Source organism: Solea solea, chromosome 1 (assembly GCF_958295425.1).
Source record: "Solea solea chromosome 1, fSolSol10.1, whole genome shotgun sequence".
NCBI lineage: Eukaryota > Metazoa > Chordata > Actinopteri > Pleuronectiformes > Soleidae > Solea > Solea solea.
Window position 1 is genome coordinate 17,573,374 of NC_081134.1, and position 69,294 is coordinate 17,642,667.

The 69,294-nt window shown below is 39.5% G+C and overlaps 2 protein-coding genes across 7 annotated transcripts; both read left to right on the forward strand.

Moving 5' to 3' along the window:
• Nucleotides 1-426: 426 nt before the first annotated feature.
• myo9b (myosin IXb) lies at nt 427-40,715 on the forward strand. Of its 6 annotated transcripts, none has more exons than XM_058648169.1 (41): nt 427-616; nt 1,820-2,656; nt 12,187-12,281; nt 12,457-12,519; nt 14,414-14,513; nt 16,124-16,224; nt 18,777-18,900; nt 18,999-19,088; nt 19,190-19,306; nt 19,833-19,967; nt 20,786-20,907; nt 21,686-21,827; nt 22,148-22,337; nt 23,007-23,082; nt 24,471-24,563; nt 24,666-24,705; nt 25,436-25,558; nt 26,136-26,216; nt 26,298-26,408; nt 26,500-26,622; nt 27,000-27,149; nt 27,402-27,538; nt 29,679-30,029; nt 30,250-30,331; nt 30,581-30,778; nt 31,902-32,008; nt 32,105-32,184; nt 32,682-32,866; nt 34,159-34,266; nt 34,354-34,524; nt 34,609-34,650; nt 34,746-34,857; nt 34,944-35,017; nt 35,117-35,309; nt 35,573-35,701; nt 36,732-36,837; nt 36,920-37,051; nt 37,172-37,295; nt 38,670-38,770; nt 38,861-38,985; nt 39,562-40,715. In XM_058648169.1, exons 2-41 carry the CDS (start codon nt 1,883-1,885, stop codon nt 39,837-39,839), a joined length of 5,685 nt encoding a protein of 1,894 aa, XP_058504152.1. In that variant the 5' UTR covers nt 427-616; nt 1,820-1,882; the 3' UTR covers nt 39,840-40,715. The 6 variants fall into 6 exon arrangements, with proteins under 6 accessions (XP_058504152.1, XP_058504167.1, XP_058504159.1 ...); XM_058648184.1 differs by having other exon boundaries at nt 23,007-23,052; XM_058648176.1 differs by having other exon boundaries at nt 16,127-16,224.
• A 763-nt stretch (nt 40,716-41,478) lies between these two features.
• Nucleotides 41,479-57,473, forward strand: mfsd14a2 (major facilitator superfamily domain containing 14A2). The gene is made up of 12 exons (XM_058648455.1): nt 41,479-41,722; nt 44,553-44,648; nt 46,899-46,961; nt 47,524-47,651; nt 48,010-48,124; nt 48,345-48,563; nt 49,959-50,072; nt 51,178-51,249; nt 51,747-51,859; nt 53,319-53,416; nt 53,942-54,099; nt 54,623-57,473. Exons 1-12 carry the CDS (start codon nt 41,639-41,641, stop codon nt 54,833-54,835), a joined length of 1,473 nt encoding a protein of 490 aa, XP_058504438.1. The 5' UTR covers nt 41,479-41,638; the 3' UTR covers nt 54,836-57,473.
• The last annotated feature ends 11,821 nt before the right edge of the window (nt 57,474-69,294 follow it).

Sequence of the window (69,294 nt, forward strand, 5' to 3'; positions counted from 1 at the left end):
TGCAAATGCAATATGTTTCATATAAAGATGAAAAGTTTTGTTTGTTTAAAACCTTTTATTCGTGGCCCTTCGCTTGCTTCATTTATGACAGTGTGTGTGTGTATATGTGTGTGTGTGTGTGTGTGTGTGTGTGAGAGAGACCCTCTGGAAAACAATGCTGCCCCCTGAGGCCAGGAGTAGCATAACATACAGACATGTCTCACACATACAGGCCTTTAATTAAATAATACATTGTTCAAGAAAGAAAGAATATTAAGAATCTTATATATTTATTTTTTCCAGAATTCAAATATTAAACATTAAAATACTGGAATACTGGAGAAATGTAAACGTTACATGACTCACACTGTGTGTGTGAGAGAGAGAGAGAGAGAGAGAGAGAGAGAGATAGAGAGAGAGAGAGAATGTAGGAAGTAACTCCAGTATAAGTTTTTCAACACAGGACAACAACGAGGAGAGGGCGTCAGTCTCCTCGAAATCTCAAATAAAACTGTGATTTTCATTTGTACTTTTTCGCCAACATGCTGGGAAACGACCTTTTAGTAGTGTTTTAAATCTAACTACAAACTCTTTCACCGGCCCACCTTTGTGGGGTTTTTTTGGAGGAGAATCTCAGGTGAGGAGTTTCTTTTTTTTTACCTGACGCGGTGTGTGATTGTGACTTGTTTAACGCTAACTGAGGTTCACACGCTCGTCGTTTCTCTCTCTCTGCTGTCAGGAGGAGGATTTTCGCCTTTTTTTAAATGTAATGAGCGACTTTGCTGGAAACGTGAGTCTAATTTCGACGTGTTGTGTCCAGTTTGACACGTCTTACTCTTAAATATGTTTGTCTCCTGGCAGGTTTTATGGCGGTACAGGGGGGAACAGGTTAGCATTCTAATACTGTGTGTGTGTGTGTGAGCGCGCGCGCGTGAGTGAGTGTATGCTAATTAGGGAAACGAGAATGTTTGATTTTGTATTTTAGAATTAGAATTTCATGATCTTCCCTTCATTGTAAATTTAACCTATAAAAATGTAAAATTCCTCCATCTACCACATTTATCCAAACCAGGGATTATAGCTGAAACAATTACTAAATTATTAAATGAATCGATTAATCAGTTTGAAGCTTTTTTCATGATTAAAACAAGATTTCTGAATGTTTTAGCTTCTTAAATGTGAATATTTTCTTTGTTTCTTTGCTTCATGAGACAAAGAAATCATTAAAAGTGAATAATTTTGGTTTGTGGACAAAACAAGACATTTGAGAACCTCATAATTTTCCAGGTTTGACAAGCACCGATTTTTTTTAACGTTTTCTGACATTTTATGGACCAAACGATGGCTCAATTATTATTGTCAAGAAAATAATCAACAGTTTAATCGATAATGAAAATTTCCAGGTTTGAGAAACACTTATCAACATTGTTTGACATTGTATGGACCAAGCAATTATTCAATTAATCAAATGAATAATTGAAAAACAGAAAACAATCGTTAGTTGCAGCCCTAATATGAATATTCTTTCACTATATATTGATATAATATTTAAGGAACCTGCAAACATGCTTTTGAGACAGAACACACAGTTACTATAAATGCTAGTTTGGCTCGAATTATTGAAATGTTTCTGTTTAAACAGTTAAACAGACATGTTAATGGACATTTTATGTCCCTAAATTTCCATTAACTTTGCCTTCAACTCTCACTCAGGAGCAAAACTGAGACTTGAATTATATTAATTGCCAATTATCATGATAATAATAATGATGTTTTTGACCATTGAGTAAAGTGAAACCTCATCCTAAACGAGTATGTGTGTATCTGTGTGTTTCTGCAGAAGATGCTGGCAGACAGTTGGGACAGTGAGTTATGTTGAAGTCTGCTGCGTCTGTAAACCAGGATGAGCACTATGGATGGAGCTGTGGCCCCTGAGCAGAATGGAAAGGACCGCGTTGTGCAGATCTACCCCAGGGTGTCCCAGGACACGGCCGCCTACTGTCCCCTGCAGATCAGCGTTGATGACACGCCGAAGTCGGTCATCAACAATGCCATCATCACACTTGGCCTGGACTCCAGCCAAAAGTACACGCTGCTGGAGGTCAGGAGGAACAGTGAAGAAGAGATGCTGCTTGATGATGGCGACTGCCCTCTGATGCGAGTTCTGCTGTGGCCGAAAGAGGCGCAGAGATGGCATCCTCGGGGCCAGGGCTACCACTTCATCCTGCAGCAGCAAGCCATCAATGGAGGCAACAAGGGAGGCAACGCAGACGACTGCTATGACCTGTGCAACCTCCAAACTGTGACTGAGGAGAGTATTCTCGAGGCTTTACGCCAGCGCTTCTACGGGTTGAAAATCTACACCTATGCCAGCAGGATCCTTATCGCCATCAATCCCAATAAGTTCCTGCCTGTTTACTACAACCCCAAGTACGTCAAGATGTACGAGAACCAGCCACTGGGCAAACTAAGCCCCCATATATTTGCAATAGCAGACGTGGCCTTTCGTACCATGCTCAGCAGGCAGGTAAACCAGTGTATTGTTTTATCTGGTGAGAGTGGCTCAGGGAAGACTGAAAGCAGCAGTTATCTCATCCATTGCTTGACTGCACTCAGCCAGAAGTCTTACTCTGCTGGACTGGAGCGGACCATTCTTGGGGCAGGACCAGTGCTAGAGGTAGGTGACTGGGAGGGGAAGGTGCTGACACCTGGGTGCACTTTTGCCAAGTAAATATAACCTGACACTTTTGTTTCTCCCCTTCTGAATCAGAATATTCAATCATAACACATACTGGCAGTTTCTGTAGGTTTTATGTGGACCTAATGAAGTGTCCCATGTGGTCTTTACCCATTTGCTTCAAGAATTGAGGTGTTGGGTTTTCAGAGAGTGGTTATTAAATTAAGTTTTCCTTAACTTTTTCCATCTGAAATAATTCTGGCCATTCTCCTCTGACATCAACGAGGCATTTTCGCTCATGTAACCGCTGCTCACTGGACATTTTCTGTTTTTCTACTATCTCTTAAACCCTAGAGATGGTTGTGAGCAGTCCGTTTGGCACCAGCAACCATGCCACATTCAAAATCACTGAAATTACTTTAAATTTTACCCATTCTGACGATCAGTTTGGACTTCAGCAGTCTGTCTTGACCATGTCTGTGTGCCTAAATGCTTTGACTGTCTAGTGTCTTGGCTGGCAAGTGACTGGCTGATTGTTAACAAGCAGTTAAACGGGTGTACCTAATAAAGTGGCTTGAAAGTTTCACTTTTATATTTATTCTGATTACCTGACCTGACATTGATCCATGATTGGTTGAACAGAACATTTTTATAGTATAGTATAGTTTATTGTGCTGGTCTGTCACAAAATACTGTAGAATTTTAAATTATTCCTGAGAGCCAAACAAACACATCATAACCTAATAAACAGTGGCTGAGTGAGACACTTATACCTACTATACTACTTCAGACATGAACTTAGTGCCAAGTGACATTGTCTGGGTGAGAAACAATCACAGTAGCAGGGAAATCTGAAGGTTCAGGTATGATGTTGGCACCTGGCGTCAGCATGCAGCAGGTGGGGGACACTTGCCCTTTCACTCCCTGTAGATGTACTGCAGAGTCTTCTGGCTGCTATTATTATCTTTATCTGGTGATAACACTTGGGAGCTGGTAAGAGAGTGTGCAGAACAACCTCTGTGGAGGTTTGCTTTCACACACATAGCTCCTGCAGAGAATCTCCAGCAACACACTCCCATCCACACATCATGAAATAATTTATGGTTTACGTTTGCTGATTGCATCCCTTTCATAGTTTTTTTATCTGTTTTTACATCTTGTCACTAGCTGAGTCTACTTGAAACCAAAAATGACCTTCTTTTACAAAGTTCACCTTCTCGTTTCCTTTTTAGACACACCAATCATTTCCGTTCTGGTGGGAAAAGAAACCACGGCAAATGTTGACCAGTGTGATGCATCATTTAAACTGCGCTGCACTTTGAGCAAATGAGGGATGATCATATTGAGCCATTGTCATGCAGACATTTAATTAAGAGCAAAATGTTGTACGACACTTAACCATGTCATTGAGAAACAGGACACTATTTTTGCCCACACTTCCCTCCTGATCTCTGCTTTGTGTTTCAAATTTCTGTTAAATGACACAACATTTTTGAATAACTGATGTGAAACCAAGTCAAATGTCCTTTTTTTTTTTTATGTTAGACCCGCATGTTTGGAGCATGTGTTTATGGGAAACACACACTTTTTGTTTCTCTTCTCTCTTCTTAAAAGCTGGGAATAGAAAAGAAGGGGGGACATGAACTGGTTTCACTAGATTTTTGTAAGAGATTTGAAACTATATGATAATATCTGTTCTAAATGTTGCTTGCTTTTTACCATTTCCTCGGTCTTTGCTTCTAGCAGCACAGTAACAGTGCGCGTGGAGGCCTGTTGTGCCCGGACTTTTTGAATCAATTCTCGGCCTAATCATCAATTAGACCTATTCTAACCTCTTGTGTTAAGGATCCGTGACCCAAATGACACCGTTCACACGCCCCCACACACACAATCCCAAAGGACTTGCCTTTAATTAGAGAGTGGAACTTTATACTGCATGTATTCCTCCCTATTTTGGGAACAGGTCCAACAAGTTTGTCCTTGAAATAAGCAACAGCATGAGTGTTTTTTTTTCAGTTGCATTTTTGTTGTGTTGTGTTCATCCCCCTCAAAAGCAGAGGACATAGAGAGATCGGTTTACAGGCTCTTTCCAAGATTGTTGTCTTGAGGATTATTTGTTGCGTTAATCTGGGGTTTTTGAGGGTTCTGTTTTTTTGGCTGCTTTTTTTGTGAACTCAGGATTTTCTTTGCATTAGTCACGGCCTGTCAAACATGTTCCTTCTTTTTATCTGGACTCAAAAAAGTGTGACTTCTTTTTTTCTGCTTAGATTTAATTAAATATTGTGTCACTAAGCATGAGTTCATAGTGGAATCTTCATGCGGTTGGTGCTGATCTCCTTGATGCCGAAACACTGTCACTGACTCATGTAATCAGGGCCTGTTTATAATCTACTGTAAGTAGCTGTTACATTTTATATATATTTTAAATAACATTTTATTTGAAGTCTGACTGACTGAGTTGCTGGTGGTAGGTTTGTTGCTGACCAGGAAGCAGAGTGCTGAGCTCCACAGGGGGAATGTGAAGGGCGTTGTCTTTGAGGGAGAGAAAAGAGAAACGGGAGCGTGTCGGAACAGGCTCAGCCAGTTTGCTGGAAAACCTACACAACAAAGTCATAAACACCCTTTCTTTTCTTTCTTTCTTTCTTTCTCCTTAACTTCCATTGTCAAAAGTGCATTAAGAAGTGAAAACAGAAACGAAAAGTATAATAAAGCATGTGATATATTGGACTTTTGGAGAGTATTGTATCGGCTCATCCGTATTTGAAAGGTGTCACCTTAGTGTATCGGACTGATATTGGTATTGGCAGAAAAGTCATCTCGAATCATCCATGATTCTATCAGGATTAACATGCCCCATTATCTAGAAATACAGCTATATTTTTGTTTCCAGTTGTACGTCAAAACTGGTGTTTTTCCTTTGCGACCGGCGGCTGTATCCCATAATCCACTGTGCATCATGTCCAGGAAATCAGCAAAAGTCAGGTAATATCACATGGCTGCACCATTCAGGTGGTGATTGATCACAGGGAAATATTGACAGTCCTCTGGAGCTCATACACCACACATGTTCATGTCAATATTTCCACGTGTTTTACTACTCCTCAATGGTTTGAGTCAGAGACATGGCTAATCCAGATAACCAGCTCTATTCATGTGAGCTTCCTGCTTCTGTAAAAGATGGAGATAGTCTCATCTTTGATCTGTTCCATTGCTTATTCCAGTTACATTTAAATCAATCACTTCCTCCCCTGGTTATGTTAACGGTCAAATGTTTGAATCAGTCACATCTGTTGGCTCCAGTGACTGCCTTCATATCTCAGAATGATGTGACCTGCAGCATCACTTGTTAGTTTATGCGAGTAGGAGCAACAATGGATTAGTCTGAGCTCAGGGCAAAGAGATTCTGGTGTGAAGTCCGTTGTATTGACCAAACCGAGATTAGGTAAATGAGATGTTTAAAGCCTTTTGAGCCACAATATTAGACGATGGTTTTCTGTTTTCTGGAAGCAGTACCCGTTACAGCATGGCTAAGAAAAAAAAATGACTACTTCTGTATGGAATTGTTTTTTAAGACCACTGTCATGTCGTATTTTGTTTTGGTTTTCATCATTAAAACTAAGCGGCATATGCATCCAATACTAATAGTTCACAAGTAGACATTGGTAACCAGTCCAAAAGTCTTGGAACGTCATGTGAACAGAGTTAACAGTCAACCCCATTGTTTATTCATAATATTAGCCACGTCATTTTATTGTGAGTCACAGAGGATTTCCAGATTAATGGGTGCTTAAAGGATTTGGGGCTGAAGGCCACGCTTGTTTCTTATGTATTAGTTGTATATTTTTTGAATTGATCATGTTACTTGTTCTGTTCAAAACATTGGTCTAAAATGTCTTGATATTTAATTTGTAATTATGTAAAACAGAAGAAAGGCAGCACTTAATAATACACTGTGATTGGTCATCTGTTATAGTTCATTCTCCGGTATCATCAAACCCAGTTTCATTCAGGAAACTCCACCCTCCACCCTGTCAGTCGCTTATTTTTCTGAAGGCAGTTGATCTGCTAATAAATTGGAATATGTTATAAAAGTAAAGTTGGAGCCTGTACACCCTGAGAAGAAATTACCTTTTATAGGATCTCGCCTCTAAACCAGAACACCTGTTTCTCTCTTTTCCACATGTCAGCTTTATACTTTTTTTCTTCTTCCACATTCCTTTCATTTTTGTCCTGCTACATCTGATTTGTTTTAAGATAACTTGGATCGAAATGGTTGAAAATAAAGCCACCGTGCACGCACAAGAAATCCTTTAGAGCGCGTGTGTGGAAAAGGGAACATTCCAGCAATTCACTGCGCCACCTGCAAGACTGTGTGTGTTTGTGTGAATGGTCCAGTATGCAGACCTGTCTCACTGTCTGTGGCGTTGACTCTGACGTGTCGAGACACGACCCTTGGCAACGCTCACACAAGAAAGAAGAGTATAGATTTTCAGGCGGCGCTTGGCTCAGCTTGTTTTTTTCTTAAAACGTGTCCCAGAAAGCTGATCCAGGTTCAGCTGAAGTGGCAAATAAGCTGCAAAATACCTGCATTTGTCAGTTTTCCCAGTGATATCTCCTGGGTGGAGTCTCTTGTCTCTATAGAGCATTTATTTAAAAAAAGGATTCAGGATTCTGCAGGGTCCTCCTGAAGCCAACCAGGAAATAAAGCCCCTTTAAGCCCCTTACAATAATAGTACCTACTCAACATGGACAGAGTAGAGTCATCACTGCACAGCTGCATGAAACTGCTGTGACTTCCTTTTTTCATGCAACATACACAAACTAGTGACTCATGACTTGTAAAGCAGTTGTTTTCACTGTAACTGAACCATTACAATCACTTAATTAAAACTATTTGTTCAGTTCTTCCTCCATGACATGAGCACAAACTCCGTCTGACACGGTCACTGGACTGAAATACAGCAGCAAGGTTTGTGATGTCGCCTAATACACCAGACTCCTCTGTTGAATATTGAGATCCCTGGTAATTGTTAACCCACATTTTTTAGGATTGTTAAGTCTTTTTAACTGATCTATAATTCGGCATTGTTCGGCTTTGATTCTTGTGTAGGATGTCTCTTCTGTGACGGTACTCTGACCAATCAGTGGACGGCAGTCTGGTGACATCACGCATAGTATTACCTCAGCTCAGTAATTAATCATTATTAATTAATTGTCAACTATTTTGATAATGTTAAGTCAGTCATCATCTACCGCTTTATCCCCCACCAGAGGGTCGCGGGGGGTGCTGTGCCAATCTCAGCTACATCGGGCGATAGGCAGGGTACACCCTGGACAGTTCGCCAGTCCATCGCAGGGCCACACACAGATAGAGACAAACAACCATTCACTCTCACACTCACTCCTATGGTCAATTTGGAGTGTCCAATTTACCTATCCCCACATTGCATGTTTTTGGACTGTGGGAGGAAGCCGGAGTACCCGGAGAGAACCCACGCACACACGGGGAGAACATTCAAACTCCATGCAGAAAGGCCCTTGTTCCAACCGGGGCTCGAACCCGGGTCTTCTCGCTGCAAGGCGAGAGTGCTAACCACTAAACCACCGTGTGGCCCATAATGTTAAGTCATTAAAAAAAAAAAGTTTCTTGTTTTTCAGGTTGTGGTTTCTTTGCTCCATATAACAAAGAAATCAGTCAAACAGAGTGTTTTGGTTCGTGAACAAAACAAAACATTTGAGAATATCATCATTTGGAAGTGGACCCATGTTTTCTGATATTTTATGGACCGAGCGATGAATCCGTCAGCAGATGAATCGACCATGAAAATAAAATGAGTTGCAGTCGTAGTCGAGTTAAACGCTAGTTTCAGGTTTTCTTCAGTAGAACTTTTTGTGAATCAGGTTCCCATTTGGAGATAAAAAGATAATATATTGCATTACAAACGAATGGACACCAGTGTGATTCACAGCGATGGTATCATCATCATACAGGAAGTCTGGTTGCAGATGAATTTCTGGTTACAAAGCCTCAACATGGTGCCAGCCATGTCAAAAGCAGGACATGCAAATGTAAAGCAAGGAAATCCACCTGTGTTTTTACATCATTTCAGATTCTATCAAATAGGGATGAGCTGATACAGAACTTGGTATCAGCAGCTGTCTGATTTTTGATATTTGAAAAAAAGAGTAGCTGCAAATGTCTGGCACACAGACGGATTATTATGTTTTTGAAATTGTTGCATCAGTTCAAATGCCATGTGAAGAGCTAAGTTGACAGAAGTATGGCTACAACGAATGATTATTTTTATTATCGATTAATCTGTTGATTACTTTCTCTATTAATCAAGTACTTGTTTGGTCCATAAAATGTCAGACAAGGTTAAAAAGTGTTAAAACCTGGAAATGATGATGTTTTTAAAAGTCTCGATTTGTCTACAAAACAAAATGAATCAGTTGTAATGATTTATTTTGTCAAATGGAGCAAAGAAGCCTTCAAAATATTCATATTTATGAAGCTGAAAAATCAGAAAGCTTGTTTTGATTATTAAATAACAGCTTCAAAACCGAAAAGTAGTTGAGAAGTCATTTATTAATTGAGTAATAATTGATTAAGGGAATCATTGCTGCAGCCCCAGAAAGAAGTAAAAGACTGAGTATAAATAAGTATAAATCAAATGCAAGTCTCAGACTCCAAATAAACATATTTCTGTAGCTTGTTTAATTTATGCTAAATTGTTTGTATATGTATCGCACTTTTCTAGTCTTGATAACCACGCAAAACTGCAGAAATCAGCTTCACTGTTTCATTCAGTAATAGTCAGACGATAATGATAGGTTATTAAACTCGACATCACTTATCTTGTCGCTACATCCCCGCTTATAGCTGCTGTGTTTCCTGTTAAAAGTGAGACCAGAGTAATTGTTTTGTACAAATGCCACACTGCAGTGTAATTGACCTCTGAAAAGGAAACTGTGCCTTTACTGTGTACAGTGTATTTACTTATTTGTTCCGGCAACAAGTTAATGAAAAGCTGCTTTAAATGGATCCTTAAAGCTGCAGTAGGCAATATCTCTGATGAAAAAAAAAAAAATGCCATTGGTGCGAATTTGCTAAAATCAACCCAAGATGGCCGCCTTCCTATAGAATTTACGGCAAAGTCCTTATTGACTTCTTGGACCGTCCTGACATGATAAACATGTGTGCCAACTTTGGTTCATGTACGTGAAACATTTGATGAATTAATTTTTTCATTTTTGGTTAGCCCTTCCCACTTCCAATTTTCTACGCTTTCCACATTTTCACCAGGTCTGATGCATTCACAGAAATCTGTGAGTTGTGGGGTATGTTAAGGTCCTGAGAAATGTGATTTATTTCCAGGAATAATAATAATAAGAATAAGAAGGAAGAACAATAATAATAATAACTCCTTAGACAGATATCCCATCATATCTAATGACACTTTCTAACACTGCCAGACTTTTAGGACTGGGCAGTATTGATTAAAAAATTAAATCTTCTCACACCAAACTCGATTTACAATCTTAATTGATTTGTTTCCTTTTTTAAAAAAACAAATTACAAATGACTAAGAAACCATTAAAAACATGTTTTGCTTTTCTTTTTTTCCCTAAATGTCCCCTTTTTAAAGTTTAAAGTGCAACAAAATACAAGCCTAGAAACAAGCATGTAAACAAGATGGCTGACCCTGTCATAAACAACAGCAAAAAAAATATAACTTCAGTAAGCTTTCTACTGGCTTCAATCTCTAATCTCCACTGAATATATTAATGGAACTGAACCTGTGTTATTAGATGATCATTGTGATCCTATTTTAGGATAAAAATATTTATTTATTTTCTGCTCAACATCTTGCCTACTTTATCTTTCATTACCTGTGCCTGTGCACAGATGTGATTCTCCTGGTTTAAACACACTACTGAAGGTTGAGAAGCCATGTCAATCGTTGGCGGTAAACTGTGTTGGACTGTAGAGTTGAAGAAGTGGCGCTGCAGTTACGGCTGGTTAAAACTTCCCGTCACTGTCGATATCAGCCAGTCAGCTTTGAGATATGCAGAGAAAAGTACAGGTGAGACGAGAAGACATGAGAGCTAGTTACACATTGGATGAAATAACAAAAGGAACACAGCTATGACCTGAAGACTGAACGGGCAAAAATCCATAATGATGGATTTTACCTAATTGATGCCATGCCAGAGAAATTCACTTACTGCACCTTGAAGATCAGGGGTAAAAATAAAAGTGACAATTATTATAAAATTTGAAAAGAATAAGCAGTGTAATAACATAAAACAGGAATACACAATTAAGTATTAAACATGTTTTTATTAAAATGCACAAGAGAAAATGTGCAGTGGCCTAGGGGTTATTGCAGTCACACATTAAAAATGTAGTTCAGTCATGGAGTACAGGTGAACCCGGTGTGACAGTGTTTATTGGAAGGGGATTTGTTTTAGATTCCTGTGAGTGAGTATGTGTGGGTGTGACTGCAGAGGACAAAGGGGAGAGCCGAGAAAAAAACAGGGAGGCAAAAAGTGAAAGAAAGAAAAAGAGAGACGTGGAATAAATGGTCATTTTGCATCATAGTATCATTGCCATCAAAATTTTATAGAGCTTCTATTGTATCTTAAAGTTTCTTTAAAGGTGAAACTGCCTTTCACTGGTCTTTATAATCACTGAATTGGCTTGGCATTCTATAAGTTGTGCAGAATGATTAGTTAGACAGTGCTACAACATAACATGACCAAACTAAATAAGCAGAATTTTCCTTTGAAAGTTATAATTAATTTCACCAACCAATTGAAAATGATTTCACTGCAAAAAAAAGCCTTGCTAAAAATAAACCAAATATTCTTAAACTGATTTAAATTTGCCTGTTTTAAGAAAAATAATCTGCCAATTGGGTATGCAATTTTAGCTTGGCTAGAGCTAGCTTGAAGCTAGCTTCAACAGCCACTTTCAGACTCTAATAATGTGCCTTTAAACGAGGAACAGGCTAAAAATCTGGTAGTTTTTTTTACCAATTCTACTGTTATTTATAGTTGATTGTAAGCTAGCTAGCAATGTAAAACTTGCTAGCTAAGATTTTATTTTATTTTTCAATTTCACAATTTCACAAAAATTAGGCTTCTTCTACTTCTATTTTTGTGTTCTTAATTCAAAATGATGTCACTTGTTACAGATGTGGCTGCCAATTATTAGTCACTGCATTATGCAATCACATTTTATATGTTGATATTGTTTTCCATCTATGAAAAGTAGGTCCTCACAGAAAGTCTGGGAAACACTTCCTGAAACCCTCGAGGATGCTCACATTTCTTCTTCCATGTATTCAACCAATTTATATTTGTACTGTTATGTGTAAACCAAAACTCTTGTGGAAACCATGCCATGCCAACTAGAAAAATAGTCACGCTGTGTTTAGGTATCAGTGCCAGTGTCTGTGCTACATGGGTTGACACATTTCTCTGTTTATCTAAGTCGAAATTTATGTTCCCGTGTTTTTAAACAGGCCTTTGGCAACGCGATGACTGCAGAGAATAACAACTCCAGTCGCTTTGGGAAGTTCATCCAGCTCAACTATCTGGAGAGCGGTGTCATCAGAGGGTGAGGGGCCAGCTTGTGTACTCTCCGTCAGCACAGTTAACCATTTACTTTTGCTTGATGTACAGCATTTGCTTGGTTTCACAGTTAACTTTCTCTTCTTGTGTCATGAATGCTTAGTGTGGATTAAGCTTCACAAAGGCTTTGTTTACATCCTCCTCTTGTGTGTTTCTTGCAGGGCTGTCATTGAGAAGTACCTCCTTGAAAGGTGCCGCCTGGTGTCCCGAGATAGGAGAGAGAGGTATGATGAAGTTCAGATTACATGATGCATACTTTTTGTCTGCCACGTGTCAGTATTCGGTGATCATTGAAAGACATTCAATGACTTGACTGACAGATATGGCAGACTATATGTAACACCTGACCTGACCAATCATCACGACTGACGTGATGACATGGACAGGAAAATGGGCTTGGCCACGGGGCGGGGCCAGATGGGAGACACATGGGAGAGTAGACTGTAAATAAACAATGGTGTGTGTGTGTGTGTGTGTGTGTGTGTGTGTGTGTGTGTGTGTGTGTGTGTGTGTGTGTGTGTGTGTGTGTGTGTGTGTGTGTGTGTGTGTGTGTGTGTGTGTGTGTGTGTGTGTGTGTGTGTGTGTGTGCACGCTTTGCACAACCCAATTTTCTGTCCTTCCTTTTTCGGCTTCTCTCTTTATGGCTCGCTACAGCGGATCATCTACCTCCATCTCGCCCCTATCCCTTTTTGTCCTCTCCTGTTACACCAACTGTCCTCATGTCCCCCTCTTCACAACATGATCCTTCTCTGTGGTCTTCCTCTCTCTATCTTCAACATCTTTTGTCCAAAATAATCACTAACTCTACTCTGCACGTGACCCAACCATCTCAATCTTGCCTCTCTTCGTTAATATCTTTGTGTCTATAAAGAAGTTTCACCCAGGAGCAAAGCTCAGTCTTTATTTATCTCGACTGTTATCATCATAATTATCTATATCAACTACTCTTATCATGATGACATTTTTTGGCTATATCCCCCAGCTTAACAGCAACTAATTTCCACTCTCCTCTTTTCCATCAGTATGGCGGGAGGTGTCCCAGATTATACACTACACAGGATTAAAGTTATTTATTTTCAGGGCTTGACGCATACCAATCTCCGTACATTGTGTGTTTACACAGCCATGACAGTGTGGAGCCGTGGAGTGTGTGCCAGTTTCAAGCTGTCGGTGTTCTGTTCACTGCACACTTTAAATCAATGCAGAATTTGAATCGACCCTTATAATGTCCATGTGGTGCTTTTCATCATGATGGAAACTGCCACCACAGACATTATTTCAGACCTGCAGTATTCTAATAAACTTCCTACTCTGGAAAAATAAAATAAACAATATATTTCATTTAGTCAGTGTTGGATTCCGTCACTGCATTTTCTGTGTGTGTGAGTGTGTTTCATCCTCAGTTTTTATGAATACAGCCATGAAAGAGACGCGACATGACAGGGCATCAGTTATAAATGTCTATGGATTTGAACAGCACAGCCTCCTACTAACATGGCATTGTTTTGGTTGCCTGATGAGATTGCATGCCGTCAGATACTGGAGCTCTATAATCATGCTCAGAGCTGCAACTAACGATTATTTTCATAATCGATTAATCTGTCGATTATTTTCTCCATTAATCAATTAATCGCTTGGTCCATAATATATCAGAAAACCTTAAATGTTGAGTGGTCTTCGTCAAACCTGGAAATGATGATGTTCTCAAATGCCTTGTTTTGTCCACAAACCAAAATTATTAACTTTGTTATCCAGAGCAAAGAAATTAAGAACATACTCACATTTAAGAAGCTTAAACAATCGGAAATCTTGTTTTAATAATGAAAAAAGCTTTGAACCGATTAATCGATAATCAAAATAGTTGTCTATTAATTTAGTAATCGATTCGTCGATTAATTCAACAGCTCTAATCGTGCTGTTATTGTGAAGTTTGGTGTTTCTTACACTCGGAAAAATACTCACATTTTTGTAGAATATCAATGCATGAAAGTGAAACTCAAAGCCACAAAAAACTCAAGACATGTTTTCAGTTCTCAGTGCAGTGTTGAGTCAACAACAGAGTTGAAATGAAAGTCACATGGTGGACTGTATGTGAGCTCTGTGTTTTCTGACCCGCAGGAACTACCACGTGTTCTACTATCTGCTGGTGGGAGCGTCCAAAGACGAGCGGGAGGACTTTTATCTACTCAAGCCACAAGATTATCTCTACCTCAAGCAGGTACCTTTGCTCCACTGTCTTTACAGCATCAGAAATATAGGACAGGTTATGATCTGCTGTGTGATTTGATCTGATTGAAATAGGTTAATCCAGCGATTGATGTTAAATAGAAAGACATGCTTGATATTGTAAAACGTGGGTAAATTATAGCTCTCCTCTTGTGCGCTCACATGGTTTATGTGACCTGGTTTATAAGTGCACCTGTTTTTCTTCACAATCATCTCCGTATATTAACAATTTAAGAACATGTCAAACTCCAGCATGTTGATTTACGTTTAAGTGAACAAAAAATGTCTCTCTATTTGGTTTCAGGTGTATTTTTAGTTTATTGTGACAATGCAACATAGATCACTCACTCCCACTAACATATCGTAAAGCACTTTACTTCACTTTAAAATCAGGTTTCTTCTACTGCACTTAAACCTTAAGTTTAATTATTCTATTATTTCTATTATTTTCTACATTACATTACATTACATTACATGTCATTTAGCAGACGCTTTTATCCAAAGCGACTTACAATAAGTGCATTTAAACATTTGGGTACAAATAAGACCAAATATTTTCTACTATTCTAATGTTATTTATTCATGCTACTTTTTATTATTTAGTGTAGGCAAAAGTAGGCAAAATAAGGATTTAACCCCTGCATATGATATTTGTATCTTGTATGTGTATATAAAGAATTATTTTAACTTCAGTGCAGCATAATTTGATATCAGTGCATTTGCATCCCTGATTGTACAGAAGGAGCCAGTAATAAAACCTAAGACTAAACTGTATTGTCAGTGAAGTCAGGTTATTTTAGAGAGAAGAAAAGGATGAAAATGTAAAACTGTGAATGAAACACAAGAGAGGGAGTAAATAATTTGTACACATTTTAGGGAACTTTTAGTTTTTATAATTTATATCTTCATGATGATCTAATGTCTTTCCATGCATATATTAAGACTGAAAGTTTGGTCTCGGGCTGATATTTTTCAAAGCAATTGAATACCGGACCAAAAAATTACATCTTCATCAGGCATGTTGGTTTTTTTAATTCTAATTTAAACGACTCAGTATTATACAAAGAATTGCAAACTTCAGAGATTTGTTAGTTCACAAAAGTAAATGAAATTTGCCACAGAATGTTACTCGTCTTTTAAAACTGCTCTTTGACTCCGTTCCTCTGATTTTTGAATTCATCTACCAGGCTCATTGGCCCATGAGCCGCCAGTGGTTGACCACTGCTATATGTCTTTAGCCCCTTTTCCACCTATGGTCCCAGCTCGTCTCACCTTGTCTCGCCTCAACTCGCCATGGTACAGCACAGTTTAGGTTGTTTTCCACTACAAAATAGTACCTACTCAACATGGGTACTATATACTCAAATACAGCGGTAGGGTTTGTGATGTCGCTCGCCATCAGTTGTGCTGTCGCTAAATACACCCAGACTCCTCTGTTAAATATTGAGATTTTAGACATTTCCCTGGTAATTGTTGGAGATTATCCAACGTTCCGTGCATGCTGTGCCGAGAAGAGTCAAGATGAGCCGGTGGAAACGCACCTTTGTAATACTTAATGTTTACGCTCATCTCTCTCTCTATACATCTCTGTTTCTTCTGCAGCAGGACTTCCATATAGACGATGTGGAGAAATTCAGGCAGGCGTACAAAAGGCTCCAGCAAGCTATGGAAATGGTCGGCTTCCTGGCCTCCACAAAAAAACAGTATGTATGGGTTTGATAAGAAACGATGCAGGTGAAATCCTGCTGGCCGGAGTCAAACTGAACCGTGTATACAGGAATCAAAATGAAATCAGTTTAATTTGCCTACAGTAAAATCAAACAAAAGAGTTAATGCAGTGGTTCCCATTGAACATTTAGTGTGTGATAAGTGGTGGCACAAATCGGAGAGAGATGGAGAGTGTGCAGAGTCAGGAGGGATTCCCTGAATGAAGGACGACAGAAACCTAGTGACGCACACATGTAATTCTTTGTTAAGTAAGTAATTTGTCAAGGAGGCAGAATTTAAAGCTATAGTGTGTAACTTATAAATATCACTTGGGTTCAAAATGTTGTCAAATGACTTCACACAATGCTGATGAAGTCTGTCAGCTCCACACAACTCTGTGTTCCTCAGTATAGCAGTGTTTACATGTCCTGTCACACGGTGACATTCCAGCGCCGCACACAGGAAGTGATTTGTTTGATGTCAAAATAGACTGAGGCAACAGAACAGCAACATTGTGCAAGTAAACTGCAAATTCACAATATAAGGAAGCGCCCGCATAAAGTTTCAGAAGTGAATCCGACTGCTCAAAGTAAAAATGCTACTGTAGTCATGTCTGATAGTGTTGCTCGTTTTCAGATGAAGGACGCAGTGTACAAATGTTACGTCATTTCATTCACAAAGAACAAATCGAGAATTATAAAAACAAAACCGATCGACAACAAACAAAAAAAGAACAAACCTGGGCCTGCCTCTTCTTTTAAAAAAACATAATCATGCTTTACTTGCAGTAAAGCTTCCGTCATCACTTCCGTCCTCATTGGCCTCTCCATGCCCCCCAGTTTAGTTTGGGATCCACTGAGTTCATGGATAATTCTTCTTTTCGTAATAATACTTATCTTAGGCTTGTGGGGTTTTCTGACAGACCATCAGGTGGGATTAACGCTGCTTCCCCAGAGACCCTCAAACAATATCCGGTATAGGTAATGGATGAATTTAGGTGGGATTTGTCATGAAGGATAGAGCTATAAATGCCAGACAGTTAAAATAGACCCTAGATCTAATACTATTACAGCATAGCTGGTCCTCTAAGACTGTGTGGAAAGCTCAGAATACCAGAAGTATTTACTGTAAATGCCCCACCAACAACATTTCACTCTACTTATCAGTTAGATGGTGTGTCATGTTATTGTACTGATCTAAAAACTGCAAGAGATGTATTGTGCAATTTAACTGAACACTGTCGGGAAGAGTTTCTGCTTCCTTCGTTAGTTTCAATAACAGGTCAGAGCTTGTCAAGTCAAACAGGAGAAGAATGCAGGGAGCATTGTTGGCAAGTGCAAAACAGCCTTCAGGACACAGTGTTGCACATTTAACTGCACCAGCAGCACCTGTAGTGCAGTCTCTGAGATTCCATTCAAATTGGTTTTCCACATAGTAAAGTGTAAGAAAAATGACCAATTATTTGTATAATCCGTCTGTCAATTGTTTTTTCTCCCTTAATTGATTAGTTGTTTGTATGGAAGAGTATTAGGGCCACATGTAAAAAATGTTTTTAAAAAAGTTTACTTTAATCTCAGAATTCATGCTGTGGTAAAATGAAAATTGTGCAAAATATCGATCAGGGTTTCTCAAAGTTGACAACGACGTCCTCGACTGTCTTCATATTTATGGTGCGTTCCATTTGTAGTCGGAATTTTGGAATTTGTTTATTGAGTACTGTAACTTCTACAGTACTCAGTGTGCTAATTCTCAGTTGCTCAAGGTTGACACTGGTACGTCTACACCAGCACAGCAATGTTTAGAGTCCCAGACTCCATTCAGCTGTGTTTTATGACTGGCAGCAAACAGCGAGGCTGTATACGCAGGAGAAGAGATATAAATAAGTGTGTGTGTGTGTGTGTGTGTGTTATCAGTCGGAAAGACCCTGGTAAACTGGAGCTTGATGTTCAAGGCCTTCACTGTAAATCCAAATGTGAATAATACAACATATTTATCTCAGTGTTTTCGCTTTGTGTCCAATCTTCTTACCCCCTGAAGAATGCAGTCAATTTGAAAACACCTCACAGGATCAGTTAGGACTCAACGATTACTCATTATTCTAGTTGAAAAAAATGTTTTGACAGCACCTGGCACTGCACACACTGGTCTGGTCTTACAACAAAGAATGTCATTTACTGCCATGGTTGCCATGGTATCCCACATACAGGTGAAAGGAAGATGAGGGTCTCCATGTCAAATCTGCATTGCACACACTGGTGTCCTTGAATTAATCGAGAGCTGACACACTTAAAAATGGTGCTTGTATTGCAGCTCAAATCGCATTTGCAATGCTGTTTTCACCAAAATTGTTCAGCTATAGAATCCGTGATGACAAAAATAGGGATTCTAAATCGTTCAAGTCAAAACCTTCTTTAAGAATCATGACAAGATTCACACCTCTACCGTCTACATCACCTGCATTACGATGCTACAACTTCAGCAGACCTCGTTTGGCTGCTAGTGTGTGTAATGCCACTTCTATTTGTGTGTGTGTGTTTGTTCCATGTAGCATATTCTCCCTCCTCTCCGCCATACTCCACCTGGGCAATGTGACGATCACAGCGTCAGACGACACTCAGATCCTGGAGGCTGGACCTCCTGAAGTCCTGTCTACACTGACTGACCTGCTCAAGGTTTGTTCATAAAATACAATTGGATCTGCTAAACCTCACATTGAAAGATTTATGAATGTATCTATTGCAGTATTTCAGAACTTTAAAATAATTTTTAGGTGAAAAAAGAGCTGCTGGTGAAGACTTTGACCAAGAAGAGAGTGGTGACCGCTAATGCCACCATAGACTCACCGTACACACTCGAAATGGTTAAGTTTCAAGCACTCTTGTGTTGGGATCTTATCGTGCATTTAATAGGAGGCAGATTTCAGTTTTGATTTGGTTTGTTTGTTTTTTTCTCTGCGTTTAGGCCTCCAAAATGCGGGACTCTATGGCCAAGTCATTATACAGCACTCTGTTTGACTGGATCACCCTTCATATCAACCATGCACTGCTCAATAGACGAGACATGGAGGATTCAGTCTCTGTAAGTCACTAATGATCCTTAAAAAAATTGAATATTCATCACTATATATGTGTGTATATATATGTGTATATGTGTGTATATATATGTGTATATATATGTATATATATATATATGTGTGTATATATGTGTGTGTATATATATATATATATATATATATATATATATATATATATATATATATATATATATATATATATATACATATATACACACATGAAAGAGTTAATACAGGGAATGAAGCTTGAATATATTGAATGAAAGTTGAGTGACATCATCAAGGCACTGGAACAATCTTGTGTTTTGTTGTTATTCCATACGTATGTTGCTTCAGGAACAGTAACTATGAGTGAGTCAGCACATAATCTTGTAGCTGTTATACTAGTAAGTAATGAAGAGATCATTAACACTCGTGCAAGTGCACACTTGTATGCGAGTAAGAGTGCATAGAAACTCCCACCAGGAGTATAAACGGGGAGAGGAACAACTCTGACACATAAATTGTTCCGTCTGCTGTTTTTATTTGCAGTGTTTGTCCATTGGTGTGTTGGACATGTTTGGATTTGAGAACCTCCGGACAAACAGCTTTGAGCAGCTGTGCATCAACTACTCCAACGAGAAACTGCAGTGTTACATCAACCAGCACATCTTCAGGGTTCAGCAAGTAGGTGTCATTCGTGTTTTCAGCCAAACGTCCCTTTCATTGTTCAATACTTTTGCTCAGTACAAACACAGCTGAAACCCAATCCAGTTGACATTAAGACACCTTAAAACTCACAGACTCTCTCATTGTTACATGAACTGTTTCTCTCTGGCTGTATTGCAGTATTTGCTGTTTGACTGTCACTTATGGCGCCTTGGCACAGTTAAGTTGCATTTCCATTAGCGATAGCACCTGGTACCAGGTACTATTTTTAGCACCTGCGGAGACGATACTATGCATGACGTCATCAGTCTGCCGGCCACTGATTGGTCACAGGAAGAGACATCTGACACAAGAATCAAAGCCGAACAATGCCGAACTGTAGATTAGTTAAAAAGAACACATTCTAAACAATTGGGTTTATCTCCAACAATTACCAGGGAAATGTTTAAAATCTCAATATTTAACAGAGGAGTCTGGTGTATTTAACGACAGCACTGCTGATCGCAAGTGCATCACAAACCCTGCCGCTGTGTTTCAGTCCAGTGACTGTGTCAGACGGAGTCTGTGCTCCGGTCATGGAGGAAGTATTGAACAAATATTTTTAATGAACTGATTCTAACGATTCAGTAACACTGAAAACAACTGCTTTACAAGTCACTAGTCACTCGTTTGTGTGTGTCGAGTGTCTCGAGGCGAGGCGAGCTGGGACCATAGGTGGAAAAGGGGCCATATACTTTACTTCACTTCACCTCAGTCCCACAGAAATCTATACATGAATATTTACTATAACCTGATCATGTCATTGTGCCTAAAAAAAATAAAAATTCTGTTTCCAGGAAGATTATGTGTCAGAAGGCATTGCTTGGCAAAACATTGACTACAACGACGACAGTGGCTGCATTCAACTGATCAGTGAGAAGTCGACGGGACTCTTTGACCTGCTGGACGGTGAGAGCAAGTACGTGAACCCTCACCTTTTAACTTTTCTGCATTAAACACACGTGATTGTTATGGTACATGAGTCCAAAAACAGTTGTAGTTACCCCGAGTCAACACTTAAACAAGAAGCAATTTGCTAATTGTTATTATATTATTATTCATCTTTTTTAAAAACAACCCCCACTATCACTCCTGGTGATATGGAAGATAGTGGAATTGGCCACTGGAGAATGCTTTACTTTACTGACTTTATTTAATCTGTATACATTTTCTATATTCTTGCCATTTTTTATTAGCTCATTCAGTATCTTTATACCTACTTAATATAATACTAATTTATTACCCTTATTTTTTTATTTTTTATTTTTTTTAATGGAAAAGGAATGAATAAAAATAAACCACTGCTGCCCACATAGGCTGGGTGGGATTATAGCAGGATTTACTGTTAACTCACAGTTGATATAAAATGTATTGTATTGATATTGAGGGTCAAAGTGATCTGGACGTACGTTGACCTTTATGAATAATAAGTGAATCTTTTTTTTCCCTTCCATGTCTCTCTCGGGCGTTCTCTGTAAACCTATAGATCATCATCTTAATATGTAAAAAAGCTTTGACATGTAAGAGTACTGTAATATCGTTATCAGTTAAAGTCAATAGTCGTAAATATTACTTGTGCCATTTTCTCTGCCTCTCCAGTGCAGCCATTTCTTTTGCTGTGTCTTGAGTCCTCTCATTTTCTCTTTTGAAATATCAACTGCTGAAACAGATATTTTGTCCTCTCTGTGAATCTTTAGCCTTCCTCAGGCCACAGATGAAACCCTGCTGGACAAGTTCAAGCAGCAGCATTTGGACAACCCGCTCTTTGTACCCTCGCCAAACACAGAGCCAACATTTGCCATCCAACACTTTGCTGGGAGTGTTGAATATCACATCAAGGTTGAGTATCAGTCCCAACGCTGCCAACATGCAGCATTCTCCACCTTTTAAATAACAATTTCTCCACCTGCGTTTGGAATTCAGCAAACCTACTTTCCATCGCTCCACTGTTAAAAACGAGTGTTGACCTTCTGCGGCCTTGTTAGATAAAGCAGTGTGGGAAAAACCCGAGGAATCTATGTGCACTAAGTGAATGATTAGTGCTGATTCCTCTGCCCCCCCCCAAACACATGTGAAGAATGTGGAGCACCACAGATTCTCTGTTGTGCTAAAACAGGAGTAACGGAATACAGAATATCATGATTGTTGTTATTTTTCAGGACTTCAGAGACAAGAACACGGAGCACATGCGTCCAGAGGTTGTGTCCTTACTGCGGAGCAGCGAGCGTTCATTCCTGCATCACCTGGTCACGTCCAGTCCACAGGCTCTCTTCAGATGGGGCGTCCTCCGAGCCACTATTCGTATCCTGGCAGTGTTCAAACACATGGGACGTCGGCGGGCTCAATTGTGTAGGTAGCTTTAGTTGCTTGGTTGACAACGCATGTGGATTTTCTGTGGGGTTTGTTTGTGCCGGATGAGCTGATTGCAGTAAGGATGCACCGATACCACTAGATATTTAAACATTTACAGTCCTCTCCAAAAGTAGTGGCAGACTGAGGCCAGTTTACGTTATTTTTGCTGTAAAACATTTGGGTTTGACATGAAAAGATATTATTATTATTAGAAGATGGCCTCTTTTGCAATAGAACGCCACATTTTAAGGTGAGCAAAAGTATGTAGGAGTTATAGGAACAGATAAACGAGTTAGATTTAATATTTAATATTCAGTGGCAAATACTTTGTGCTGGTTTTGAGATGTTTACATCAAGTGACTTGACGTGTTGAAGGAGCTACTTTTCTTCTCCTCCTCTTGTCTGCTCTACTTTGTAACACATTTTTTATTATTATTATTATTACAATACATACATACATACATACATAAAGTGGTATCAGGTGCAGCAGTGTACCCAATACTGGTATTGGTATCGGTGCATCCCTAGATTACAGTTTAGTATTGAAAAATCCAACACTAGTCACTCGGCTACTATGTCATTGTGTTTTCCCTCCCCCACCTCAGTCTTCTGAGCACTATTTAATAACTGCATACACGTGACTGACTTGTTGTATTGTAACCACAGTGGCCGACAGACGAGGCTCCCGCAAGTCCCTCAAAGACTTCAGAAGGTACAGTGGCACGATGAACCGATTATCCAGGTAAGAGCTCTGTAGGAGCCAGAGTTAAGTTAGTTTTAGTTCAGAGTTAGGCCAGGTAGTTGATGCAAGATTTGACACTTGTTACAATGTCATTTATTAACAGTTGAAGTAGTTAACTGTTGGCCTTAAGCCTTTGATTAAATTAAATATTATTGCAAGGAAAGCAACATGGCTTTGTGGCCTTCCTGATGTTATTTTGTTCTTTAGTGGAAGCTACCATGGACACCTTGATATCTTTGACGGCTATGATAGATAAAAGGAATTGGAAGGATGGATGTGTCCGTTTGAGAAGCTGTACTACGTTTTGGTGTAACAAGGTTTTTTGACCGTCAGGGTTGCGTTGTCTTACTGTTGGAATCAATAGATCGTCATTCACAAACTGAACATCAAGGGAATATTTCTATGTCTTGTTGATCCTTGAGAAGCTTGGATACATGTGGATAGAAATGTAACTTGGATTTACGGCAAGTGGAAATAAATGTGCAAACCCTTCACACAACTTTCTCTCTTTCCTTCGTGATTGATGAATTACCACAGTACCTACGAGTCAAGCCAACTGAAACCTGCTTACAGCTAACGACTATTCAGTGGCTTTGGAATTAAGTGTGCTTTTGCCACTACAAGCTGCTACACTGTAGCATTCAGATTCGATTTCATGATGTTTGGGTATCATTTTGATATAACCAGGCATTGTAAACAAGAAAAATACCATTGTCATGTTTTATACACTGTATGGTGTATGTATTGATTGGCTCAATTGCATTAAATCAAGACGGATGGAGGCAAAAGCAACATTGCATTAGTAAAATGAGATGACTGCAGGTTGACAGGTTTGACAGAAAATGCAAATGAAAATTGATTTCTACTGCACAGATAACCCAGTCATTATACAATATACAATGTTACTTAAAGCTAACATCAAATGTAAGCTTCAATGTGAGTTCTCATCTGTGTGATTGCTTCTTTGGACTCATGGTTGTTTAATATGCACGTGAGGGACCCATATTGCGTGTGATGTTAATATCTGCACGTGTGCAGTGATATTATTTGCCCGTGAGCATGTTTTACCGCTCTCACGACGTTTGACATAAATCTGACGCCGTAGACTGAGGCGAATTATAAATTGACGTGAACAGAAATCAACAAAATGTATGCACTGCAACTTTAACTAAGGACAATAAATCTCTCTGCAGCCTAGATAACAACAGACAGAGCTTTGCTGTGATGTTTTCATGACCACACCACATTTTCATACACCTCACAGTGATCCACATGAACGCTACAACATATGTGACTGTGTCCTGAATGAACAGCTGCACAAACACATTATACATGATGACCTGGTGTTTGCTGCTAAAGTAAACCGTCCTCTGCTCTGACTGTTACAGCAACAGCCTCACTCTGGACTTCTCCTTCGATCGCTCCGATGAACATCCTCTTGATGTGTTTGAAGACATATTCGCCAGTTATGAACTGAAAAAGCAAGTTGGGGCCATTGTGCATTAAAGTTCAGACTGTGTTTACAGTCGCCGTGTGTTTCCTGTTTATATCTCTTATATTCTGTATCTGTGTTTTTCCCACAGGAAAAGTAGAAGCGGTCGCCAGAAGCAGCTCATTCCGAAGGTAAAGTGTTGATAACGTTGTTATAACGCTGCGCGTGACAAACCTATACTTTTGCTACATTCTTAATGATGTCACTACTCACACAGTCCCTGTGTCACAGTACAATACACACCTGCAATTATTCCTTGCAAAAAGCTGTGTCCCTGCACTTTCTTCTATATTTTCTTGGAACATTTTGGGTGCACAAAGTACAAAGGGCCCTATTGAAACTGTAGGAATTATGCTTATTCTATTTCTATGTATTTTTTATACCTTATTTTTGTCTAATTTACTACTGTGTATTCTATATCTGTTTCACTCTTCTATCTCTGAACCTGAACGTGCTGTAACAATGTGGATTTCCCCAGTATGGGATCAATAAAGTCTAATCTAATCTCTAATAAGAGCTACAGTGCTAATGAAGCAAAGTGCTTTTTGTGGCTGCCTTTTTTTAATGCAGGTCTTAATGCCCAATTCTGATCTGTTGAAACCTCGGCATGAGTCTGCTCGTTTAAGCCCTCGTCCTCATCCATTGCACTGGTGGGGAGAGAGAGAGAGAGTCATGATCATGAATAGAGTCCATGTGTGTTTAAGTTGTCAGCCACTGTCAAGTTTTTGAGGACAAGTCGCAATAATCGGGAATATCTGTTCTGCCTGCTAATCAAATTTATTTATTGAGTGAGGCTGTAGTGTAAATGCAACCTATGATGTTAGATGCTTTTATAGACTTTGACTTTGTCTTTTTAAACAGAACCTAATGGATATGCGCTCACTCCAACATATTGTTGGCCTTACTGCACATGATCGAACCAGCAAGTCCATCTTCCACCCTCACTGGAGAACACCACTGCCCACTGTTGGCGCCCAGTTTCAGGTTTGTCTTTTTCTCTGTATAACTTTGCGCATTATTCTCCTTCCTCTTCTTTAGGGGTCGCCACAGTGGATCATCTGCCTCCATCCTGTCCTGTGCCTTGTGTCCTCTTCTGTTAGACCAAAAATGTCCTAATTTCCTCCTTAAAACATCCATGAACCTTTTCTGTGGTCTTCCTCTTTTCCTCCCATCTTCAGCATCCTTTATCCAATATAATCACTATCATCCTCTGCACGTCACCAAACCATCGCAAAATAGAGTCTCTTACTTGGTGATTTTTTGTTCACGTCAATGTTAGGTCACCAACTTGTATGTTGTTCTTCTGTCACACATCGGCTCTGACACCTGCCTGCTGGCTAAAAAATTTAGATTGGGTGACAGTGTCATCCTAAAATCAGACATGTGACCAAAGGGATGCGGACATTTATCAGCTAATTATTCATTAGCAAAAGCCTACCCATGGAAATAAATAAATAAATCAATAGCATATATAGCAATATACATATTGTGTTAATAAATGACAAAAATGTAGTTTTACATTTTTTAAATGCATAAGATTCAACTTCACTCTCTCACACAGGCCTCGACCAGGAAGCTGATGGAGACAATCGAAAGAGCCGAGCCTTTCTTTATTTTCTGTGTTCGCTCCAATGCTGAAAAGGTAACATAATGTCATCAATGAATCTGCAAATGAGGTTGTATTTTGAAAAGGCTAACACTCTTCGTCACTCACTGTTTACAGAGGGAGCTGCACTTTGATGAGGAACTTGTGCGACAGCAGATCAGACACATAGACTTGCTGCCGGTGGTTCACATCCAGAGATCTGGCTACAGTGCTAAATACACGTTCACGGTGACGTTTCATTGATGTCAACTAGATATTTATGTATGGTAATGGAGACTATTTGCATTTCTAACTCTGTGTTTTCTCTGAATAATAACAGGGATTTGTGGACAAGTTCAGGATGTTATTCCCAAAAGGCGCAACTGCAACTTCTGAGCACATAACTCAACTGTTTGAGAGGATGAAGCTGGATAAGTCCTCCTACCAAATAGGAAAAACCAAGGTCATTAGTGTTTCATTACAGCCATAAATGAATCGGCAAGTTCCTGTTTATAACAGTGGTCAAAGGTTAGAATGTGTCTCACCATTTGTCATGTAATTGATTTAAGATTTCCGTTTTAAAAAGTGACATGACATGCAAGAATTCAATGGAAATGAAAATGTGTCTTTAGGGAAATTAAAAGATATTTTCCAGATTTCATGTCCTTATTGTCACTCTTGTGAGAATAAGGCCTTAAATCTGATCATAGAAAAAAGTCACAGAAAATGAATGACATATGCCGCAAAGAATGTAAACCCACAGCACAGCACACACATGGTTGTTTCTTTTCTGCTTTGACCTCGCAACATGCTCTGTGTGTCTCATTTTCATCCACTTAGGTGTTCCTCAAGGAAAAGGAGAGGCAGCTGCTCCAGGACTCTCTGAACAAAGAAGTGATGCGACGCATCATCATACTGCAGCGCTGGTTCCGCGCTTGTCTGATGAGACTGCACTTTCTGCAAAAGAAGGATGCCACAGTCCTCATACAGGTACAGGGTTATTATCATTTAAAAAGTACTATTAAAGAATTATTATAGTCTTTATTTGCATACCCACCAATTAGTGATAGTGAATTTGACCTTGACATTTACTACTCGGCACAAACTGGGTGCAGGAGCAGTGGCAGTGGCACTTTAACTGCACCCGGCCGGGAGCCATCATGTACAAGAATCTGATAGAAAAGGTAGATAAAGGAACGTCATGAAAACTGATGTTTGACCACAGGGTTTCCATTGTTTCAGAGAAACTGGCGTGAATTTTATGAGAAGCAAAATCAAGCAGCGTCAGTGATCCAGACAGCTTGGAAGACTTCCCTGAAGAGGCCGAATCGGCAACCTGAGGATGAGGAGTCGTCTAAAAGCCGCCATGGAAGAGACAGGTATGTACAGTACATGCCGCTGCACCCACACTGCCTCACTCTAGAATTGATTTGAATGTGTTTAAATGATTTTAAGAGTGGAAGCCAACCTATAACCTGCGGATGATTATAAGTCTAAATTGGTAATACACCCAACCTGATTGTGTTGCATTTAGAAAAGCAGCATTTTTAATCACAGTCTGGCTAAAAGTAATGACGAGCTGCAGGTGGGGCCTTTACATTCCACACTCTGTGCACCACATTTTGCTTTAGGCATTTTTATCCGACAGCAACTGTCGGGTTTTGTGGTATGTGTGCAATAGGAACGGTAGTGTTCAAAGTATTCCCTTAAGATCCGGTGTTGAAGCATTAGTGACATCTAATGGTGAGACTGCAGAATGAAACAAATGCTTGACTCACTCACTCATTCAATTTCCTCCCACACAACAGAGAACTAAGATGGCCTTCACATACCAGAAATGATGTAAACACAGAGATAAAAAATGTTCAGGGAGGAAATGGATTGTGTGAATTATGTGGATTAGATGAACTTGAGAATGAGTCACACTTTCTTGTGAAAACCCAGAAATATTCTGGTGCTCTGATGAAGTCAGGATGGAATGGATGTTTAATATAATGTATACAAGTTGGTGACCTTGGTTTTCTAAAGCCTGGAAAAAAATGCCAGGAATGTTTAGCATTGTTTACTCTCGTCCATGATTTGTGTTCTACATTTTGGCTGGGCTTATTCTGAATGCATGGCACATTAATTAAAGGAATCGTCTCAAATCAAATCATACACAACTCTCATCCCTCTCCTGTTTCATACTTCTTCTTCATTGGTTTGTGTATGTGAGATATGTGGGCTGAACCCTTAGTTTTGGTTTACGTGGTACACATTGTTTCAAAAAAGGCAACATTCATGGCAATTTGAGCTGCTGTAGAAATGCAAGTCCTTGTCTGAAGTTCCCAAAGACTGGGTAGAGATCCCAAACAAATTAGCAGAATTTTCCCCAACCTTTTAGTCAAAATGTATGTCTATATGTTTTAAATCGCATGCATAAAAATGTGCTACTTCAAAATAATATAAGGTGTCACAGATATGGCTATACATTAGTTGCTCTTTATCGTGTGATTTGGGTGACAATAGTTTGCCATCTTTAAAAAGTGGGTCCCCACATAGAAAGCCTAGGAAACCCTGGTGTAGTGGCGAAGGTACACTTAATACCAAAGCCACTGAATAGTCGTTAGCTGTAAGCAAGTTTCAATTGGCTTAACTCGTAGGTACTGTTGTAATTCATCAATCACAAGAGAGAGTTGTGTGAAGGGTTTGCACATTTATTTCCACTTGCCGTACATCCAAGTTACATTTCTATCCACATGTACCCAAGCTTCTTACACAACAGTAAGACAACGCAACCTAATGTCACGTAGGGACCTGACGGTCAAAAAACATTGTTACACCATCCAACTGCTTCATAATTTTCAGTACATATCTTCCATTTCCTTATCTATCATAGCCGTCAAAGATATCAAAGTGTCCATGGTAGCTTTCAAAAACATTGTTACACCATCCAACTGCTTCATAATTTTCAGTACATATCTTCCATTTCCTTATCTATCATAGCTGTCAAAGATATCAAAGTGTCCATGGTAGCTTTCATCTAAAAAACAAAATAACATCAGGAAGGCCACAAAGCCACGTTCCTTTCCTTGCGAGAATATTTAATTAAATCAAAAGCTTAAGGCCAACAGTTAAATACTTCAGCTGTTAATAAATGACATTGTAACAAGTGTCAAATCTGGCATCAACCTAACCTAACCCTGAACTAAAACTAACTGAACTCTGGCTGCCGCACCTGGACTGAAGTGCGTGTATTATATGGGAGGCAGATTCTAAGACTATGAAAACTAAAATATATTTATTTTAAAGTGATTATAAACATATTATAGATAGTACTTTTGATTTCTGCCCTCCTAAATGTTTCACACTGGAGTTTTAAATTTGCTTGTCATATGATTGTGACGAATGATTAGAATATGTTTACACGTTTAAACGTCTTCCTGATCCTCTTCGGTGATTAGATGTTGTTGATTTGTTTGGATACAATGAATAGTTCTGAATGCATGTCAATCTAATGTATCGATTGTTATGTAACAGGTTGTCAAAGAAAGAGTTAAAGAGGCAGCATAAAGTGGACATGAGCCCCAACAGGACTCAGCAGGTGGACTCAGGCAGCGGCCAGAGGGACCACAGCAGGGAGAAACGAGATGGCAGAGGATCCCCACCTCCTCTCAACAGACCGCTCTCCTTCCCTCTGGACCCTAACGTTGGCAGTGAAGATCGTTCTCCCAGCCCCTCGAAGAGCAGTTCTCTGCAGCGCTACAATGACATGGCTGGCATCAAGGAGAAGGCCGAGAAGTGGAGGGAAAGGTACAGCGAGGGCGACCCGACAGACGACTCAAGTCCAGAAGTTTACAGACGAAGAGACAGTAGGAAAGAAGCATTTCAGTAAGTGAAAAATTCAACAAGCTCCATTGATTTAGTCATAAACTTCCCTTTGGTTTCAATAATCTGAACATGGTTCTGTCATGGTTTAAAACTGTAGTGTGTCATTTTCAAATATAAACAAAAGTCTGATGAGCCATTTTGTGCAAAGTTACAAATATATAATATATCATATTGGAATAAATATTACCAACTCTTTTTTTTATTTCCATCTGAAAAACAGCTCCAGAGTGAAGTCCATGTCTGCTGATGAACTGTCCCGTGTCAGCTCATCAGGCTCTGATAGCTCACCTTCAGCCAACGAGGTACCGTTTTCTTGTGATATTACATGATTTATAACATTAACCATAACTTAACAGTATCAATGTGTGTTTCGTTAGACTAATGCTCTTTTTGCCACAACAATAAATATTGTGTTTAGCTGTACAAGGTGCTCTAAGTCATGCAAACTGTAAGTTAATGTTAAGTTCACAAACTCATGGAGGATCCTAACACATCCTGACCCAGTCAAGGCCTCCCAGTCTGTGCCTCATTAACTTTCCTGGCCCAATTAGGTCAATGTGCGCTTCCGCAAGCAGCCCAGACGCAAGCGGCGCTTAGCCTACGCCCGCAGCGGTCTGATGCTTAACTTTGGGGGCTCCAAGGAAAGCGAGTACTGGAGCTTCCCACTGCCCCCCATGAGCCCCCATATGCCCAGCCTGAAGAGCTCGGCCAGTAGTGTGGATGTCCGGGCCCTCAAATCCCAGGTCAAGGTACTGACCAAAGGGACATGCTGTCTGACAATGCTGCTTGTCTGCATGCAAGCCTTGCATGTGGATGTCCCAGATGGATTGAAGCTTTTTTTTTTGCTGCATTTCTTCTCTGCACATCAGGACAAAAAACAAAGATCATTTAGTCTCTTTGCCACCAATGAGCTGCGGATTAGACTAGAATATGGCGCTTTAATGTCGGGGTGTCCTCTGTCGCTTGCCTCATTTAAGATTATTTTGATAATGTGTTTTGTTCATGCACACCGTAATTAAATCATAAATAAGATTATTGAAGTTATTATAATTTTAAGTAGGTCATGGCCGATCCCCTGGCAACTTATATAGATCCCCATTTACATGGCAGCATATCTATGGACCAAATATTAAATGTTCCCTAGGTGATCTTTACCCTTAAAGGGGACATATTATACCCTATTTCTCCAAGTTAAAATAGTTCCCTGGTGTCCTAATGAACATGTCTGTGACATGCTTTGGTCAAAATACCATAAGGATGAAGCACCATAGCAGTTCAATAACCCTGCCAAAACCGCCCCTTTCAGAACGCTCGGTTTTGTGGGGACCATGAAAAAGGACTGAGAATTGTTTTTCCACACTTTGGCGAATGGTAGGGCCTCCAGAGTCCCAAATATAGGTATTAAAATGATTAAAAAGTTGATTTTGCATAATATGTCCCCTTTAAGACAATTTAAACATTACATAACATTGTTGTTATGATTATATAAAACAAGAAAAGTGTGAATTTTCTTGTATGACGTGTTACTAACCCGTTTTATGGCAATGATAACAAAGATATTAAAATACACACACATTTTCTTACCAAACTAATTCAAACAAAAATAAATAGTCTGTGTTGAGGTGGCAGCAGGAGATGGTGTTGCTTTGGTTTAAAAAAAAGAAAATGTAAATGGTGAAGGACTACCACTATTAATATGTTATTATGTTTATGGGGTGCCTGGTTTGGTGGTGGTGGAGCTGATGGGTGTGGTCAGATGCTGCTGGTGGTCATGGATGGGAAAGAGGGTTTGTTTTCTGATAAAGGATGTTTGTTTTTCTTGTAAATATTGGTCCCATTTCAGCATAAAATATGTCAATTTTTCTGTTGCAGTTGCCGGCGGAGCCTGATGGGTCGAGGTTCAGCCTTCCAGCCAGACGCACCGATGACGACTTGGGACAACACGGGTCCAACCAATCACAGCTCACAACTCCCGAAAGGTAGACTGCTTTATTTGATTAAATATCAAGACTTTCGGAAACCGAATTTTCTGTCATAACCGTTGCTGAATGACACACAAATTGTCTTTTCTACAGGATTTGGTTCCTCAGTAGATTCCTGAGGAAACGTGCACAGAAATGCGTCCCAGGCAGCGACTCTTCGTCAGAACAAGCAGGTGATTGATTGATTGATAATTGTCTACTATTGTCTACTATAGTAATTGTCTATACTTTTGAATATGCAGTGGAAGGTAAGACTGTGAGGACAATATGTTAAAGATTTGAGGACAGTGATGTGTGCATAAAATGATATCGATTTGTTTATATCACTTCCCCAAATAATAACCCTGGAATACACATGCCATCAACAACCCTCTGTAAAACTACAAGAGATTATACTTTGAGATTGTAAAGGTCAAACTCAATTACAGAGGGGCCCGATAATTAATTTCCAAGTCGAGAGCCACACAAGGTCAAATAACACAACACAAAACCAATCAGGGAACACATTTTAAATTAAAGATGTGTAATTTTTTTATTACATTACTAATAAGTGTTGAGTTTGATACATGCTATAAATAACAACAAATCTATTAGTTTGGTTGAAAATATCACATACTACGTCGCCAATACATAATAGTACTTTTCTTCTAATGATTCCATATCTCCACAGTCACCTTGCCCAGGTACACGACACATCCATACCACGTGTCAAACCAAAGCAGTGGGCGGGCCACTCGAAACCCCACCATCCGAATCAGCCGGGCCACACGGGCGATCGAGTGGAACACTTCTCTGGACCGAGAGATCACCGACCCCAAGGAGCTGCGGAACCTGGACGAGTTCCTCGGCAACCAGGTGAGATCACAAAGGAAGAGGAGCAGAGCAGAGTTCTAACTCAGGTCTTAATGATAATATCATCACAGACACAGACAATTATTATCTCAGATAATAAGATAATAGTATTTTTTTTTTAAAGCACAGACACACAGCAAGACATCATACTTGCCATATAGGCAACAGAATGGAAACAACCATATATGGACACCTCAGTGGTCATTAAGGTGCTGACCATGAACAACAGCCTTTTTGAATCTAGACTGTGTCACTCACTTCAGGACGCAGACAGATGCGCCACTCTCAGGAAAATACCCAAAACAAAACATGTTAAAACAACACATTTCAACCACTTACATAATATCACTGCATAAAAATCTGTTTTGCTATTACATAAGGCCATGGTTCTTAAACTGCTGTACGTGTACCACCAGTGGTACGCAAGCTTCCTCTGGTGGTACTTGGAGGAAAATCAGGAATACTGTTCTACTGTATTAACCAGGGTATGTGATCAATGTGAGTCGAGCTGAGGAATTTTGGCCGGAGTGCATTTTCCTTGCATTAATAGATAGATATTTTATCCTGGATTTTCATCATGTGAGATTTTATTTTCTGTAGAAGAAATAATTGCAAGAGGAACACTTGGTTTTTGCTTTATTTTGATTGCATTTACTGATTTTAGAACACGTTTAAACCTTGTTGTAGAAGATGGACATTTTAAATCACTGCTCTTAAATGGCCATGTCTAACTGATGAAGATGCATTCATTGGTTTCAGTTTATATTTAAATGCATTAATTTTCAGTTTGCCACTTTATTTAAAACAGGATCTTGTACAGTGTGCAAAAATATAATGACAAAAGATCTTTTGTGTTTGAAGCTCCAACAGACTGGAATAATGTACCAGCTGATATCCAAATCTATTGCATTGCTGGGTTTGTTTAAATCTACTCTGTCCTCTTTTTTTCCCATTGTAATTGTCATTGATTTTGTTTCAATTTACCTAATGATTATACTGTATTTGTACTTAGTGGTATTACACTTAACTGTATTTGGTAGTCCACTTAAACTTTATCCGGTAATGACCACTCTGGCCTAACTGTGGTTGTAAGGTTTCCTGTGATATTATTACTTGCTGTATGTTGTTTTTGTCTGTTGTCATTCTGATTTTGGCGTTTGGTTTTGTTGTGTAACAGAAATTAGATGATACATATCAAGGGGTTTATCCTAATGAATAAATTGGTTATATTATATCTTTCTTTTATTTGTCCTGAAATTCTCATATATTAATTATTTGCTCACCTTTGACCTCAGGTGAATGACCTGCGGTCAAGAATGAAAGAACTGTCGCCCACAGAGAACATTTTCCTCACAGCCACCATGCAGTTCAGAGAGACCATCAAAGGGATGTACTCTGTCGAGGTACGTCAGGTTCCTTCTCTATACTAGAGAGTAATTCAAAGCAAACGGGTTAACTGTGCCTTTCATGGTCGACGTGTGACCCAACAGAAGCCCCGGATCGCCTACAAGGATCTGATGAAAGGCTACCACAGCAAAGTGACCACACTGGCAGGATTCAAAGAGAAGGCAGAGGTCTCACTGGTGGTCAACCTGTTCCAGTCTGTGCTGGACGGCTTCATCAGAGGAGAAATAAAACGAGTGGAGTCTGACCCAACAAAGGTACATTACAGCATTCAGACAGAAACACAGTAATCCCTCTCTAAACTCCTGACTCACTCTTGTATAACTTCTGGCTTCTTTCAGGCTACTAAAGTTACAAAAAAGAGGAGGAAAAAGGACAAATGTGTACGTTTAATGTATTAATCTGCACTGTTATGTCTCCTGGTCACGAATCTTGGTGAATATCCTCATTGTATTCTGCGTTTACTTTGTGTCTGCAGCTTGATAATCCTCTGGATCACTTGTTCAGCACATACCAGGTGAACATCATGCAGTCATGTGACTTGTGTGGCTCCTACATCTGGGGGATGGAGAAGGCCTACATGTGCAGCGGTGTGTTGAACAAACACAATATTTTCGACTTAAAAAATATAATGTACATAAATGAATCACTATTTGTCTTTTATATTTTCATTTAGCTTGCAAGTTGATATGTCACAAGAAATGCCTGAAAAAGATCATCACAGATTGCTCTACACGCTGTGCCAGGCAGGCGAGTACAGACATTTTGATGTCCCCTAACAATAACTTCTCAAGACTTCCCGTCTGTTAAGCTGTGACATTAACCCATTTTGTATTTTCCTGTGATCAGGATGAGAGTGTACCTGGCTCCCTTCACTTTGGGGTGCAGGTGTGTGTCCTCACCAGTAAAGCCAACCCTGTGCCCAAGGTAGTGGAGATGCTGCTAATGCATGTGGAGCTGAACGGCCTCTACACTGAGGGCATTTATCGCAAGTCGGGCTCAACCTGCCGCGCGAGGGAACTTCACCAGATTCTGGAGACCAGTAAGACATTTCAGATGTTGTCTTTCAACAGATCCTATGATCAATTCTTCTCTCATTGAAGTGTGGTGTGAGCGATTGAGGGCTTGTCTCTTTTTCCACATTCTCCCTCCTTTCTTCTCTCCCTCAGCTCTCTGCCCACTTCTTGGAATTTGTTTAAACCCAGAGCTTTAGGCTGAGTTAGCCTCAAAAGAGCGGGTTTAATTACCCTTCATAGATTTGAAAGTCATGTGAATTTTCTTTTTGTTTCTGTCTCATGAAATCAGATCCTGAGTCAGCGTGTTTAGAGAATTACCCCATCCACACCATCACAGGTCTGATGAAACGATGGCTCAGAGAGCTGCCTGATCCCCTCTTGACCTACTCCCTCTATAGTGACTTTTTGCATGCTGCAGGTGAGTAAATGTTAACATTAGCATTTCATTTTTTTCTTAAGTAGAGGATAGAGAAGCAGTCGGAGAGCGCAGACCTCCCCGAGGCTTAAACACATACCAACACCTGATATATTTACATTTTGGAACTTGGAACTTTCTAAATCTGTATAGAACTTTACCTGCTTATAGTTTTTACCATCTTACATATGCATGACAAAAATTAATCCTGATCTACTGGTGGTAGAGTGTCTGATCCTGCATACTCATACCACATTTCGATGACTTTTGATTTTTTTTTAAAGTTTTTTCTTGCACCCATTATTAGAGATTGGTATTTCTTGAAACATTCTATGACATCATCAGTGGGTCGATTCTTACCAAATTTATGTGGGAATATACTTGAATGATTACCTTCCCATGACAAAACAAATGTTAATTGATCTGTCAAAAGCAGTAGACAGGAAGTTGCTAACAGTAGGACAATCTTAGGCTGATGAAAACACAATCTCCTTGGTCGGGGTAATAAAAGTCTGAACAGAGTTGTGATTATTTTACATAAAAACAAGACAGCAGACTTTCAGGAAAACCGCTTTTCCCTTTTATATACAGCAAAGCAAAGGTAACTTAACACTAAGCTTGGGATTATGCAACTACTTCACTGACTACTTTCTCTAGTGAATGGTGGATTTGATTATCCCATCACTTTTGAGTCCAGAGTCCAGGGTACTGTTCTCATGTCTTGTCCAAACTATTGTTACATCTAAAACAGAAATAAAGTATTCAATAAGTCTTCAGTATTATTGTGGATACAGTGATATAATAATATACAATGTTTACAATAATAATGTTATACAAAACAGGAAAAATCAACAAATCCTTATATTTAATAGGTCTCTAATATGCCTCATTTCCAGTTAGCTGTGTATAGAGCTTTTCATACATATGTTTATTTGTGTTTAAAAAGAAAAAAGAAGAAGCCTGATATGGATATTTTCACAATTCTGACAAGTTGTTAAAATGTATTAAACGCATTTTTTTTCTCCACCTTCAGAGCTGCCAGAGAAACCAGAGAGAATCAGGGCTATATACCAAAAAGTTGACGAACTTCCTCCTTCTAATTACAACACACTGGAGCGGCTTATTTTTCACCTTGTTAGGTAGGGTGTGTTGGGCGTGTGATTGTTTTTTTATAGGTCTGAGTGAGAATTCCCACAAGATCTTGACCTTTCTGTTTTCCAGGGTGGCAAAGGAAGAAGAGCATAATAAAATGTCATCAAGCTCCCTTGCTATTGTGTTTGCCCCCTGTATCTTGCGCTCCCCTGACGCTGACGACCCCTTCCTTGGAATGAGGGATGTAGGCAAGGCTACACGGTAAGTCATCATACTGCACACAACTGCCCTCCAGGAGCTATAGTTGCTTATTTTTCATGCCGAGTGTGAACGCCTACCTTTTTAAAAAGCTACATGCATCATTGACTTTGTTGTCTGCAGGTGTGTGGAGACTCTGATATCCGAGCAGTTCAGACGCTACACGGAGAAGATGCAGAATATCCAGGAGCTGGAATATGCAGAGGCCCTGGCTGTGAATCAACTCAGACTCAAGAGGCAAAACACTGTGAGAGAACAATACAATATTAGATTTCTCACTTTATTTATAGTTTTTATCAGTTGATAGTACATCTAACCTTCTTGTTGGAGGATTTGAATCCTTCCATTTAAAAAGTACGGCACATCTAGCAAACAAAGAGGAAAATGCCACAGCCCTCTGCAGGTATGCTGGAGGACTAGAGCTACCTGAACATGGTGTAACACCAAAGAATGTAATCGAAGGAGAGGGCTGAATATTGCAGTTGTATAACTAAAAAAGGAAATTGTGTCAAAAAAGGAATCCCAGAAGGGGTAGTGATACTTGTGCAGAAGTCACAAAATAGACCATTTTTATTTAATTTGTGTTCATAAAAATGAGACAACCCCACTTTGAAATGTAACATATTTCTAAATGTCATGCATTCAATCAGATTTCTTAAAAAATTGATTACTTTATTGTCAAGTGTGTTTATATAGTTGGTGAAAATGGAAAAAAAGACACTCCTGCACATTCCTATAGCCTCTGTCAATACGTTTTAATAAAGTAATGGAAAAAAGCAGCCTAAATGCTGTGTGTTCTAAGGGTTAAGGGTCAAGTGTGTAACATTTCGGAGGGATTATTGCCAGAAATTGAATATTCTACCCATCATTATGTTTGTATTTAATTTATATTGCAGTTTGTATGTTGTATGTGTATAATCACTTTTTTTTACTTTAGAACAGGAGTTGCCGTCCCGCTGATCGTCGATCTTTGGATACTTTCCCTGTAGATCCCGAAAATAATAAGAAATTAAATTTACTTGGTAGGCGGGTCGTGGGCTGTTCTCAACGGCCATTTGGCATGACAACAGTAGAGGACATTCAGTAGCTCTTTTTTTCTTGCTCGATTTGTATGAGGAAACATGGGTCGTAAAGGAGTGAACCATTCAGCTGACTGTCATGGATAGAGCCGGCCTGGCTACCATTTTACTCTGGTGCCCCAAGGAAAGGGTCCAAAAATGGAACAGTTTGTGCCGGTTATTTTGGTGCTATTCCTAATGGAAACCCAAAAAAAAGATACCGTGCTGTACTAAACCGAACCCTTTAACTCGATGGAAACACGGCTATAGTTCACTGACACTCTTGTGTCTCTGTTGTTGCAATCTGCAGTCTTGCCACTAGATGTCACTAATTCTTAAACATTTGACCTCAAAATTTATTTTCATTAAATTCAGAGGTTTTCCCGATTGTATCTTAATAGTCTGCTTATGTCACATAATTCTAACTGAACAGTTTAAATGAAAAAAAAACACACATCTTGTTTTAATCTGAGTGAATCGTAAACATTAAGATAAGAGCCATGGTGTAGGATTGTGTCTTGATCTTTAGTCTGCCTCCAACCACTGTTCTGATCTGTGTGCAGGTTGTTGAAAAGCCCTCAGAATTGACTGTTCCAGAGGAATTAAGTACTAACGACATGGAGAAGACGCTCATCGAAAGGATCAAATCCATCAAGCAGGAAAAGTGAGATCTGTTTTTCTTATTTTAGTCGAATTAAAAGCAGTTTAACTTGTATGTGTTTTGAGCGATATTATATTTTGTTGTTATTGCCAGGATGGACTTGGCCTACAGGTTACCTGACCTGGAGCAGGAGCACTCTGACAACGATAACCTGGACTCATCCTCATCAATGAGCACAGAGAGCCTAGAGGAGCGTCTGAGGAGTCTGGATTCGGAAGGTCAGTAGGGAGGTAAGGTATTTTCACCTTCCTCTTGGTTTAAGAAAACAAGTCACATAACTTAGCCATTGTTTTGTTTTATGTCCAAACTCTCTCATACATAGTACATGGGACTATATTTCATCATGATAATGGCTTCTGTCTCTGTGTGTGTAGACAGACGCTGTAGACCAGTGCCTGACAGAAATACTTAAGAGAAAACTGTTTCATGTGTTGTCTGCCAGCAGTGTTCATACCTGCTCATAACGGATATTTTAAAAACGTCAGGTATAATAAATGTTCACGTTACCTGGTTCATGGAGGACAAGTGACAGTGTGTTCCCATGAGATACAGAACTGGGCAGAAAGAAAGGAGAAAAAAACACTAAAAACACACACTGACCTGAAATAAAACATTAGTTGCTCCAAATAAATGGTGAAGGAAACACAGAACCCATTGATATTGATGATCGTGAGAAAGTTTAGGAGCGAGGCATGCTGCACGCTGCACAAACAACAGTATAAAGTCATTTCACAAACTGGAATATTTATTTATCTGACCAAATATCTTGACTAACCTGCCGTTGCTACCAACAGGAAAGGTGACGATGCGAACTCAGAGCCAGAAACCCGACTGCCCACCGAAACCTCCTGACCTGGCACAGAGAGTCAGAAGCCTGATGGCTCAGTCAATGGACAAACAATTGGAGTTCACATCGGGACAAAAGAGAGATGTCACTCAATCCATGTGCTTCCTGCCCAGCCAAGACCACCCCTCTGCAACCAGCGAGCCTCGGGTCACCAGCAGCACTTTCAATGGGAGCTTTGACGACCTGGACATCCCATACATAGATGAAGATGAGGAGCCAAGTTGAGCGCCAACACCAGGAGTTCTTATTATATATTTGAATATGTGTGTGTGTATGTGTTCATAGAAGACTTGTTACGGCAAAAAGAACTGTGCACTTTGCCGTACAGATTTTCCATTTGTCAGTGCTGCTATGGAAACAAAGTGCCGTACGAATTGATGTTTATTTAAGGGATACATTGTATAGGGTCACTTCCTTCAGGGGTATGATTTGTTGCAGATTTGATCAAGAACTATCAGCAATAACTGTTCGTACTATGATTCTGTTCGAGGAAGTATGACTGCCAGATGGAAACAGTCGTACTTTGTCCACATATGATCAGATGATTGAGGTCTGATGTGAATACCTGGTCTGAACTTGGTCTAAATCTGTCTGTGTATCACTATGTGATTTTAAACATAATTCAGGATTGCACAGTACATATTTCAGAGAAGGTTTTTCTATTGGATAGTTTGTGTTAAGCTGCGTGTGTTGTCTTTATAAACGAGTTGGGCAACATAATGAGGAGCAATTCAGGATTCAAGTACCTCCCATACCAGTGGTTCATACCCTGAGCTTGTTGACGATGGCACAAAAAACGTTTTATTTTTGTACATAGAGAGACTCTTCCTTGTACAGACACTGTGACATTGCATTTTTTCAAACTAATTGAAACTGCTCATTTGTTTTGTCTGACTATACTTTATACTGACTGCTATGAGTGATCACTGTACCGACCTACGAAAGAAACAATAATAACGCTGCCCTTCTTGACTGAATTTCTTTTCCCCATGTTTTTCTTGGTTTCAAAAGGCTTTGCAGTCTCACCAAGTAAATTTGTTAATTGTGCATGTACATTTTGTTAAGGGGTTGCAAATATACATTGTGGTGGATGGCCTCTGATTTTGTCACCAAGTGTCTCATGGAATTCTAGAACTTTAGAAAAGTACGTTTTTTTTGTATGTATGTATATGCTGATATATTGATATACAACATACTGTAAACATGAATACATTAAATAGAAAGTGAAAGGAGTCTATATATATTTATTCATTAAGAACAACAAAATAATTTGTTGTAGTGAGGAGGTTTGTCCTGCAGTGTCTTCAGAGACAACTAGGAAAGAGAACAGCAAGGATAAGTAGACCTATGACCAAATATGAAAAGTAGAGTAAGTAAAGTAAACTTACCAAAACTAAATAAATACAAATAAAATGGAATAAAAAAAACAACCAATTAAAAACTAACAATACAAGTTGGGTGGAGGTGCATATCATTAATTCAGTCCAGTGGTCATTTATTCAAGTCCTTTAATGCATGTGATTTGGCTCCTCTTATAATACTGAAAGAATAAAGGTATTAAGAAAATGGAGGTGGATTTTACTATACTCTGCGTCTAAAACATTTGACAAAACATAAATTCACATTACAACAGAGACGATCATATGTTTGTTTTTCATCATAATGCCATCTAAGGCATTTCCTCTCTGTTACCCGCGGTGTGACGTTTGCAAATAACAAGTCGAGAATGGTAGCGTCAACCGTTTTTTTTTTAACCAATCAAAGCTCGAGTGGCATTTGTACGTTTATAAGACAACCAATCTCTGGATTACTTTGCATGTTAGGGGCGGGTCTTCTCTCTGGTTGCGGAAGTCAGGTTGAAGATGAGAAATCATCATTTACTTAGCCCGCAGCTAGTTGCTAGCTGTTGCTCGGAGCCCTGTGTCGAGGTGTTGTCAGCGTAGCAGACGAAAACAGCACATTTCCTCGACTTTTACTCGGCGCAACGATGACCCTCTGACAACAAGAATGGACATAAGTTTACAATGACGGGGGAGAAAAAGAAGAAAAAGCGGCTGAACCGCAGCATTCTTCTTGCAAAGAAAATTATAATAAAAGATGGAGGAAGTGTGAGTTAAATATTTATTTATCTTCGTTGATTTAACTTGGCAGTGAGCTACTCTTGCTCTCGACCGCTAAAGTTAGTCTGTAGCTTTGTTCTTAAAAGAAAACGCAGCTGTGTGGGGCGGCAATTGATGGCTCTGTCCCCAGCAGGTAGAGTCACCCGTTAGCTGTGACCGCTAGCTAAATGGCTAACCTAGCGAGCTGTAAACTAGCAGCGTGTTAGCGGCCTACGTTAGCAGCCCGTTTACACGTCAGCTTGGCTCAGTCGTGTTTTTCTTCATCGTCTATCGTTGCAACCACCGTTTAACGTTCGCATATTACATTTAAATCACCCTTTATTGATAATTGTACTCCAAGTTTGTTCGAATATCGTTACAGGGCAGCACCAAATTGTACATCACACGAGCTCGGGAACTTTAGCACACTAGCATATGTGTTAACGGTTTTTGGCATTAATTTACATTTCTCAATTTACCCTTTCATGATTAAAGTGTTTCATGCATGTTTTGTCCTGCAAAGCGTCAAAGAAACGACGTAAGCTAACTTGTCGGAGAACGTAACACATCCCCGCTTGATTATGTTAACTACAGTATTTTTTTTCTTTCTGACATTACAGTGTTGCACCGTTTACTTAACGTAGCTAAAAGCAAGGCGGTAGGTAAGCAACAAACAGTGCTAACAGAAACTGGAAACACTCTGCCGAAGAGACTTAAGTACGAGAATGATTCCAGATTAAAGACTCATACTAAAATACTGTATGTGTTGATCATACATTGTACAATGATGTCAATATACACCGGTCAGCCTTACTATTAAGATGAGTTATTTGTCCATATGTGTCATTGTCATTTGTGGGGGAAATAAGTCCCCCACAAATACCAAGTCAAGAATTATTTCAATTCTTGACTTTTTACATATACTTTTACTTGACTTTTTACATATAAATATAGACTTGACTTAATTTCCTTTAGTAACTTGATTTTTTTCTGCACCCATGTGTCTTTGTGTATTCTGAATTCCATAAAACTGAACTAAAAATGAATTACATGATGTTATTCATTATTATAGTTATTATAGTATAATAATGGACCTAGTTTGCGTTTCACTTGACTACCTTCAGTTGCTCTGTTCGACATGAACACTATAGGTGCATGTTGTTGCATGTGTATATACAGTACACATACTATATATGTGCAGTCTCAACATACTGGTTTTAATGTTGTGGCTGATCTGTAATATGCTTTGGTTGCATGCATATAGTACATTGAGAGGCACATGATAGCCATCATAAATAATATAAAAGATGTGGTTTTTGAGATGTTTTTTACTTTTTACTGTAAGAGTGTATTCAGACTTGGTGTGTAATTGTTGTAAATACTGGCCATTCAGATTATGGGATGCGTATTCCTTTGGCCAAACAAATATCACAGGGCAGACAGTTATGATATCCTTATGAAGGTAGTCCTAATGGACAAGAACCTTTTCTCACAGTAATAACACATGGCTTTATAGGTTTCCTTTATAGTTTCCTTAGAAATATTATTGTTGCTGTACTATAATGCTGTAGTAAGGGCTGCCTGTTCACCCATTAAGATTAAGATTTTCACCTTCAGCACCCATTCATTGCATCTGATAGACTTTGATGAAAGTAAGATCTGTAGATAAATAGAAGGATGTGAAATTATTAAAGAGGAAGTGGCAGCATTTCAGTATGATAAGGCATTATAGATGGTCCTCCTTTTCCCCATAAAGGAGATGGTGTGACCATCTGTGTTTTATGGGGGGGGATTCAATCATACCCAGTCTTTTAATACCATTTTGTTTTCTCAACCTCCCCTCATGAGGAAATTACAAAGCATGTGTGGGTAAACAAGTACCATCTGTATTGGTCAAGGTAACCCTGGCCTACTTGACAATCAATGACTTATTTCAAGTGTGTTTTGCATGTTACAGATACAGGTCTGTATTTATAATGACCTGGTAAAGAACACAAAACATTCTGTTATTGTATTATAACATTACGTGTCATTTAGCAGACATATTACCAATTCAACTTTATTACCTCTTCTTTAGTTAATGTTTAATTTGTAGTTGTATTATATAGACAATTTCTTTTCTGGTAAATTAGCTCAATGTTAAGGTGAATGTATAATACTTTGTTTTACCCACAATTAACACATATAATATATAATCAAAACAGCTCAACATTGTCTCACTGTAGTAGTGTGCTAGGGAAACACTAATATAGTGGCTTGTTTTTCATTTTGGCAGCAGAAGTACAACTATCTTGTTGGATATGATATCAATGTGGAAAACAACCACTTCCTTTTTATGTCTTTCTATTCTATCAAAATGCTCAAACCTGGTTCCAGGCCTCTGAATTGCGGTTGTCAGAGGAGTCTAAATTAAGTTATTCAAAATGGCAGCTGAGTCTGATTATTATGTATGTGAATCATGTAAATTCTATAAAAAAAATACTTCAGCTGAGAATGTTACCTGTGTTTATGTAGTGACTGCTCTGACTTTCTCTGAGTGATTCTTGTCTATAAGTTTCCGTAGCTGTATACAGGAAGTGGCTAGTAACACGTCTCGGGGCGCCTTTGTTGTACTCGGATGTCAGCACTGTAATATTGTTAGGTACTTCTTCAAAAAATGTGTTTACTCAACTGCGGGTGGTCCTAAAAGATCAGATCTGTTTCATCACTGCCTTGAAATGGTTACATTTGATCTGTTGCCACCAGCTAACTTTAACGGACAATATGTTGTTTTACTGCTTATCAGCTAAATCCCATTCTCTTTGTGTGTGTGTGTGTGTGTTTGTGTGTCTCCACCCAGCCTCAGGGAATCGGTGAGCCCAGTGTTTACCATGCTGTGGTGGTCATCTTCCTGGAGTTTTTTGCATGGGGTCTCCTCACCACCCCGATGCTCGCGGTAAGTCTGGTTGCATGTGCTTTCACGTCGACACACACTGATATGTAAGCTGACGTTAAAGTTTGTTGTATATTCGTATGCCTACATCTCTCTTCTCTGAAACCCTCTGCAACGAGTGTCATTTCCCATTGAATCACTAAAGGCCCATCAGTGCCTATGAATAATTGAATTCTAATCAAACGAGTGAGGCCCTGGATGAGGCGTTGTTGTTTTTGTTTGGGTATATTGGCAGATGTTAGGCTGGGTGCTACTGGACTGAGAAATATGAAAAGGGCATCAAACAGTGGTATTGTCTGAGTTTTTTGTTAAAGGCTCATAGTGGGGTGTTGTTAGGCTACAGCACAGATGCCAGGCAGATCACACTATACACTCACTACACGCAGTGCACTACAGTGGTATGTTCAAGAGGAAACTGATCTGTCCATTTGTTATTTTCTGTTTTATTATTTAAGATTTAAATAAATTGACACTTCCTCAAAAAAAGTTGTGTATGTGTGTACATATTTTTACTTTACATGTCTCTTTTAGGGTAAAGACTTGGTTTTTGAGTTAGAGTTTGGGTTAGGCATTTATGTGTCATGTCAATGGGTGTCCTCACAATTATAGACATACAAGTTTAGTTGGATTGTGAGAGAGCTGAATAGTTTTCTGCTTTTCCTTTTTAGTCAAACACTTTAATTATTGATTTCATGTCCAGTTCCATGTATCTGAGCACTTTCATCCACATACATAAGTTTGTTTGTGTAGAAACCGGTATCTCTAGCAAATGATGAGCAAACATCTGTGAACCACATGTCTTGACCACACTGTCTTATATAATGTGTGCTTTCCTGCAGGCTCTCATTTGAAGAGGTAGTTGTGTGTGTAACTGTTGAGCATTAATTAGTGGGGGTTTGTTGTCCTCAAGATTCCTGGGTGAATGCAGGATTTGCATGTTGGAGTAATCAGAAGGTGTCTGAAAAGGAGAGGGACTGCTTCACCACTCCCAGTGAGCACTCTGCTTCATTAGTATCCAGCAGCAACGGTTGGTGTGGGTTGGGTAGCTGACTCCCTGAGGAAACGAAGGAGATTCTTAGCCATGCCACGAGCTTTCCCTCTTTACCTCTGAACAATATCCTGATCCTGTTTTCCAGTCTCAGTCGAGATTCGCGTGTCCTCAATTAAATTAAAAGCTTTATGTTCCCACACCAGGTTGAATGGCACTTGTATGCAACACTTTATGCTTCACGTTGGTGTTTTTGAACTTTGAATTGATCTATAAGTGACCTCCCTTCTCTTCCTGCATGCCTGAAAAGTTACATTGATCTTAGAATCTAGTGTCCACCTGTTTAAATTCTAGTTACATTACAGTAAATCTGTAACCTAATTCAAGGATATGGTTAGGCATATGTATTGATTTCCAGGATTTAAGTTAAAACTAGGGCTACAATTACAATTCATTTCATAATTGATCAATCTGACAATTATTTTTCTCGATTAAGCGATCAATCATTTGGTCCATAAAATGTCAGAAAATGTTAAAGTGGTAATCAGTGTTTCCCAAAGCTTTGTTGTGAATTGTCCACAAACCATAATTGTCATGTAAAAATCTGCATATCTGTGTTTTATTGGTTTGATAATGTATAACATTACACATCCAAGAAAGATGATGTCTAGTAATACCAAGTCTCATTGATTTGTCTATATGTCAGTGTTTGAGGAGGCTACAAACCTCTTTTTGTCTCTGTAACCACAGTTTTTCACTGTTTCACAGTCCTGTTTACTCATTGAGTAACTGTGCATAACAACAGGTCAAAGAACTCGGCCATCTGATAACACCCATCAATGGAACATGTAACCATGAAAACAATTGGTATACACCAAAGAAAGCCACGTTGTCAGTTTTTGCAACAAAAAAACAGTTTGACTACCTTAGTGAAGTTGAAGACATTTCACCTCTCATCCATATTTCAGGTCAGCGGTGTAGGAACATTTGGGTTATCAACATGTGGGTCAAAACCTTGTCTCAATTTACAGGTTTTTGTACTTTTTTAAGCACTTCTCGACTGTTCTGCAACAGACCTCCGTGATAGAATCATTCAGTCATGTCTTCTCTTAATTTCCATCCTACGTTATTTGTTGAATGGACAGGTTTTTGTTTAATGCTGACTAAACTACCTGAACACTGAAGAATGTCACAGTTTGAATTGTGATGCAGTTTTCTGTGGACGAGGGGGCTTCATATGCTGTTGTGTGTGCTTTATTCTCCAGGTTTTACACCAAACATTCCCCCAACACACATTCCTGATGAATGGGCTCATTCATGGTGTCAAGGTAAGAGATGACAGAGGAAAAATAGCAGCAGTATAACTTATTTAAATTGAGACTGCTGTGTTTTACACAATTTTTTTCAGTACTGCAAGTTTGTTTATTTTCGTTGTTGTAGGGACTGCACAGTGGCACTTTTGTGTCCAATACACATATCACAAGTCATAAGACCTTTTCAATTCTGGACTGAAGACGGGTGGAAAAAGAAGTCCTATAATTATTTTGGGTTTTATAGTTTTGTTTGTGACAAGAAAACCTGTTATTTTGTGTTCAAGAAACACTTTGCAACTACCAGCAAATGTTGTGAACATAAACCACATTGATAAGCGTGCGTTGAGTGGAGTTTGTATTTTGTAACTGTTGCTGCAGTGGACAAACTCTAAAATGATACACGTTGCAAACTTAGCTGTGTTGACACAGTGTCTGTACATGAATCATTGTGCTTGTTGACTTATGAGTGGAAACGTCACTTTAGTTATCCATTTACAGCTCTCTATTTAACTAAACTTCTCTCTTTTCAATTCTGTTATCCCACGTCATCCTCCATCTTCCCGTATGTCCCTTCTAGGGCCTATTATCATTTCTGAGCGCTCCACTGATTGGAGCATTGTCAGACGTATGGGGACGCAAGTCTTTCCTGCTGCTAACAGTCTTCTTCACGTGTGCGCCCATTCCACTGATGAAGATCAGCCCATGGTGAGTTTAGAAATAAACTTAACAGTTAACATTATTATTATTATTTGGTACAAAACAAATAAATGGTCAAAATATTTTTTAAAGCACACTTGTGTGATTCTAATGGCTAAAAAATGGGATTCAAAGTTTAAAAATTAGATTCCATAGGATTTAATATGTAATGTAATATCAAGTTACTGCTCTGAAATATTTATTAAAGGTTGCAGAATCAAATAAACCTCCTTATAGCCTCCTTTTGAAAATCGAGTCCTCTCCTTCCAGTTTAATAGAACCAAACTACGTTCTGACAGACTACTGACCCTGAAGTAAGCAATAGCTTGTTACATGTGGTTATTTAATTTGTGTTTTCTTTTTGCAGGTGGTACTTTGCGGTCATCTCCATGTCTGGCGTCTTTGCTGTCACCTTCTCTGTGATCTTTGCTTACGTGGCCGACATCACGCAGGAGCATGAGAGGAGCACAGCATACGGTTTGGTAGGGAGATGGCTGTCCATGTTTAAAATATGTGGATAAACATTGTAAACGCTACATAAAAGAATTACCATTGGATAACTGTCACTCTCGTCTATCAGATTAAACAAAATGGTCAATATTCAGAGAAAATAAAAGCCCCAATATATAAAAGAGGAATCCACAAAAGAACAATTGCTTCATGTTTTGCTCACCTCGGCTCTGCTGTGTCCTCCCTCCCCAGGTATCGGCGACCTTTGCAGCCAGCCTGGTTACCAGCCCTGCCATTGGAGCATACCTGTCTGTGACCTATGGTGACACGTTGGTGGTGATCCTGGCCACAGCCATCGCACTGCTCGACATCTGCTTCATCCTAGTGGCTGTACCAGAGTCGCTGCCAGAGAAGATGAGGCCAGCATCATGGGGAGCACCAATCTCCTGGGAACAGGCGGACCCATTTGCTGTGAGTGGAAAACACAGCCCACTTCAATGATCATTTAGCAGTGTTGACGAGCGAGTGTTCAGCATAAGTTCTATTCAACCGTTCAACATTTGGTTTCTGATCAGCTTCTGATCAGATTTCAGTTCTCTGCTATTTTAAATATGTACATAACAACATAACCACGTGTGCTAAATGATGAAAAGTGTGTCAACAATAAATGTAGTTTTCTAGAACCTCTGTCTATGTAGCAATAGCGTCTTAAAAAAAGTGGGGGAGCTCCGTGGAGCAAGTCGCCTTTAAATGGAAAGACAGCTGCTCTTGGCCGCCATGTTGGATGTAAAGCTAGCATGCCAGGTGGTTGTGATTGATTGGTTCGCCTTTTTTAGGAGATTCTGAAGTTGGCTGAGTGAATTGATGTGCTATGCAAAGCTCTGCAATGAAATTAGATTACATTAGCTTAAAATGCGAAACGAAAATGCCGAATCAATATGTAGTGGTCAGTGATGACAGTGTGGACAAAAGACAAACAAATCGATGTACAGGAGACACAGATGTGTAAAACATTTTGTGTTCACTAGTAAGAGGACGTTATTTTAAGTCAGCAGTCATTTACTGTGGGCCGGGATGCATTTAGGTTCACACTGCTTAACGATCAGAAGTCATGTTGTAATGTAGCTTCAGTGGGGATGGTGTGCAAAGACCTTTAGATGGATATGTGCTTCCATGTCAGTTTCTACATTAATCGCTAATTTGCTTTTCTGAAAAAGAGTTGCTAGAGGGGTCTGAATACTTGCTCAATATAGCGACAAAGTCATTAAGTTGGCAACACTGTTTGCCGGATGACGAGCGGGAAAGGAAGTTGGAACCAGTTATAATATTAAAAGAGTTATTTTCCGAACAAAAGCCCCCATTTTCTAACAATCGATTTGTTTTGATTATTTTGTTTTTGTAATTGTTATGGCCCCTGAAAAATATCGATTTAAAAGCTGAAAGTCAAATGATTCTGCAATATCCCATATAAAAGAATAACATTGCACACATACATGTTTGTATGTTTATGTTAAGAAAAAGTGAGTAAACAACCATGGACAAGAATGGTTAGCGGCATGCGGGTGCTCTTTTTAAACATCTTTTGTAACATTTTACGGACGAACAGCTTTTTTGTCAGTTTAAGATAGCCATTCCATAATTTGCTTCCCTACAACAATACAGCTATATCAAGACAATGGTCAGTGGATATTTCAGTTGTAAAAGTAAAAGTCAAAAGTTGCAGCAAGAAAGAAGGAAGTTGACGGTACGTTTGCTGGATTCAGAACTACCCAATTCTACAAACATACAGTATCTTTTCTTAAGGTGATTATATCTGTGTTACACATTCTTGCAGCATGCATTTATTTCTCTTCTTCTCTCTTCCAGTCTCTGCGTAAAGTGGGCCAGGATTCCACAGTGCTGCTCATCTGTATCACAGTGTTTCTCTCCTACCTCCCTGAAGCCGGCCAGTACTCCAGCTTCTTCCTCTATCTCAGACAGGTATGGCTCTTCTTAGACATAAATGCTTTTGTGTGTGTGCGCGTGCGTGTGTGTGTGTGTGTCTGTGCGCCTCATATAAATATATATATGTGTGTGTGTGTGTATGTATATCAGATGTGTTTGATATAAAGTTGTTTTTTTTCGCTCAGGGTATTCTTTTTGATTTCTTTTAAGATGATATTTTTATTCAGAGGATAAGCTTATGGCTCATTCATGAAACCAAATTCTACTTCAGTAATTTGTGTTTCTAATGGAAGAAAATGGACTAAATGACCGTTGCACAAGTTGAAATTTGCAGAGCGCCCACTTTCACTTGCATTATATCCAAGATTGGATCAGCAGCTTTGCTGAGTTGCCTATTTCTCTGCTTGAACAAATAGAGAAAATTCATTATGTGTCTCAGCAAAATGCTACAGCAGGAAACCCTGTGCCTCTGCGAACGCATGTTGCCAAAAATGGACAGGTAGTTATTTATAGACTGTTAGCATCTGGAACAAGCTTGCTGCTCCGAAACAGACTGATGAGGTGTGACCTCTCTTTTTCTAAACCGTCTGTACAGAGGACTGTTAACTTTGTAAACAGTCAGTTAAACCAGTCAGGCAAGTAAGACACACGCATACACACAGAGCTGTTATTCCTTCTACCACCTTGACAAAGACGGCGATGCTGCTCTTGAGTGTTTAGGCCTTTATTACTCACCACACCCTTGTGTTCTCTTTTTACCAAATTAGTTAATCATATACCTTTCTGTTTTCAGTGTCATTCTAGACACTTCACACAAGCTGTTCTGCCTCTGCTGCCTGTGTTAAAGGGTAACATATTTGACCTGAATACACCTAAGAACACAATGGAGGGGAAAATAAAGGCTTGCACTTTTTTTGTTGCAAGATGCAGTTTGCCCAGAACAATGTGGACAAATCTCCTCCCTTAATTGTGTTTATTGAAGAGTGTGAATAGGGGCTTCCTGTGTTTGTGCATGCTGCTCTGTAGATGAATGGGTCATGTCCTAACTTGTATTGTTTCACTTCTCTCTTTCTCTTTCTCTTTCTCTCTCTCTCTCTCTCTCTCTCTCTCTCTCCCCCCCCCCTCTCCCTCTCTCCCTCAGGTTATAGGCTTCACATCAGAGACTGTGGCTGCTTTTATAGCTGTAGTGGGGATCCTCTCAATACTAGCTCAGGTATTTGAAAATATTTACTAATGTTTGGGTTCTCCTCAACATTGAGCAGCCCCCCAATGTTTTTATTGTGTTGTAGTGTTTCGCAGTTCTCTAAACTGCAAGGAGTAGTTTAATTTTTATGGCCCTAATCCACAAAGTTACCAAAGCCATTGCTCACAGACACACTCAGTATGGATAAGGAAGCGAAACCCAAAAGTCTTCAAAGGTTGTTGGGAGGGCAGTGGCGCAATTTGTGGAAGAACCGATCACAAAAAAACGATTTTGACATGCTTTCAACACGCACCTCCACGTCCATCGCACCATCCCAATAAGTGAGACAGATTTTATTTACATTCCGTACACACATTAAGTGTGTCTTCCAAAAATGGGCTTTAGAGCAATATTGTTAGTCACATGTAATTTGATTCTTTGAATCCTATCAACAGAATATTTTATCTCTACAACTGTGTCAAGAGTGACATGGATATAAGATGAAAGTATATCTTGTGTTTCCACAGACGGTGGTGTTGGGAATCCTGATGCGGTCCATTGGAAATAAAAACACAATACTGCTCGGCCTCGGCTTCCAGATCCTCCAGCTGGCGTGGTACGGCTTCGGCTCTCAGCCCTGGTCAGTATCTCCTTCAACTTGTTTATAATATGCGCACATACAACTTGACACACATATCTACCCCCAGTATACCAGAGCATACCCAACGCATTTAAGTCACATTTACACACCAACACACACTCGGCTCATTTGCAGACTGGGAGGAGAGAAGCTGGAGGAGAAGTGGCACCTGATTTTGACAGTTTGTGAGAAAGCAGGAGGAGGGGGGTGTTCAGGTCAAGTAGCTTTTCACTGTGAGGGGTGATTTTATCAAAGGCAGCGCTGTAGTCAATGAAAATCATCCCTGCACAGGTATCTGGTTGTTTAAATGGCTCAACACTGTGTGGAGTTCTATAATGATGACATCTTCTGTGCATCTGTTTGCTCTATAAGCAAAACTGGTGAGTGTAAATGTTGGGAATGAGGTGACCTTACAGACCTATTACAAAACCACAGTCTTCATGATTCAGCATGAGTTAACGCTCTTTGCTCACATTAAATTCCATTGAAGAAGCTGAAGCCGCTTGTCTACATTTAACCGTGTGTCAGTCAGTATCCTCCCTCGGTCAGTTGAGAAAGACTGTATTTTTAAGTACAGGTTTGAACTAGAATTCCTTGCCACTGTTGTTATCCCCTGACAAATCACTAGAGGGGAGCATAGCTTAAAGGTAAGCTAGAAGGTAACGTTACCACTGAGGTGTTGGCCTTTTTATATACATACCCTGTGGTGACACAGTAGTCTGATATCTGGGACTATTATCAATGGCATCAATGTATTGATATTTGTTTGACTGATGTAAAAAAAAAAAAGAGGCTGAAATTATTTATTTCCAGAAGTATGTTTGCAATATGTTTCAGAAAACTATTTATTTACTATTTCCGATTAAAGATTTTGCTTCTTTGTGTATCAAGGTGATTACACCATACAAGCATCATCCACTTGCAGATGATCAGTTTCATTTTCCCCCTGAAATGAGATCAGCTCCATAGGTTTCTTTTGATGTTTTGACCTGGAAAAAACTGTAAAATGTACTGATTCTTTTAAAGGAAAAAAAAACACCTCTCTCTTTTAACCTCTCTATGATTTTCCAGCCAATGAATATCAACCTGGGTGATTTTTCTGACTATTTATGGTCAAGTATGGGCTTTAGCTGAAGCTTGCTTAAGATGTGCTGAACTGCAAGTTGATCATGATTTATAAAGGGACACTAAATGAGACCCCAGGTCTTTAAGTCCTGGTCAAAAATCACAGACAGAAGGTAGAGGTAGGACAGGCAAAGAGCAAGAAGTTGTTTTTACACTCTTGTTGCTGCAACGTTTCACTGAAACAAATCATCTATCAAAAGGAAAATTATACCATCATTTCTTCTAGTGTATATGTTTATTTTGAGCACAAACTTTATCCACAAAAGCTTTAACTAAACATAGTCTGAAAGAACCTTTTTTTCATTTAGTTTGTATTGCTCACATGTGTTTATAGGATGATGTGGGCAGCTGGAGCTGTGGCAGCCATGTCCAGCATCACTTTCCCGGCCATCAGCGCCATCGTGTCCCGGAATGCTGATCCAGACCAACAAGGTACGTTTCTGATCTGTTTGTAGAACTGTTGCATTTCCTGGCAATATAATACCAAAACAATGCATCAAGAATGCATCAGTGTTTGACTCTGACTTAAGCCGTGTTTCCATCACCGTACAGTTCGGTACGGTTTGGAACCGTAAAGCCCTCGGATCAGGCTTGCATTTCGACTGAGAACGGTACCTTTACTTGGTAGGCGGTGTTACACTGTGCTCAATGGCCACGTGAATTGTTGGGTCAATTATTTTGGTACTGTTCGTACTGTAAACTCAAAAAAATATGTACTTTACTGAACCGAACCATTCCACTCGGTGGAAACACGGCTTTAGAATGAATGCGTCAAAACTTTGCTTTCTTTGTTTACAATTACTGCTGAAATTGTCAAATATCTAATCAGTATCAATCCTTATTTGACCAGGAGAAGTCACTGTGCTCTTCTGTAATTACAAAAGTGTTTTGTAATGAAATCTCATTGGCTCACGATCAAATGAATGTGTTAATGTTTGTGTCCGTGTGTGTCTGCAGGTGTCGTCCAGGGAATGATTACAGGAATCCGTGGCCTCTGTAATGGTTTGGGTCCTGCCCTTTATGGTTTTGTCTTCTACTTGTTCCACGTGGAGCTGAGCGACACAGACGGCTCAGAGAAAGGTGCCAAAGTCAACATGGCCAACCCCACAGATGAGGTAAACATCCGTTTAGGTCACTGAGTCCTGTGTAGTGTACAAATAATGTCACACATTTGGTAATAGAGCTTTGGCTGATTATTATTTAATTACTCCATTACTATTTATTTGTTTTTTATTATTGGAAAAAGTTTATATCTTATGTATTAATACTTACCTTATCCTTGGGTTGTCAAAAAAAAGATGGCATCCCTGTTTGCAACAGTGTTATAAGTGTGAACCTGCATCTTGACTGGATTGACGTGTTTTCTTAGGATTAAAATATTGAAAATTGCTACAAAGTTTGTTGTAGTCAAATTTTAAAATCCTCTTGTTTGTTCCGATGTTTATTGAAAATATCCCTGTTAGTTATGTGTTATCCTCTTCCATGTGGCTTTGAAATTTTTATTGACTATCGAGTATTTTCGCTGGGCATCAGAAATAAATTCTAGGACCACGACAACCCTGATTTATCCTTCTATTTTGATATTTAACTGTTAAAACCCATGAGATAAAGTATACATCTTATCTTCCTTCTCTGCAGAGTTCCATCATCCCAGGTCCTCCCTTCCTCTTCGGTGCATGCTCAGTGCTGCTGTCTCTGCTGGTCGCCCTGTTTATCCCAGAGCACACGGGGGCCGGCCCGAGACCCGGCGCCTACAAGAAGCACAGCAACGGGGCACAGAGTCACTCCCACAGCCCCCAGGGCAGCGGGGCAGAGGGCAAGGAGCCTCTGCTCGAGGACAGCAGCGTATAACCTTAGCTAAAGGGGGCGGACACCCTCACTCCCCAGCCAAACGCCTGCACAAACGGACAAAGTACACACATTTTACCGTACAGACACACTCGCACCTCAGGCGCACATGAGACTTGAGTGCCGCAGAAGAGGTGTATGTGTCCATGTTTGTGTCCACAGCACAAAAGTGGGCACTTGTTCCTGAGCAGCCCTGTTGTGTGTGTGTGTGTGTTTTTTTAAAGCAGGGTAATTGTGAGGACCCTGTTCAATGAGAGAGTGAGTATTTTTCAGGCTGCACTGGAAACGTGTGTGTGTGTGACTTGGCTGAGCTGGACTCTAATCCCTGGTTTCTATAATACGGTAACAGAGTAGAGCATACAGCAAGGTCACCCCCCCTCCTGGTGAAAACCAGAAACAAAGCGTTTTAGTTGAACGAGTGTGAGCATAGAGTTTCTCAAATGTCACTAAATCCCTGTGTGATTCTTCTCGTTCCTGTGTTGCCGGTTAAGTGGCAGCTTGGCCTGTCTCATGGTTCACTGCAGTTCTGCTGTGACAACATTTTCAAGAAGGGAACACACATTTTTCTTTTTTTTGTCCTCTGAATGCACAGTAGCTGTAAACCTGTGAGTGGCGTCTCACAGAAGCGAGGACAGGGTCAAACAGTTTTACTTTAACGGCTTTGTAAGATCACCATTTGTTTCAATATCGCACTCGTTAACAGACGGAAGTGTGTGCATACATGACCACTTAATTCATTTGTTCTGTTTTTTCAACATTTACTTGCCATTCTCTAGGTTAGGATTACATTTTGGGTTGTATATGTTTCTGTTTAATCCAAAGGATAGTTGTGCTTTCAAATTTTAATCCAAGAAACAAATGTTGCCTTGACGTGACTTGAGATAAATGAATATATACATAAAGAAGACACATTACGTGACCTGTATGAAGACCCAGGTCTGAGGAGGCTCTGTAATCTTACACTATCGCTCCCATCGGAGCCGTTACTCACTTTTTATTCCTCTTCTTTTTTTTGCTTAACGTCCTTCCCGTCACTCAGTTTTCTGACGTTTATCACCAACAGGTTTGAGTTTTGCAGAGAGATGCTTTTATTTCAAAAAGCCTCCGGGCCATTTAGTAGCTGGACGCTCTGGAAAGTCTCTTATCAGCGGTCAGTGGTGAGTGACGCCGACTGTTAATGCAGGGAGTTTGAATTAATATCATTGAGTTCAACAGCCGATCGGTGATGTCACCGCAGGGCTGTAATGTAAACAGTCAGATTGGCGTAAAAACGGATTAACGGTGTCGTAATCTCTCTCGCTCAGAGACTCAACTTTTAGATGTCAAGCACCTCATTTAACAGGCTACAGATTGTCCACAAGGGGGAGCGGTTTGGTCACTGTACAGCATCTGCATGAACCTGCCTGAAAGCAGCGGCAGCCCCTATATGCCCTCTACAGGCCGGGGAAAGAACAGTAGCTTCAATATTGAGGAATGAAAAACAGCGACAGAATCTTCAGTATTTCTCGAGTTTCGATGTTGAAAAAGAAAGTTAATTTCACATTGTAAACTGCTGCTGTTGCTTTTCTCCTCACAGGTTGACGCTGTGTGTCCCCTCTTTATTTTATTTCTTTCCTTGTCCCGATGACTGTTAAAGACCGCTTTAAATGATTCCAGGCGCCATTTTAAAACCTTTAATTAAAATAAAAATAGGAAAATGTCAAGTGCATTTAAACAAAATTACAACAGATACTGTTAAGTAACTGACGCTGGATTTCAACATCCCTCGAGTGACGTCATGTTTTTGTGCCAATTTCGGTTGCTTTTTCATACGCGTCGTGAATGTGTGAGTGGTGTGGATATTGTTTTTTTGTTTTTTTTGACTTAATGTCTCTGGCTCAAGATTTAAGTTTTAACACTCTTCTTTTTATATGTCTTTTTAAAACGTCATTTTTAGGCTTGTTTTTTTTTCTTCTTTTTCTGTTTTCAGTCTTCAATATCAAGCTTTTCTCCTTTTCAGTTAACACATTTTCAAAGTCACTGAATGTTGAGAGCCAGGCCGGAGACGTCGACCACACCTCGCCCTCAACATTTTGGCCTTTCACGTAGTTTAAATAAATTAATTCAGAGGACGAGAGTGTTACGCAAAGCAAAGGATGTTACTGTTAATTTAATCTTTTTCTATTTATTTATCATCTATTTGGACCAAGACGACAAAATCCAGACCCCTTTTAAATTTGTCAAGATTCTGCACCAGCCCAGCGTACACTTGCGTACAGCTTACACGCAGACGACTGTAAATGTACAAAAAAAGGAAATCATGTGTACTACGTCAAGTAAATGTACATATTTATCGCTCAAGAAGATAATGGCCGCCACTTGGTCTATTTGGTTGTATGGTGCAGTTCTCTAATTATTATACAGTATATTTCTCAAGACTTACCTGCTAGCCACTCCTGGTTTTAGTACGATCACGTGGTTTGTGGCCTGAACCCCCCTCTCTCTCTCTCTCTCTCTCTCTCTCTGTCTCTCTCTCTCTCTCTCTCTGTGTGCCTAAATTTAGCCAAGACATGAGTATGGCAACATAAGTAAATGGTGGTTATTATGTAAATATGGGAAACTAATGACAAACTATTTATTAAAGGTTTATTGTACAATGAAATGTTTGTGTGGTGCATATGTTTGGGTAAAGCGTTGCGAAGTTAAGTCTTAATAAAAGTGTTTCCTTTTTAGTTTAGAGCTCTGGTTAAACAGGTTTGTTTGTTTAGTCACATTAAGAGTTCTGTTTTACTCTACGTACACACTGTAAACATTTGATTCAGTGGTTATTATTGCACAAACCTAAGCTCATTTACTCTCTGAGGTTTGAGCCGTTCTTTATTAAAACCACAGGGGGGCATCTGTCCAGGGGTATCTGCAGCTTTTTAAGTCTTAAAGCACTGCTTTCAGCTCGCTCTTTCTTTTTGAGAGAACTCAAAAAAGTGTGAATGTTTTCTTTAACCTACTAGACGCTGTGGACATGATCAATTAGTGTATAATAATCTCGCGCTGGTTAACCGGTCGTTCATCAAGTTCTGGTTCATAACGATACGACTGATTCATTATTCACCATGGCCTACAGCAGGACATGCACTTGGACCGTCAACCTGTTTCTGTGTTTCTGTGGCAGTTAATCAATTTAAAGCAGTACCTGTTCATTTATATTAGTAGTGTTTGAAGCACAGTCCAACAGCTGTGTGATTAATGAACAGAATACAGGCCACGTGGTGGGGTGGTGTTGTAGGTAGTCCCGGTGTGTGCTTGCGTGTGTTTCTGCCTGCGTTGGGTTTGTTTAGCACTTTTATTTCCAGTTTCTCTCCTCTGAGAGTGTCAGTCTCTCAGGTGGATCTCAACAACCACGTGGCAGCTAACTGGAAGGAGGATTTGCTCACCCTGTTGGCTCACGTTGAAGAGAAGGGGACCCGGATTCTGGGCTTCCTCCTCCTCATCTTTCCAAACGAATCCTGCGTCGTTGCAATTCCGTAGTAGTTTAGTCGTAGTGTGTGAAGGTTTGGATAAGTTGCTGCATGGGTGTGGTATTGAAGTTGGTTTTGAAAGCTGCAATAGGCAGATTCTTTGCTTTTGTGTTTTTTGTTTGTTTAAGATAAATAATGTTTGAGAACGTTAAATTAAAAGGTAGCGAGAAGCCATTTTGTTTTATCTTGCTTTTCTCCTGTTTTCAATTAGATTTTCCGTTTTCTTTTTGCAGGTAAGTTTAGGTTTGAAAAGGTAAGTTTGGGTTTGGCATTGTTCCTCTATAACTGCTACCCTTCTTTAAACAGACTTTGGATTTATTTTGGTTTTCTTTGGAAAGATGAGGTGAAAGACACACACACACACACACACACACACACACACTCTGCTATCCAACAACATGCAGAGGTTAATTGGACACTTGTCCCCCACCTCACGTCAGCTGAGATTGTCTTCATTCCCCCCACGACCACCGTGAAAGGAATACACATTTTTTGCTGCACTCTTTGTGCGAATGTATGATATTTAGCTGTTTAAGCGCTAAATCTTTTGTGCATTTCTAACCTAATCAACGCCAAAGTGGGCACTGCACACACTGGTGACCTCAGTGAGTCGCCCGCCAGGATTTTACATCTGTCCAACAAACCATTCATGAAAAACACATTTATGCAATTTACCCTGTAACACCGAGTGTACCATAATAACGCAACGATTTGTGCTAATTGGAAAAATTGCGACGGTTTCTGAAAGCTGAGTTGCACGTCAAAGTCAACTGCAGTTATTATGGTAATTTGACTCGTGCTGTTTGCAGGAATCTGGCCAATCAGCATCTTTGTCGCCAGAAAGGGAAAAAGTGGGGAAAAAAAACTAAAGCTTGTACATAGTTTTTGGACATTGATAGATTGGATTATTTTTTATTTTTTTTTAAATATGTATTGTGTTGTTCAAATTTCAAATTTAATATGCAAAATCTGGTGACTTAAAGTTTTTCTTCATTTTAAATTGTTAATGCACCATTTTAACCATGCAGTAAATTGTAACTAACTGCCAGAAAGTGAAAGTTGATCTGGAAAAATGGACAAAAGCACGTAACTCACAGGACATTTTCTGGTTAAATTAAGCATAATAATAATGTTATCTGCTGGAGGAAAGCTTTCCAAAATGAAGTGCCGTTATCACACTTTTTCCCCATGTGCTGCTACTCCCTGTGGGTGAGATCACTGGTGTTTCCACATCCCTTTCACACTTGCCCTTGAGAGATTAGCATCTATCTACACAAACAGTTAGGACTTAAAGTATCAGCCACTCTCTATAATATGAGATTTCCTTCTACATTTAAGGTATAATCTCTGAGCAAGTCTGAGCAGTCCTGTGTTTCCATCTCTCTCTCGCTGTCTCTGCAGAAATATGATGACGTTCATAAAAAAAAAAAAGTGGAGCAGCAGGTGTTATGAAGTCTTAACCTGGGGATAGAGGAGATAATAAGACTCTTATCCATAATCCATGGCCATTGTTTCCTCACAGGCGCACTCACCACGCTCAGCACTGCACTGCATCACTCGGCACAATCACGTAAAGCCTCAGTGAAACTGTTCAAAAAAATTTGCCTCACTCCTGTTTTGTTTCCCACTGTGATTTTACTTTCATCTCTGCGGGATCACTTTTGAACACACGCTTGATTTTATTTTTTTCCAGTAAAACACAAAAAAAAGGCGGGGGGTGGGCGGGCTTTAAATTGTGGCCTCCAGTGATCGTAATTACACAATACATCAACAAACAGCAGGTTCCAGCTTTCCAGGAAATCAGAGACACGCAGTAGGATTAGCAGCTTTCTGGCAGCAGAGGCATTAGGGCATATTTTAACTTCACCGAGTGCTTTAGAGACGTAAAGGCTGTGCACGAGAGCCCGTCTGGTTCTCTGTGGTTTCATTTGTGCTGGTGTTGAGGATGGAACGAGCACGAGAGTGAAGAGAAGGATTTGATTGTAGATATAATATTGGCATAGGTCTCTAAAGAGTGTTAAGTTATTTGGTTTTGTTTTGGAGTTTGTAGATTTGCTCATTTAGCGCACGTTTGCACATCTGTTCTAAGTTTTAAAAAGAAAAGTCATTAGACTGGTTTACTTGTTTAATTCAAGTTCAGTATCGGCACACTTTTCACACCTAATAGACTTGGCGCACCTTTTACACTTGAAACGGACCGAACCTTTGAATAACGTATTCCCCCCGCCTGAGGCGGCACTGTATCGACAATTACTGAAAGAGAAGACGAGAGAAGGAATGAACAAGAAAACTCACTCAGCTGTTAATGCAGGGCGACTTCTGTCTCTGCCACATAAGAGCAAAACGGTCTTCGTTTTTAAATCAAATCAAATTGTGCTTAGGGCCCCATAAAGGCTTTGGCCGGCCCTGGCTGGAGGCCATAACACAGTCCACAATACTAGTTACATAAATGTCCATTAATCTCAGACGGCGAGAGCATCCATCAAGGTCTGCCTCCAAATGTGAAGTATTGTCTTTGCAAACACTGGAAATGGCACCAGGAAGAACTCTGTGTTTAGAGGAGAACACCTCAAGCCCCACAGGCGCAGTGGGAAGGGGAAGTGGGTCCTGTGGTGGATGTCCCACTCAGCCCAGATACACGGCAGCATCTTTTCCTGCAGCATGCTGGCGTCTAGGAAGAGCCCTGGGGATTAATCATGCGTGAACCTCATTGTTCTTGCAGTCAAACTGGTGTGTGTGAACCTTGCTTTGTCACAATTCCTGCTTTCCCATGTTCTATATGCAGACCCACACCAGTGTTCCCCTCATATGACTTCCTGGCACATGTGATTGACGAACTCAGGGGTAGGTGTTGGCCTCTGGACTCTTGAACGCACAACATCCCCGGACACAAGAATCTGATTTTTTTTTTGCTCCAAGGCCACCAAAGAAATATATGATCAGTTCTGAACTCTAGAGTGGAACCTTTGAGGAATCTCTCCCACGCCTCTTTTGGAGTTGGATGGCAAAAATAACCTTGGTCACCGTGTGTTTATAATAGCAGAGTGAGTCAGCCTTATCTCACTGAACCCTGACCCTGTTCTTTTTTGCTGTTAAATTCAAACAGTATTGGAATAAGGTAAAGGTTGCGTGGCGACGTGTGGATATTGTGAATGCAGCTGCTGCAACTTCAGTCTCTTATGTAAGAGTTCTTGTATTGCTGCTTGCAGTGAGGTTATCATTTACAACTGATTCCTGTCTTTACTGAGATAAACTAGCCCACCTGTGCTGTGACTGACAGCTACTGTACAATGTCGTCTATGTCATACTTATTATCACAATATTATCAGCAGATTTTTGGCTTTGAAATGTAGTATTGCAGTGGTTCTCACACTTTTTATAACCACATGAGAAAATATTGATATCACCAACGTTAAAATCCAGTGGTGTAAATACAGTGGTCGAGCAGAGTCAGCTACAGACTTTTCACAGGAGGCAGAATCCCCCAATATGACCCTTGACTAAAGCAGTAAACTGAATAAGCTGTTACCTCCTATGTTTACACCTCTATTATTTTATTGATTTTGCACAAGGAGGAAAATGAATATCTACGTCTGCTGCATCAGAAGTACGCAAAAATATTATGTCAGTTTCAGGACAAAGAAGACTAAAGGATGTTGTTCCAAACACTTTCGATATATTAGAATTAGAATTAGAATTGTAAAGGCTTCCTGTTTGTCAAATCACCAAATCATTGATGTATCGTTTGCAACTCATGCAGAACACTGCAGCACGCCAGCACATAACACCAACTATTGGCCTCACTCCACTGGCTAAGTTTGTTTTAGGATTGATTTTAAAATTCTCTTAATTCTTAAAATTTGTTATCATTAATCATTAAATGGGCTGGCATCTTGATATCTGGCTGAACTGCTGCACCTACACAGTCCAGTCAGAGCGCTTAGTTCGGCTAACCAGCTACTTTTAGAAGTCCCAAAAACAAAGCTAGGGACCAGAGGTGAAAGAGCATTTTAAATCATTTAAAACTTCTATTACTCGTGCCTTTGCAGCAAGAATAACACACACATGCACCACATCAGCAAAAATCCAGTACTGTGCATCCCTGGTTATACTACAATCTTCTATTTTCCACTGCATTTTAACACAGCTTCCAACGTGTCTCACTTTACTCGAGACTTACCTGAGATTTTCCATGCTGTGCTTTAAGTTGCACCTCCAGTTAAGTCCAGTGTGGAACATCAGGGTCACCAGGCCTGTGTGAAACAGAGTCAAAGGCTTTAGGAATAATTTCCCTGGGGAGACCATGCAGGATAAAGTTTTTATTACAGTTATAACAGTTAGGAAGTTGTTGTTTTCTTTAATTAAAGCTGCATGATTTAGTATTTCTTATTTGCTCTACATTAAATGAATGTATAAAGTGAGCAGACCTGTCACTAACTCGTAATTATGAGAAGAGAGTTTTCGTCTCATTTAACATATTGTTAAATGAGACTAAATGTTAAATGTAAGTTAATGACATTATGGCACTATAGTTTTATAATTTGGGGCGACTCTGCATTACCAACAGTACCAACAAGTAACTTTAAATGAATAACACCATTAACAAGCCACTGGATGCTAACTGCCTAGCTTCACACAGCGGAAAATGTTTTGCATCTTTTGTTAATTCCGTGTATAAGTTAATAAGTTCATGGTTGATACTATTGTACAGTACTCCCTGAAGCATCTACCACTGCGACTTTTACTTTATAAACTTGTCTGCTTACTTTTATTTGTCGCATGAATAAGTGGCTAACGTGTCATGTTAGCAGTTCGTAGTTTTAGCTATGACCTTTGTGTTGTTGCAATGTCAGGGAGTTCTTCTGCCACATACTGGTCAGAAAAAATAAAGAAATGTGGCTTTAATTTTCTTAAATATTTTAATATAACTTTAGAGAAATGTCTTTGATTTTAAATGTATTTAGGTGACCTAAAAACATCATTTTATCAGCACGGCATGTTTTATCTTTAGAGGATAGGATACATTACATTCATTGAGGATTAGTGCCACATTTCTGAAAAAAAGTCAGAATGCTGACCTAAAGTCGTTTTTTACTATTCAAAGACTTCTTTAAACTCATAATTCTGACCTTTTTCTCAGTTTCTTCACAGAATTTTGAGATGAAAGATGTTTGTTTTTGAGTTTTCCTAAAAATGTTTACATGTGAACACTTACATGCTGAATGTTTAGATCTCTATTTAAAACATTCATGTTGTCATGTCCCATAGTTTACTTTGTTTTTCCTCACGGAAACTAATTAATAATGAGCTGTTGAATAGCAGTCTTTCTTTTGTTGATGTCGGTGCCAGATTCATAGTCATTTCCTGGAGAATGGTGTTTGCTTATTGTTCGGCCTTCGGGTCTGAGTTCCCAACAACATAGCTTGTGAAAGCAACGCTTTTCAACAGCTAACATGTAAATATCGGATGTTGAAGCTTCCTTGAAGGCACCACAAAGGAAGAGTTCCTTACACAAGCAGTAAAACCATAAAACAAAACTACAAGTCACTTTGACAGGAAACCCAAGATGTGGGGGAATCGCGTGTGTCAGTTAAACTCAGTGAGTAAGTTAATTGCCCACTTGAACAATTTCATCAATGTAAGTAATGCTTTGGAAAGTTAAAGTTATTTATATCTATAGTATACTCAATGTATGATTTGTGGTTAAGCTGAAGGAGGCAAAGTTTAATAAAAGCAAATAATATACACTGATTTTTGCTTTTACTTTTCACGGCCGCGAGTGAATCCCTACATTTTTTGTGCAACGCCAAATATCTACAACCCTTATGAATTAAAAATAACAATATTAACAGTCCAGTGAGTGAGAATAAGGGGTGACGGTTCAGTGAAAGTGTGGATTTCGAGTCTAAATGCTGGTGTGTCCTTGGGCAAGACACTTAATCCTGCATTGCTTCTGTGCTGGCAGCGTGTGAATGGGTATGAAATATGTGTGATAGAAAACCTAGATGCGCTGTATGAATGGATGTGAATGGGTGAATGGCAAAACTGTAGTGTAAAGCAGCTTTGAGTGGTCATCAAGACTAGAAAAAGCGCTATATATTATATTGATCTGTTGGTGAGACTGCAGACTGTGATTAACACTCACTGCTCTCCATTCCAAGCACAGAAGTACGGTGGCCTTCGTATATCACAAAGGATGTTGTTCTTCTTCCACACTCTGCCTGGATTGTCTGCTCAGGCTGTTGCAGAATTCCTTAAATAGTATAAATGTTTATTGTAAGGCTACAAAAAACAAAGAACAAGTTTACACAATTAGCCATGCTTCATGCCACACGGTGGACCTTTTACGTTAGTAATAAAAAGAGTATGTATGTTTACTTCTATTGTTCTTTAATAACATGTTTGTGCATGTGCATGTGTAATGGGACAAAGGGAAATACAAATACAGCAGCTGTCTCCTCTCACTGATTGACTCAACCAGCAGCTCAACTCAACCTGACCCCCATTCCACCTTTGACACGGATCAACAGAGAGTCAGGCACTGCAACACTTTTAACAGTTTGATCCGACCCCTGACTTCAGCAGAGGTCGGGAACAGGGGATTGTGAGGGGGATTAGAGGTCAGTACACAAACAACAACCTGAGGCCTCGCAATTAGCATTCAGATCATGTGCTTATGACTCATTTGTTGTTTTGTTCAGCTGAGCCTCAAAAACACATCAATATAGTTGTGGTGGGTCAGAGTGATCCTAATCGGACAAGAACAGCAAAACAGTGCTTTAGTGAAATTAGACAGAATCAGAGCTATATGCTGTACAGTATACTGTACCTGTCTGTCTGTCTGTCTGTCACACTGATGATATTTCGTTTGCTCATGAATTAGAAGTGGAACATGCAGTAGTTCTGGTCAGCCATTGGCTATAGGCTTTAATCTCATTATGGATCGTTACTCCCACAGATTTAACCCACAGTGTGAGATTATGCTCAAGAGTTCACAGCGCAACATTTTATCTTTGCTCGATAAGGCAAGACGTTCGTTCTCTCTCGTCAGCCTGTAAGTGATGCTTGTTGAAATGTATTGGCGAACATGACTATTGACTGCGTTGCTTCAGTTTTCCTTCCACCATTGCAGAAGTGTTGTTGTTCCCACTCCCCGTGATGGTAAATTACGTTCATTACCAAGCGCTGATGAGCTGTTCTCCTCTTTCATGGTTCTCTGAAGATGTCACTTCCCCTGGAATCAATGCCTGCATCAGTAGTATATAACGAAATCGAAGGCCACGTTCACACCTGGCATTAACATCCGTCATCAGTGATCCAATCACTTGTGGTAACCACTAAATACAAGTGTTCCACACACCGGGTATTATAATCCGTCCTGGACTCATCTTCTATGACACACTCAGTGTGTTTACACTCAGAGTCAGATCTTACTAATAACTTAGTTTTCTTAATGTCATGTAAACACGTTACTCTTGATAATAAGATTCATAGTCCAATTACTCCCGCATGTATACGCTTAGTCAGACTGGAGTCAGACTTGGCGTTCTGTGCATGCACCAAAATGTCCCCAGTCTTTGACCCGGAAGTAGTAGGAGACATATAAACTGCAGTATTTATGCCGGAAATCATATGATGGCGGCATCTTTCTCTGGACAACAGAGCAACCAACTGCTCGATCTAATGTATATCATGATTCACTTTTCCAGGCTCCCTGGGTACTAAGTGGGCATGGGCTTAAAGTGGGTAAACTTTGCAGGTCCCATGTGGTTTTAGTAACATGAGAAGGGCAAACACGGGTGGGACCACAGACCAACGATTTTATATTAATTTCATTAGTTTTAGTTTTTAAGTAGGTTTGTTTTTAAAGTTTTGGAGTTTTAACAAGTTCATTTTTTTGTACTGTTTGTATTTGCCAGGTGCAAAATTCAAAAAGGATCATAATAAGTACTGTGTCATAAAACAACAAATGAGGACAAATGAACAACCATCAAATAGCCAGCAGACTAAAGACACATGTGAACATAACAACATAAATAATAATAAATAATATACATCACAATGTACTCTCGTGAAATACATTTATTTATTTATTTATATGTTTATTTCAGTCATGTCAGTTAGATCAGTCATCATCACACATCATCTTAGTGTAGTTCACACAATACACATAACCGAAAGGGAAAGCGGGAGAAGCAAAAGCTTATCTAGTCCCGCCCCCATTACCCACAGAATACATATTTTCATCGTACAATACATCATTTCACATCACATTGCTTGTGAGCCAGGAGTCTCAGGGAGATCAATCCGAGAAAACAATTAAAGAGAGTTTGATTCACTTAGATGAACCAGCTCAACCCAATTAACTACAAATGTTATATGTAACTTGTATAGCCCAATGTCCCACATTGTACACAAAAACAAAGTGAAAACATTTATGTGAGAGAATGGAAATGCTGTTTCAAATACAACCTTTCAAAATTTGCCAGGCAGAGCAAAAATAAATGTACTTCATATGAACCCAAAACTAAAACTAAGCACATTCACAATTTCAGTTAGTTTGAGTTAGTTTTGTGAACACACAATTAAGTTAGTTGTCGTGTTCTTTAAACTCTTATTTCAGTTATATATAACTAATTTCATACATTTTCATCAACTATAATAACCTCGCTTGGCACCCATAGTGTCAGTCCAAATATAACCCTGACACGAGGAGGTCTGAATACGGTCAAGGCAGAGGATATGTCACATAAAATTGACCACTAAAGGTCAGTGGAACAGCTGCTTCAGAAATCCCGTAAGAGCAGCTTTTCTTTATTATTATTATTCCAGTAAGATCTATTTTAGTACAACAACAACAATAATAATAATAATAATACAGTTGTTTCAGCGTGGGGGTGATGTGATGTACAATACACAACATGACATGATTATCCCGCACCAAAACATACTGCTGCATACATGGAGGATGTAAACAGGCAGTGAATTAGCAGTTGCGACAGAAATAGCATTATGGCTCACAAACATTTCGGGAAGAACAAACTGTGACACTGTCTTTTCATCCTCTCAGGGGTCAGCTGTGAACAGAGCGTGAAAATAATATCCTCACGGTGTTTTTCCCGCTCATCTGTCAGAGTGTGAGAAGAGCGCTGCGCCATCAAAAGCACAATCAACTTTTGTTTGTGGTTTGAATTAGTCAACGACTTCACTTCCCCCTGCATCTGACTAAAATAACCAGGAATCTTCATTTCCAAAGAGAAACAGTAGGAGTAGCTCTGACCAGAAAGTGTGACTCTTCTCTCTTTACAGTGATAAAAAGGGCTTTTTAAAAATGTTTTCTTCAACAACATGTGAGCTTGAATTAAATTGGGAAATTCTAGGTGCATGTACTACTAGACTGTTAATTCTAAGATCCAAGTCGCCACCATAAATGTCCCCCTACCAAAGTATAATGCCTTTAAAGAGAAAATGCTAAACCCAACGCCATGTGCCATGCGGCTACACATCTGTCTCTAAATCAATAAGCGAGCCTTGGTACTTTAACAGAATTAGTAGTGCCTTTCAAGGGCCTCATCATGTGACCTCCTGTAATTTGGAGTTTATTGTATTCGTTTCAAACAATGTAATTACATTATATATATGTGGGGGGGGGGGGGGTTTGGGGTTTGTTTTGCCATTTTATTTTTTATTGTTTATATTTGACAACACTAATCAGTGTGTTTTAATAGGGGCAATTAAATGCAGTCACATTGACAACTAGGAAAGTCTGAGTTTTTCCAGTGAACACAGAACTGATTTTAAGATTTGTTGGGTTTTTTTTAAACTGACAATACAAGGAATGTGTGCACTTCCCAATTCTCTTTTCTGCCTCCAGAACTCTCACTTCTGCTGCCCAGTCACTACTACTCTGTGTCCACAGACCAAAGAACAGAAACTGGAGAAAAAACGGTCCATTGTTGTTTGGTTTGGTTGACAACGTTCAGTACGTGCGTACAGGGGAAACGCTGCATGGATTCCAGTACGACCATTCACTCACGTCTCATGGCCACTTATTGGACGTTCATTATATGCAGTGTCCTCCAAAACTATTGGAACAGTAAGGCCAATTCCTTTATTTTTGTCATAGACTGAAAACATTTGGGTTTGACGTCAAAAGATGAATATGAGAAAAGAGATTAACATTTCAGCTTTTATTTCCAGGTATTTACATCTGGATCTGATACACAATTTAGAAGATAGCATTATAATGGAACACAACATTTTTAGGTGAGCAAAAGTGTTGGAACATGTGACTGACAGGTGTGTTGTGTTGTCCAGGTGTGTCCTATTGCATTGACTATTCAAACAATAAATAGCACTGAAGGTCTACGCTCAGTTTCCGATTGGGTAGGATAGGTTTTGCATGTGTAGACTGCATTTAGAAGTGGAACCAACATGAAAACCAGAGTGCTGTTCATGGGTGAAAAACAAGCAATTGTGAATTTGAGAGAAGAAGGGAAATCAATGAGAGCCATCGCACAAATGAAGATAGAAAACTAAAAAAAGTACCTGCTTGTCATCTTTATTGGGCATTTTAGTGGCTGCTGAGTGACGCATACTGAAGTGACACATCTGATTTGAAAAGTGGAATTGACAATCCGATTACTGTGTCCACACAGCCCTAAAAAAAACAACAACCTAGATCTGAATCACGATTGTCACCATTATATGTTTCTTTAACCTTTTAATTGTTGTCTTATTTTATTGGTTGTCTGTACAATGCTGTTTTATTATGTTATCCAGATTATAGCTGCAACTAATGATTATTTTCATAATTGAGTAATTATTATTTTCTCGATTAACCAAGTCATCGTTTGGTCCACCAAATGTCAGAAAACCTTAAAAAAACGTCGATCAGTGTTTGTCCAAACTGGAAATGATGACGTTCTCGAATGTCTTGTTTTGTCGACAAATCAAAATGATTCACTT

Bases quoted from the DNA above. Each gene is read 5' to 3' on its own strand.
- mfsd14a2 (XM_058648455.1), top strand. From the start codon at position 41,639: ATGACGGGGGAGAAAAAGAAGAAAAAGCGGCTGAACCGCAGCATTCTT. The intron at 48,125-48,344 runs GTAGGGAGATGG...CTCCCTCCCCAG, and splicing joins GGAGCACAGCATACGGTTTG to GTATCGGCGACCTTTGCAGC. The intron at 51,250-51,746 runs GTATTTGAAAAT...GTGTTTCCACAG, and splicing joins TCCTCTCAATACTAGCTCAG to ACGGTGGTGTTGGGAATCCT.
- myo9b (XM_058648169.1), top strand. From the start codon at position 1,883: ATGAGCACTATGGATGGAGCTGTGGCCCCTGAGCAGAATGGAAAGGAC. The intron at 35,310-35,572 runs GTAAGACATTTC...TCATGAAATCAG, and splicing joins TCACCAGATTCTGGAGACCA to ATCCTGAGTCAGCGTGTTTA. The intron at 35,702-36,731 runs GTGAGTAAATGT...CTCCACCTTCAG, and splicing joins TGACTTTTTGCATGCTGCAG to AGCTGCCAGAGAAACCAGAG.